Source organism: Euphorbia lathyris, chromosome 5, assembly GCF_963576675.1.
Source record: "Euphorbia lathyris chromosome 5, ddEupLath1.1, whole genome shotgun sequence".
NCBI classification, from domain to species: Eukaryota; Viridiplantae; Streptophyta; class Magnoliopsida; order Malpighiales; family Euphorbiaceae; genus Euphorbia; species Euphorbia lathyris.
The window spans coordinates 27,999,383-28,070,462 of record NC_088914.1 but is presented as its reverse complement, the minus strand read 5'-3'; the positions used below and the strand labels follow the sequence as shown (position 1 = coordinate 28,070,462).

Sequence of the window (71,080 nt, the reverse complement as noted above, 5' to 3'; positions counted from 1 at the left end):
TCAATATAATATACAATCGTGCGGCATATATAGATCGCATAACACAAATACGAATCGAAAACTCATTTTGACACCTAATAATGGAGGGAATTTAACAAAGCTGTAGAGCATAAATTCACAATCAAGCCACCATATAGTAAAACAAATAGAAGGAGATATCCTTAACCTTGTAACCAGATAATTGACGCCCTGGGACCTAAATGATACCTAGTTTTCAATCAATCGCCATCTAACAATAGCCCTTGTCCCCGCCCGAAACTTGCTATGATTCTTATGGCATGAATCGAGATCACTACAAAGTTTGTAGCAGCAGAACAATGAAGATTTATTAACAAACAATTTAGCTGCAGCTGAGCAAAAATACAAGGTTTCGATCTGACTGTTTAGAACGAATCTTTAGCTGCTGCTATTTCAAGCTACACGAAATAATGTAGCAAAATTGTAACTGAAACCAAAGAATGTACCCTAGAAATCTCACTTCCACCTTAGGGACTGCCTAATTCCAGTGTAGATAAGTCCCAATGACCTTCCAATCAAGGAAACGAGAAAGAATGAGATGGCATTGCTAACTTTCTCAATCAGAATTTTAATCAACGGAATGGTAATATCAGATAACTCTAGGTATAAACTGAAGTAGTATCTCCTGCAAAACAAATAAAGATAATTCAGAAAGGAAAACAGGCCGGAGTTTTTACGATTATAATCATTAGAAACAATACAGCTCTTTAACAATGTAGCAAATCAACAATAAGTCATCGTTGTTTCAAACTGGAAACCGCATTAATTCCACATACAACCCACATCATATTTATGTTGTTAACAAGGCAGAAAAGAAGGCTCAAAGAATAAATACCTACCATCCTGTCAAGGCCCTTAATTCCTTGGTTCGTTTTACAGGCATAGAAAACGGACTTATGACAGTGTAATGCATTGAACTTGTTATTGTTCCCGGTTTTCTCCAAGTAAGCTTCTTCCACCAACTAGAATTTTCCGCCTGAATCTGGCATGGTTCCTCTGCGACTTTTGATTGTAGCGTGCAAAGATCAAATCGATCTTCATACATTGATATAACGGCCTCCAAATTTTGGTAAATCCATTGATTTAAAGTAACCTATAGGCAACAACGTTGAACAAGACAAAAGAATCAATTGTCAACTTGAAAAGAATCCAAGAACAAAAGAATCCCAACACTTCTCTATTTATGCATCATCTAAAGGCAGAAGAATAAAATGAGGAATATATATATATAATATATATACTTTACAAGAAGTTCCTCATAGACATCCTTCTGTAAATCACCTGATATTCTACGGAAAACTAAGCCTTATTTAGAATAAAAGAAAGCATATGTCAAAATCTCATATTACTCTATCACGAACCCAGTTATCGAAGCAGACACATGTTGGTGGTGCATTTGCTTAGCAACAAAAATTCAACAGCATTTTGCATCAGTTTCAGATTATGAACCATGAAATTTATTATATAGCAGAATTAACATGAGTTGGAAAAAAATGCAGGTGTTTTCAGCTTACTTTAGTACTTAATCCTGCAAATTCCCATATGCTTAAACACAGAATAAGCTAATTGGAAAATATTAAAATTAAGACCAACTCAAGAGAAAAGGACCATATAGATGAAAGGTATATTCCTATAAGACATCTGTGTCATGAGTACCAAAGATCAAGAGCAACAACAAATGCAACATTACTTGTTGAAACGAGCAGCAAACACAAGGACCTGAACATAACATTGGGGGAATACAGAAAAGCTACTATACCTCATTGCGTAATCTTTGGAGTGCTCGGGTTGACAAGTTACACATATCCATGCCAAGGTCATTCAATTCATCTGACAGCTTACCATCAACAGAAATAAGCTCCAAATACACACTGGCAATACCATCTGCTAAAGTAATTACCAGATCTTCCAATATGGAATCTCCATGTAAAGTGAACAACCCCCGGTCATAACAGCAATTCTTCCTGCTTAAACAAAGAAGTACAGTGCAGTAAGTATCAGCGGCAACATCAAGGTTCAGTTGATTATAATATGTTGCATTAATGCGCTAGAAAAGCCCCTGATCACTGAGAGAGGCATTTTCAGTCCTATACTTTTATTTTGAAGTTTGAACCACTAAGACTATTTAGTGGCCAGCATATGCCAGTAAATATCCTCCACCAACCAAATTTTGACAGTTTAGATGGGTATACAGAAGTAACACGGCGGTATGCCAGAATATCACCTGAAATTGCATCCTACGAACCTTCTCTCTCCTTGATAAATCCCTGATCTTACTTTATCATAGAACATTTCATTTGTATTACTTTAGGAAGTATAAGCAGACACCTCCAAGCTAACATATATGGAATTTTGTAAGTAAGGATATATCATTCTTCAGATACAAATTGCTATCTAATCTCCAAAAGGCATTTTCTTCTACACTCCTTAATTTATCTTAGCAACCAACTAATACAAGTTATTCCGAATTATGAAATAATATACAAAATTATAAAGCAATAAAAAAAAGGAATGGGAACCACTTATCATATATTGATGTATGTATTATTCTGAATTTTCTTGCATTGCTGTTCAAATTCCTTTCCGCTTTCAAATCAAAATTTGAAATTCTAATGACGTTTACAAGAGAGATAATGGCAATATCCATGATTTGGCCATAGTTAGCCTTTGTACTTGTAAATCTCATATAATCTAACCCTGACTAACAAATACGTCATGTCACGCATATCTACCAATATCTGCTGGTGCATTATCATCAACATTAGATGTAATCTTCTTAGTTTCTGTCGAGCCAAGTAACAAAGTGAGAGATATGCCTAACAAATTTGTTAAATAGGAGCTAGATAATCCAAAAATTAAGCACATGTGTATTCAATAAAGTTGAGCACTCTTGATTCTAGTTCACTACGAATCCCTGCTTCACCATTGGATCCAGCCGACGAGTCAGACATTCAACCATCTAATATAGTCCCAAATATTCTGATCTCCCTGTTGCATTTCGTAAAGCTAAACAAATTTGTACTTATCCTATCTCTGCCTCTGTTTCTTATGACCATTTATCCTCTACTTCAAGTTTGTTTGTTGCATTCCTTGATTCTGTAGTTGTTCCTAAATATGCCTCGGAGGCCTTATCTGAACCTGGCTGGCGCAATGCAATGACACCTTTGGATGCTAGTGGAACTTGGGATCTGGTAAATTTGCCTTTTCGTAAATGCGTGTTTGTTGTTAAAGTCAACTCATGGTACAGTGGCTCACCTAAAGCCCATCTTGTACCAGAAGGTTACGCTCAAACCCTTGGTGTCTTCTATCGCTTTTTCTCAAATGGCAAAGATGACTTCTACTCAACTTTTTATTTCCATAGAAACATTTTCTAATTGGCCATTGCATCAACTAGACATTTTATATATATATATGAAGTCTTCTTACATCGGGATCTTCAGGAATAAATCTATATTCTATTCAACTCTTTATTTCCCTGGAAACATTTTCTAATTGGTCACTGCATCAACTAGACAAATAATAAAAATAATAATAATAATAAGCCTTCTTACATCAGGATCTTCAGGAATAAGTCTGTATGGAGCAACCACAAGGATTTGTTGATCAGGGAGGGAGCATGGGAAAGTCTGTAATCTCCGAAAATCTTTATATGGCATCCCTTGATTCTGTAGTTGTTCCTAAATATTACTCGGAGACCTTATCTCAACCTGGCTGGCGGAATACTACCATATGCTTTGGATGCTAACGGAACTAGGGATCTAGTAAATTTATCTTTTAGAAAGAAAGTTGATGACCGTAATAGACGTTTGTTGTTAAAGTCAACTCTGATGGTATGGTGGCTTGTCTAAAAGGCCATCTTGTAGCAGAAGGATATGCTCAAACCCTTGATGTCGGTTATTCTAACGATTTTTCTCAGATTGCCAATATGACTTCTATTCAACTCTTTATTTCCATGGAAACATTTTCTAATTGGTCATTAGATCAACTAGACAAAAAAAACAACAAATAAGCAAAAGCCTTCTTACGCCGGGATCTTCAGGAACAAGTCTATATGGAGCAACCACAAGGGTATGTCGCTCAGGGGGTATGGGATAGAAAGTCTGTAATCTCTGAAAATCTTTATATGGCATCAAACAGAGTCCTCAAGCATGGTTTGGAAAATTTAGTCAGGCAATTGGAAAGTTTGGGATAAAGTAGAAGTGTGATCATTTTGTTTTCAATTGAGGTTTCGCATCTAGCATTATTCTTCTTTTGGTTTGTGGACAATATTGTCATTACCGGGGGTGACATTCTAGGAATTTCATCTCTGAAAATCCTTTATCTATGCTGAGTTTCGCACTAAAGATTAGGAGCTCTAAAGTACTTGGGAGTTGAGGTAGCAAGAAGCGAGGAATTTTTCTGTCTCAGAAAATATGAGCTTGATTTTGTGTAAGTTGTGCAATGTGCGAATGACCCTGTATTGCATCTCACATAAGATGCAACCTTAAACACAATAACCAGTAGTAGAACTCCTGTATGAATCACGAAAAATATTCTTCTAAAAATACAATAAGACGAAAGACAACGGTAAATATTCTAAAAACAAGGGAAAACAACTTCCTCTTTTAAGAATATAAAGTTATTTTCCAATCCTTGAATCGAAGCAATGAATATTGAACCTTATATTATTTTTACTCAATTAAGATAAAGCTCATTCATACATGTTAAAGCAAGACAATATATTATTTTTTACCCAATTGAGATAAAGCTCATTCATACATGTTAAAGCAAGACAATGAAAAAATGTTTTAGATTCTTATAAATATTTTTCTTAGAAAATGTTTTCCTAAGGTAAATTAACTCCTGTGAAACAAATAGAACCCTAATTATACAAGACACATAATTACAAATAGATGTTGATAGGTTATTGGTTGTGTGATTTTCTAATTATAGTAATATCTAATTCTCCTATTTCAAGAGTTTAAGGAGAAAATTCTTGGAGACATGAAGCATCCGTCTTTCTATTCCCTATAATAAACACTCAATACACTGATTTTTATAGCTTTAGATAAACTGGAGAATAAATGGTAATGACATAAGATGCAAATATGTCTTCCAACACTATGTGGATCAGAATTCAATTGCGCAAATTTGACTGCACTATGGAAAATAAATTCCTGGAAGATCCTTGATAATGATTCAAAGATAACTAATATGAGAAATTATGCTGGTTTGGAAAATAAAAAATATATATTTACCTGGGAGAACCAAATCTAACAAAGTATAATAGTTCTGCATAAAGATCTTCCTTGCCCGCCTTTCTTATATTCCGTAAAACAGTTTCATCTCCCTTTAGCTTCTCTGTTATCAAGGACACAAATGCCTGAAAAAGTATGAAAAGAGACTTACACTATGCAGGCAATACAGAACATAACTTATACAGCAATTAGCAACACATTAAACTTTTCTCATCAATACCTTATCTTGTTTCTTGTTTTCAAGCCGAAGTTCTTCCAATAGCCAACCCTCGGATATGCAGTTATAGCATTTTTGAATAATTTCAGGAAAAATACTCAACCAATCATCCAAATTAGAAACCTCACAATCACCTAAAATATTATTCACCTGCGAAAAAAAAATGAAACCTTGTATCACCACAATGCTAATAAATTACAGTGAAATTCCACAAACAGTATAACTTCTTTTAAATGATGGACTGCATATCAATTCGCCTAGAAGATAGGAACACTGTCAGCTATTCCCAACTGAATTAATTAATAAATTAGATGGAATGGACAATAACATAAACAGATCAGTATAGCCCTGAAAATACAACAGATTTAGAGAATATCTCATTAATACAACAGCAGGGTGGTTACTAGACATCAGCATATAAGATTTTAACAAACACGGCTAGTCACTTCCCTACAAGTTACAACTAAGTGAAACTCTCAAAAACAATTTTAAAATTTGAACTTCCAGCAGAGTCTCTTTTTTTTCACTATTAACTTCCAGCAGAGTCATGTAAGTCCGTTGGGATCGCTTCACTAGGTGATTTAAAGCTATCAGATTTGAGAAAAGTGATTATTGTGTTCAACAGTGATTTATCCAAAAAATAAAAACAGAGAAAATATTGACAGTGCCTGCCTCATCCTCAAGTTGTTTAACAGAAGCCCAAAGCAGTCGCAACTTGGGACCCTCAGATACAGCATACAAACTTAAGGGTCGCTTTGGCAGCTGTTGATCAATTTCAAGGACTCCGTTTCCCAGATTGCTTTTCCGTTCTATTGCATCAAGAGAATCCGAAAGTTTTTCCTTTACTACATCCCAGGGACACCTTATGTTTATTTGCTCCTCTGTCTTCTTAGCACTGCAGATAGAGAAGCATGAGAACATCAAGTACAAGAAATAGAGCACAAACAAATAACACATTGCACTCTTATCTTCAAAAAAAAAAAAAAAACTGTCATCTGTACAAGGAGAATTAGAAATATCTTTTTGAAATCTTTGATATCCTTACCCTTACCTACCAGAGTCCACATCATTATCATCCAAAACATTTCTCAAAGAAGTGAAATTGGATCTCTTAAGTGGAACTACTCCAGCCATATATGTGAGAGCAATGCTGGTCATCAGAAGCAGTTGATTACTGATGGAAACTAAATCAGATGCTGTGGCACCATCAGGGTCTACCAAAGATCCTAGAGAACTACATCTCGAGGGAGTTTTCCTGGCAAAAGGACTTGCTTTAAAATTTGAGAATAGGAGACTACTTGGTTTAAGAGGAGGGAAGTGGAAAACTTCACAGCTTCTGTGCAAATAGTTTCTGCAGCCAAAAAATAAAAAAGACAAGTTAAAATTATCAACCTTAGAAAAAAAAAATCTGCACTTCTACACTAATCGCATTCTAGCCAGCAAAGCATGTAGTTTGTTGAATCTAAAGAAAGAATGCATATGCAATCCAAAACTTCATGTATGGTTATTGGGATTGAAAGAACATTAAATTTTATTATTAAACGAAAAAAAGGCTCAATAGGCTAAGAGGTAAATTGAATTCTCTAGTTTTCTTTTTCCTTAATTTTCCACCAACACAGTAAGGATAATTCATCATATCAATATCTTAAGTCACCATATTATTTTATTTTCGTAATAACAAAAATAAAAGCCACAATAAGCCATAAATAAAGGAAAGTGGAAGAAACCTCTGCGGCGTCCTAAATTGCGTATTTCCGATGAAATTAGCCTTCTCTTTGACAGAGCTAGACCATGAATGCAGCTTAACATATGAAGTGGAAGCTGCATATTCCGCCATTGACAAAACAAGTCTTCTAAATCAACACATTGCCATGTTACCAAACACTAACCAATTTCTGCACAAAAGTCGATACAGTGATCAAAATTGACAGATGAGAAAAGAACGTACACACCATTAAAGAATAGCAAGTAGTGTGGAGTGAAAGAAAAGAAGCACGGTAATGTGAGAAGTTAGGGTTAGGGTTTAGAAAGCCATTACCAATGATATTGATGAAAGGTTGTAAACGGAGGAGGTTGAGGATTTGGATTGGAAATGTGCGTACCTTTTTCGTTGGAGTCGATAAACGCTAAGATCGGTCTCTCGTCATTTTCTTTGAGTAGTACAGTGTACAAGCACAATGTAGGCCGACTTTCGAGCAACGAAACAAACAATATCCAAACAGATAGCAAGCACTCGCGAGGCTTGGCTCGCTACTAGTCGTATTAGCGCTAGATTTTTACTTATTTCCTCTCATTTATTTATTTAAATTTTATTTTCTCTCTTGGTGGTAATAAGGCTGTGTTCCCTCTGAAAATCGAACCGAACCGAAATAACGGAAAATCGAATAGCACTAATAAATATAAATTTATAAAAAAAATACACACTGATAAACTATATACATATTATATATCAACTCATGTTATTATATATTATAACATATTCTTTTGAATTTATAATCATAAACCTAATAACTGTAATTATAATTTTTAATCACAAAATACAACAGACAAGTATATAGTTACAACTAATTTTCCATATTTAACAGTAAAAACATGCAAATATATATTACAACATTAAAGTATAGCCTATAAACTATTATATAATCTATTATTTTAAGATTAAAATTAATTAATAATTACTTAAAGAAAAAAAAACAATAAAACTACTATTACAAGTAATTTACAAATAATAAATTTAATTAACTTCTCTTTCGATCGGTTCGGTTCAGTTGATTCGGTAATTTTGTCATAAAACCCGAACTAATCGATATTACCGGTATATTTTATAAACTAAGACCGAAACCAAATATAATAGACCGAAAAACCAAAATACATCGGTTCGGTCGGTTATTTTGGTTTGGGTCGGTTTTTAACATCCCTACTTGGGTCTATTTTAATGAAGTCCATTGAAGGCAATTGGTCTACTTGGAGTGATAAACTGAGTAAGTTTATGGTGGTCGAATGTTTCTTTCTTTATTGGTATCCGGTTGTTTTCTGTAAAATATAAGAGAAATGTGGGCGGTCGATCGAGTAATCTTTGATGCTTAAGTCAGAACCTTACGTTATGTAACGTGTTAGATTTTTACTAATTTAAATTAATTTAAGTTTACTTAGTAAAATATTGTTGTTAAAGTTTAGCCGAATAGCTGGTCAATTAAGCTGATTAGATACAAAGGAGTTGCACATAATTTAATTAGATACAGTTGTAATCAGAGAACAAACAATTCTTTCTCAAATTTTCTCATTTTTCAAGACCTCGTCAAACACAATACTCCTTCTAGAGGATGAATATCTTTGGTCGCTTTCCATTGCTCATAAACGTTCTACATATACAATATTTGTACAAGAGTTTAGCCTATAATGTAGGCTTTGAATGAAGGGGGAGTATTAATTGATTTGACTACAAATCAATACATGCCTAATTTACAAGATAAGGTAATTATTCTATTACTCCCCCGCGGTCGAAGTGAGAGGTGCCGGACGTTGAGATTGGAGCGAAAATCATCAAAAAGGATACGCGGAAGCCCTTTGGTGAAAATATTTTCGATTTGATGACAAGAAGGAATGTGAATAACTCGTACTTGACCATAGGCAACTTTCTCACGAACAAAATGAATATCCATTTCGATATGTTTGGTCCTTTGATGTTGAACTGGATTGTCTGATAAGTAAATGGCAATGATATTGTCACAATAAACAATAGTAGCTTTAACAAGTAGGAAATGAAGCTCCAACAAAAGATTGCGGAGCCAACAGGTTTCTGAAACAACATTGGCTATGCCTCGATATTCAGCTTCAACACTAGATCGAGATAGAGTAGGTTAATGTTTTGATGACCAGGAGATCAAGTTATCACCCAATAAGGCGCAATGCCTGGACGTAGAACATCGAGTATCAAGACAACCACCCCAATCAGCATCGGTATATGAGACAAGGTTGGAGAAGGAGGAATTGAAAAGATAAAGGCCATAGTGAAGAGTACCCTTAATATATCTCAAAATTCCTTTGAAGGCGTTCATGAGAGTATCTTTAGGATTGTGCATCTGCAAACATATTTTTTGAACCGCATAAGAGATATCTGGGCGAGTAAAAGTAAGATACTTTAGAGCCCCTGCCAATTTGCGATTCTATGTAGGATCGGAGAAAAAAGAACCAGCATTAGAATTGAGCTTGGATTTAGTGTCCACTGGGGTAGAAACAGAGCTACATCTGGTCATATCGGCACGATGAAGAATATCCTCATCATACTTGCGTTGACAGAGAAACATGCCACCGGTGTGTCTAGTGACTGTAATTTCCATAAAGGAACTGAGGGGCCCAAGTCTTTCATAGCAAATCCATTAGCAATGAGAGACATGATAGTGGTACGGAGATGATCTGAGGAAGTTGTAAGAATTATGTCATCCACATATAAAAGAATATAAGCAATGTTAGTTCCTTTGCTATTTATAAATGGATATTGGTCAACTTTGCTATGAATAAAACCAATATAGGCGAAAAAATCTGCAAAATATTAATACCAAGCTCGGGTGCCTACTTGAGCCCATATAGGGACTTTAATAAAAGACACACATAGTCTAGGTGTGTGGGATCATAAAAACCCATAAGTTGGTGCATGTGAATTGTTTCATTGAGATCACCACACAAGAAAGCATTATTGACACCGAGTTGATGAATAGGCCAAGCTTTAGAAAGAGCAAGACTGAGAATAGTATCGATTGTTGTTGGTTTGACCACTGGACTAAAAGTTTATGCACAGTCGATATCAACCTATTGAGTACTTTCATCACCTACAAGACGAGCTTTATGCCTCTCAAAATCACCATTTGAATTATATTTAAGCCGAAAAATCCACATGGACCGAATAATGTTAGCGTTAGATAGATGAGGCACTAATTCCCATGTCTTATTTTCAATAAGAGCATTATATTTATCCAACATGGCTAGTTTCCAATTTAGATCGGTTAAGGCCTGTTTGGGTTTTTGAGGGGTGAGGACGAAGTGGTGGAAATGGCTAAGTTGAATAATTGTTTAGGTTTGAAAAATACCATGACTGTCGCGGGTGGTCACTGTCCGAGGTGGTGGAGTGGGTTGTGGATGTGTTGGTGTTATGTTGGAAATGTTTGGAGGCGATGAATGAGAAGAGGAGGAATTAGAGGTGGGATGTTATAAGGGTGGGGATATGGGTCAAACGGGTGTTGTAGTGGGTGAGTTAATGTTTGGGTTGGAGGGATAGAGTGGACGTGGGCCCATTTGTGGGAGTGGATAGTGTAGGCATGTTTCTAGTGGGTGTAGTGGGTGTGGGTCCATGTGTGAGATTAGGTAAATAGAAAGCATGGTGTTGGGATATAAGATAATGGCTGAGTTCATCCAAAAAAAATTACGTGGGCTTGGGGACTTGGCTAGGTGGTTGGAGAATGGGAATATTGACTCATTAAAAACTACATATCGGGAAATTAGTATTTTACGTGACTGTAAATCGTAACACTTGTAACTGCGATGATTACATGGATATCCGAGAAAGACACATGGTGTGGAACGAGGATGAAGTTTATGGATGGTGGAGGACGGAAGAAGTGGATAACAAAGACAACCAAAGGTTTTTAAGTGAGAGTATGAAGGATTTTTAAGATAACGAATTTGGGTTGGTGATTTGTGTTTTAAATTTTTGTGAGGCCGAATATTTAAGAGGTATATGGCCATTTGGAGAGTGTGATGCTAAAAAGTTGGTGAGATGGAAGAATGGGAAAGAAGAGTCTGAATGACATTATTGATAGTGCGAATTTGACGTTCGAAATTTCCATTTTGTGGAGAAGTGTGAGGACAATAATATCTAAAAACAAGGCATGTATCATTGCAAAATTGTTGAAATTTTGCATTAATAAATTCAACACATTGAAAACATTTTATATTCTTCTCAAAGTGAGTTCTAACAAAACTGCTAAAGGAATTAAAAATATAAAAAACTTGTGATTTTTTGCTAATGGGAAAAGTCCATCGAAAATGAGAGAAATCATCTAAAAGTAACAAATAATAGTGATGCTCGTACTTAGAATATGTGAAGTCCATAAACCACTATGTACGGTGTCAAAAGGTGAAATAGTATTATTCAACGAAGCATGAAACGGAAGTTTAACATGTTTTCCAAGCACACAAAATTCACACACATGAGAACTAGATAAATGATTACAATCAATGAAATGATTAGTGCATAGAGAATTTAAAATAGAAATGTCGGGATGACCTAAATGGTTGTGCCATAACTATGGAGAAAGTGCAGTAAGGTTGTAAAAAGAAGTGGTAAGAGGATAAAGATCACCAGTGCTATTACATCTCATAATTTGCGTCCATGTCAAAAGATCCTTCATAGAGAATCCAAAAGGATCAAACTCTAGAGAAAGATTGTTATCAGTTGTTAAACGATGAATAAAGATAAGATTTTAACAATATCTAGAGCATGTAAAATATTTTGTAAGGGTGGGTGTAGTGGTAAAAGGGTTGATTGGCCATAGCCTTAAATTGGAATATGTTGCCCACTACCAACAATAAAAATCACGATTATAATTCCTCATATTAATGTAATATGAGAGAGTACTTAGGGATGAAGTCGTGTGTGAGGTTGTCCGAGTGTCTATAAACCAAAGATTATCTGGAACATTGAGAGATATGGTATGCATAGTGGCATCTATATCTGTTGGTGCATAATCAGGTTGAGAGAAGAAGGAAGTAGCACTATTTTGGACATTAGAGTTCTGTTGAGGGTGGGCTCCAAGAATGCCGTCATGTTTTGTTGTAGGAGGAGGAGCCTAAGTTGAAGTTGGATATAGGCATGGGGGAGTTGTCCAATTTTGTTGATCCAATTGGGCCCATAGAGGGAAAAATGCCCAAGGTGAGGCTCCTGTCAGTTATTTAAAGCATTATTGTTACTGTTTCTCCCCCAACAAATGCCATCAGAGAACTGTTGCCATGATTTCACGACCTCACCAACCATTCTGAACGTCGTTACAATTTCCATTCTGACCTCTGTTCCGACCGTTGCAACGATGATGGCCCCTTCTATTGGAGTTGGGTGAGTGATTCTAATTTGTTGGACATTTTTGAAATTCTCTAAAGGGAGAATCAATGTTGACGAGTGCAGTCTCAATAGGGGTAGAAGAAGCCCGTTTTTGCTTTCTGGTTTCTTCGAGAATTAATTTGGATTGTGCTCCATAAAAGAGAAGGAGTGGATCGGCTTGTTGAAGGATGGTAGCAACTCTATCATAATTCTCATTTAATCTGACGATGAATTATAGAACCATTCATTGATTCAAAATGGGAGAGCCGACATTCAAGAGTTGATTCAAAATCATCTTAACTTCTTTGCAATAAGCGGAGGCATTCAGAAAATCATCGATGTGAATTTCTTTGAATTGATTTTTAAGATACAGTGCTCGTTGGTTTTTGTTGTCATGAAAAATACTTTCAAGACGCTCTCAAGCTTTTTGAGCATTGGTATTAGATTCAATAATTGTGGTTAAGAGATCATGGGAGATTATTTTATAGATCCATTAGAGGGCAATGGAATCAAGATGGTTATAAAGTGTCGGGTCCAAATCTGAAGATTTTTCATTGGCTTTGCCGTCAGTTTTGGATGAAGAAGATATTGTTATTCCATTCTTTCTATGTTGTGCCACAACTCAATTTGTTTTGCCGCCTCAAGAGATATGAGATTCCATCCCTGAGGTTGGGTTGCCGAAAAGAAGACTAAAGTCCCTAATTGTCAATGGTCCTAACTAACGACCTAACTAAAGAAAAAGAGCCTTGAATGCTAGGCAGTTGCCAGTCATAACAAAAATCAAAATAGGATGTAAAAAAAAGGACAACATCGACGCGCGAATGGGTAAGACAAATGCAAGAATAGCATATCCGAACAGCTTCCCCAAGTCGTAGGAAGACTACGGAACTAAATAAAGAGCTAATTACGTAAGCAATCCCAATTCCTGTTTTCCCCAAAAAGGCTATAGTCGCAGACCCACAATCAGCCAAGTTCATTCAGTAGACATTAATACCTTATCTTATCGCACGGGGAAAGAGATTCCCAGCCCAGAGTGGAGAAACTCATCAAATCCATCTTGACTGTTGAATCTAGCTTACTCCTTTCCTCGAGTGAGGTTTTTTGTTAGTCGCTCCTTAGCTCCTTTCGTTGAGACCTCGTTGCGCTACATATTAAAAGAGTGGAAATTCCCTGACTGCAAAAGAGAAGATTAAAAATTATCAATACTTTATCCAATACCTTCCCCGAATCTAGTTACCGAGTGAGCAAGAAAACCCTGCTCTTGGCGTGAGAAAAGGTCCCCTATCTAACAGGTCTGCTAAGGCTAAGGGGAGCTCATTCCTCTTCGTTAAAGTAAAGGCTGGCTCCTCGACAACTGAGGCATAAAAGAAAGCTTTCGACCTAAAAGTTCACTCTTTAACCCTACTTAGAAATCAAGCAGCTTTTTGACCTCCCCTGTTTAAGAACCTGCTTTTTTACCTGTTGCAAGCGAATCAGCACTTCTTCTTTCTGGAATAAGCTAAAGAATCTAATTTTGAGATATGATTTAGCTCATTGATATGGTCAAGTACCTTATAAACAGGACAATGGATTTTGAAAAGTTTCAACCAAGAGGAATATTGGTTCTTTTCCATCTAAAAAATGATTGATATAAAGTTTTTGATATTGTTTACTGCAGGAGCGGGGTGAAATTTGGGCTTGTCGGATTCAGCCATTTAATGAGAGATAAAGAACAAAGAAGATGGAAAAGGAATGAAAAGAATGGGAAGAGATAAATCAGAGAATAAGCTTTGATACCATAAAGGATGAATATCTTTGGTCACTTTCCATTGCTAAAAAACGTTCTACATATACAAGATTTATACAAGAGTTTTGCATATAATATAGGCTTTGATTAAGGGATGAATATTAAGTGATTTGACTATAAATTAATAAAAATGTATATGTCTAATTTACAAAATAAGGTAATTGTTCTATTACCTTCAAATTAAATTGATTCTAACTTTTCATACATTCCTTTTGGCTACTGTTGTGTAAACGTATCTTAACCTTTTTTTAGCATAGTTTGATTAAACTATTTCTTTGACATAGTTTGGTTAAACTATTTCTTTGGTAAGGTTTCAAACCAGTGAATTTATCTAACCCTAATTCAATTTGGTGCCTTCAATTATAATAGTTATTTGAGCCTTGGGAATAATCGATTCAGAAAATTCTTAGTTGCACACTAGAATTTCAGCGGGTTGGAGTATCTTACGAGAGGGACGTGGTAGATTATTAATTGGTACAGACGGCAGTTTTCTCTTAATGGACAACGCAATCAGCGTGCTTCAATCTACAAATCCATAGGCTATTCTAAAATTTTCTATGGATTAATTGTTATTAGTTTTATTGTTGTAATTGTTATTGTGTACTTGAATTTATTGGTGGCTTAGTTTTTATTTCTGGTTTGTTATACAATACTTTTTTCTAACATTCTTTGAGAGAAAAACGGTATATCATATACATTATCAAGTCATTGTCTAGCAAGCTTGAAAAATGTACGGGTCAAAATTTTCTTTATTAGCAACAACATATGAAATTTTGGCTCACTAAACACGGGTTTTTTCGGTGATATTAAATAGTGCTAAAGAAAAATTCAACTTCTAGGAATATGATAGATATTGTTGAGTCTAGTAGTGCTTCAGGATCTAGGGACAAAGACGATTTTAATGATAAGGATATTCTTTGCCATGGTCGTATTTTAAGTGCTCTGTCTGATAATATTTATCGTATTTTTTTGTCATACCAAAACTGCCATTAAATTATGGAATTCTTTAGAAAATAAATACGACACTGAAGAAAAAGGTTTAAAAAGATATTCTAATGATTTTTTTTATTTTTAATATAGTTGATGGTAAGAGATATTTTATTACCTTTACTGATGATTTTCTAAGTTTTGTTATGTCTATCTGATTAATTGCAAAAGTAAATTTTTGATACATTCAAAGTTTATAGGGTTAAGGTGCAAAAATACCCCTAATGTTTAGGGTCAGGAGCAATTTTACCTCTAACGTTTAAAATGGTACAATTTTACTCTTAACGTTGGTAGCCAAGAGCAATTTTACCCCTAACGTTGATAATTTGGATCAATTGTACCCATATTATAAAACACATATATATTTTGTTCCTTATTCTGCACAAATTGCATATCAATTCGTTCTAAAAAAATGATTCCATGTTTTATAATTTAATAATAGAATTGGAGATCAATATTTATAAATAATTTTTTTGAATTTTTTTTGTCCAATTCGTACAAAAAACAATGTATTTTTTTATTTTTTTCACATCCCAACATATGTTTGTGATTTGTTACTGATAAAATGACGCACGTATGAAGTGTAGATGACAAGATTCATGACCGAGAAGACAGTTTGATGAATTATTTCTCAAATTGACCCAATTTATCAACATTAGGGGTAAAATTGCTCTTAGCTTCCAACAATAGGGGTAAAATTGCACCATTTTAGACGTTAGGGGTAAAATTGCTCCTGACCCAAAATGTTAGGGGTATTTTTTCACCTTAACCCAAGTTTATAAAGCTGAGGTTGAAAATCAACTTGATATTTTGTAAATTTCATGGTATTATTCACCAAGTTACACCTCTCTATTCACCTCAATCCAATGGAGTAGCAGAAAGAAAAAATAGTACTCTTAGGCTTTGCTTGGATGGGGGTTTTAGAAGGTTCATTAAAGTAAGGGGATGGGAGGTTAGATTATTAAGGAAACCTTGCTTGGATAGAGTGTACAAAATTATTGGGTAGGGATCCTCTAGAGTTGGTGGAGTTGTAATCTCAACCACTAATTGCAACATTAATGGATGAGATTTGATTGATAAATTTTAATATTTAATTAGTCATTTATTGACCAGTCAAATCTCATCCATTCATTTTGTAATTAATGGTTGAGCTGCATATAACTCCACCAACTCTAGAGGATCTTTGCCCAAATTATGAGGTTAAATAATTAACCTTGCTTGTTTTGAAGGTTTTATAAAGGAAGGTTAAATGAATATGTTACATTCAAAGTTTATAAGACTGAGATTGAAAATCAACTTGATATGAATGAATTTTGTAAATTTCATGGTATCATTCACCAAGTTACACCTCTCTATTCACCTCAATCCAATGGAGTAGCAGAAAGAAAAAATAGAACTCTTAGGCTTTGCTTGGATGAGGGTTTTAGAAGGTTCATTAAAGTAAGGGGAGGGGAGGTTAGGTTATTAAGGAAGCATTGCTTGGATAGAGGGTACAAAATTATGAGGTTAAATAATTAACCTTGCTTGCTTTGAAGGTTTTATAAAGGGAGGTTAAATGAATATGTTACTAAAATGCCCCTAATTTAAATATAATAGAAAAAGTATAATATTACCATTACACATTCATACATTTTCATCAATATGTAATTAACATTAATATAAAATTAACGTTAAAATAAAATCCCATAATAGAAATAGTATTATATAATAAAATAAAATCCCATAAATTCAACCAACACAGTTAATATTCTAAACACACCAAAATTGTTCTAAAAATTGATCATAAAACACATTAATATCCAAAATACGATCATTCTTAAAATTAATCCAATTCCAAAAAGATAAAAAAAAAAAGTTGCTTGAACTTTCTTGTTTACTTCCAAATAAGTCATGAAACCAATATAAGGAAACGTAAAAATAAATATATTAGAATATAGTAAAAAGATTAATATTAAAATTACGAAATCATTTACAATCAAACCTTATATTACGATTACATCATCTCCAACAAAACATATTTGCGTTGATGTATTGGATACTTAAGCAAAGTTTCCACCATGTTTGGATTTTTTTGCAAGAAAAGCATATGAACGTGCAATAAGATTTTATTCAACTCTCATTTCTTCAAGCAAAGCCAACACATTATAATTCAAAGTTACATTTTTCGCTAATATAACATTTGTCATCATTTTTTATGATTCCTTTATAGCATTAGCCATTTTATCCATTGAATTAGACAAGATTGTGAAACCGCCCTCACCATTATTGGACTTTTTAACTTTCTTTGACTTTTTAGAAACCAGAGGTTCGGAAGCACTTCAATGCTTTATTCCTCTAAGAGATCCAATTTCAATATCATCATTAATATTTTCATATTCTCTCACATTTTCCAACCTTATATCATTTTGAGAAATCCCAAAATCAATTTCATCAATTGTGTTATAAAAAAAATGGGATTAGCATCCGTGTTGTTTCTTCTCCTATTAGAAATCTCACTACAAGAAAACCGACTTTTTGTGTGGAAAATTATCCCTGCAAAAGATCGAAAAATCGCCACAAAAGGTCTTTTGTGGCGGAAAAAATCGCCACATGTTCACCACTGTTAGAGCGACGTTAAAGGTATGTGTGACGAAAAATCATTTCGTCACAATTGATATACATCTGTGGTGAAATATCATTTCCCCACATAATAGTGTATTTATTGTGACGAAATCTCATTTCGTCACAATTGGTTTTTGTGACAAAAATAGTCGCCATTGTATATACCAACTCACCATAAATAATAATACTAAATTGGCTCTATATACACTTTTTGTGGAGAAAATTTTCCTATTTTTTAAAAAAAATATATCGTCATAAATATAAATGCTTTTTGTGGGAAAACTTTCCCCACTAATCTTGCTAATATTTTATAGAACAATAATAGTAAACCACAAATAATACATATTTTTAAGCAGAAACTCAAATCCCCTCAAAACAAAATTGCTTTTTTATTTAAGGATATTCAATTCCAACTATTATATTTACTTTTAATTATTTGATTTATTTAAATATTCATTACTAAATATTATATTTAGATATACTTATGATTAAAACTAATAATAATCATTAATAATTCTTTATTTTATCAAAGAGCATTTAAAATTAAACCTTATAAATAGTTCATTGCATTGGTTGAACCGTGGAATTACATCATAAAATAAAATGAATTAACAGTTACTCGTGAGAATGAAGAGACCAACTTAGAAATAATATAATACTGCAATGTTAAAATATCACTAAAGATTTACAAATATCATCTTCTCTTGTGGTTGGGGACCCTTCAAAGAATTGTCAAGTGCAAGTTAAGGTACTCACCAACTGAAGCAAAAGTACAGCCAATGTTTTTTCAACCAAACTAAATAATAAGAAAATGTAAGCATTTAGTGTCAATAAGGAAAAAACTTCTTCATGCGAGAAATAAGTTTAAATCTTTTGCTCAGCCTCAACCTACTGTCGAATACTAGTTCTCAATGCTCGATCGGGATGAAATTTTAACACTGCTTGTTTTGTAAGCAACATTCACCTGTAAGTAGACCTCGCCATGGGCCGGTGAGCCCGCCCGCCTGGCCCGAGCCCAGACCCATCTAGCTAGGCCTGGACACATAAAATTAGTGTCAGACCCGGCCCGGCCCAAGCCCGATTAAGCCCACCTAGTAAATGGGCGGGCCTGGGCTATGTAAATACCCGGCGGGCCTGGCCCAGCCCGACCCGTTATATATATATATATGTATTTATAAATTTAATTATATAAATTAAATGAGTCCATAAAAACCCTACATATATAAATGTATAGATAATTAAATAAGTAATTAGTATTTACAATTAGTTTTCTAAGACTTATTAACTATTATATAAGTAATAGTATGAAAAAACTTAAAATATAAGTAACATGATTGACCATAGTTAATTAATTGCATGATTAATGGCTAAAATGAAACACAATTATACAAATCAAGTATCTAGTCAAATGCCATTTTTTCATAACTTTACATCATTGAGCTATTGAAGTTATTAAGAAACAAATACCATCATAATATAAAAGACATTTCCATAACTAATTTAGTCACTCGAAAAACTCAAATAAACTAAGGGTCTTTCCTCAATTATTAGATCTATTCCTTTTTGTAACAAATTAAAAATCAATCCCTCTAAAGATTCACTTCTAAATATGCAAACCAGAGTGGTTAAAACTTCGAAAGACAGCCTCAACAAAGATAGTAAGGAAATAATTCATTGCTCTCAACATATAACCAAATTTCACTTGTTTCAGTTCTACCCAGTTTATTCAACCTCACAAGAACTATATCAATCAAGCTTTAAAGAAAACTAACCTTTATACATCATTTACATACAACCTCCATTTCTATTCCTATTTAACTCGAAAAACATCTGAATATATATATTTACCATTTGTTCCCGATTTTTCCCTTGACTGACCCCGTTCACCGGATTCACTACCATCCACCCCTTCTTCTCCTTTTTCGAGTTGTTGCTATTCGAACACCCTCTTTTTCTTCTGCTGTTCGATCGCTTTTCCTTCTTCGGAATCAGATAAGAGTTTCTAATCTCAGGAAACTCGTGATCTAGGCACAGAAAGGAGAAGATGGCAGACCAAGGAAAAGACTAAGCATGCGTAGGAGGCCCTGGGCAACGTTCTCTCTAGTTTCCGATTTTGAAGAGAGAAAGGAGGAAGGAAATAAAGGAGAAGGAATAGAGAGAGAGTCGGCCGGAAACGGGACGGCCATGGAAGGCGGTTGAGCTTTGGCTTGGTGAGGAGGCAGGGAAGAAAAGAAAATGAGGAAGAAGCGAGAAGGTCAGCCGATACAAATGAGCAAAACCCCTAAAATCCAAAATTTATACCCCATATTTCCGAATTGACCCTTCTACTTTGTCCATTTTAATTAACCCACATTAGTTATAGTTTGTTTCAACCGAGTCCCTCCAAATTACATATTGCCTCTTCCGATTTGTTTAATTTCTTACTGTTATCCCCGTATGTTTTTATTTCTTTTAATTAACCCTTTTTCAAAATTTTAATCTAACTCCAAAGCATTTTAATTCGTTTTAATTAGATAATCCATTTTATAATTTAGTCCAATTATCATTTATTTCATCAATCTAATCCTTCTCACGAAATGCATATTTTATCAAGTTTAGTATTAATTTTATTTTGTAAATTCACGTATACATAATCCGTTTAATTCGTCAATCGGAAAAATATAAATTATTTAGTTAAAGTCTTAACGTATCGCTTTACATATTTTTATATGCGTATGAATTCTTTAATATGATAATATTTACTAATTTTTTATTTATTTATTAGATTGCTCGGTTCGAGGCTCGTTAGACACCTTTTAGATGAATAATTTCCTAGTTAAAGTTTTCTTCGTACACTAGGACTCGAACTCGAGATCTCTAGTTTAAGAGACTTGAGATCCCTAACCACTTAAGTCAAATTTAATTGATATTTACTCATTATTTTAAGTTTATAATAATAACAAAGTATAAAAAAATGAAGTAAACACTCGTACTTTAAAAAAATATTAATTAAAATAAGTATCTTCAATGAGGATTTTTAAACTCCCCACTAATATTTTATATTTTATGGAGAATTTTAATTATCCCCACTAATATATTATATTTTTAGTGTCAAATATCTAATTCCCCATAAACATTTAAAATTTTGTGGCGAAATTTTAAACTCCCCCACAAATATGTTAAAATTTGTGCGGAATTTTGAATTCCCCGAAAATGTCTTATTTTGTGGCGAACTAATGAATCTCCACAAATTTATTAATTTTAGTGGTGAAAAATATTTCCCCACAATTTTTTCCCCACAAATAGTCAAGTTTCTAGTAGTATTGGATCTTCAAAAAAATTAGCATGTTGTCCTATCTTGTCCATAAAGCTCAGCTAGCTTTTCATAATTTATAATACGCTTGTTCATCCATTCTCGAGCTTTAGAATTAGACTGAACATGAATAATATTTATATTACATACTTAATAAATAGAAAATCAAAGAAATATTTATACTAAATAAACACAATACTTACCTCAATTAGTTGTTTCCACACTTCAGGTTCAGCACTCCATATTTCAGTTGTTGGATTCTAAGCAAAACCACTCATCCTGTTCTTGAAAATATCGTAACAATGGGTGAATGTTCACTACAAGAAATTGAATTTTTTGTGGGGAAAATTAATCCCCCACTAATTGCAATAAATTTGTGGCGAAATTGTGGAGAGTCCGAAAATTCGCTACAAATAATATAATATACTGTGGGGAGTGATAAATTCGCCACAATATATAGTATTGGAGTCAGCCTTCCTAGACTGATCTCGGTGTAGGTTTTTTGTTGGTTTTGTTTTTTTCCTTTCCTTTCTTACCAAAAAAAAAAAAACTTTGCCATAATAAAAAATCACCTTTAAAATTTTTAAAGGTGCGGGCGCCTTTTCTTCCCCTCCTTCCTTCATGTCTTCTCTCCTTTTGGATGATGTGGTGGGGGTTAGCTTCCCTAGGCTAATCCCGGGTTAGGCTTCTTTTTGGTTTTTTGTTTGTTTTTTCTTTCCGTTTCCTACAAAAAAAAAGGTGCGGGCGTGTTTAGTAAAAGTCAATATTCCTATTACCAATGACTTGTTTGATAATCAACTTAATCACTTAAATTAAAAGGTTAAACACTTATTTAATTTAAGTGCGTTTGATGACGATTGTTTGTCCACCACTTAAATTAGTTAATTAAGTGAAAAATAACTTATTTTGATAAGTCAAAATATTTAACTTAACATTTTAAGTTAAACATTATCAAATAATATTTTTATAAAAGTTACATCATTCAATACTTTCAGCACTTATAATATTCAACACTTAAAATTCAGTACTTATTTTTTCAGCACTTAATTTTCAATTTTATCAAACAACACCTAAGAAAAGAAAAATAGGACCTAAAACTATTGACTGTGTTTTTATTGGTTATGTTGTGAACAATAATTGTTATCGATTTCTAGTTTTAAACTTTGATATTCCAGAAATTTCTAGTAACACTATTATAGAATCTAAAGATGCATGTTTCTTTGAAAATATTTTTCCTATAAAAAATAAGATTTCTAAACTTGTAGAAGTGCGTTCTTCTAGTTATGATAATGTGTTTAATGACTCTCAAAAACTTAGAATAAGCAAAAGGAAAAGAAAAAATAAAGATTTTGGTTCAGATTTTTACACATTTTTACTTAAAGATGACCTAAAATACACCATGAAGATATGGTATCATCTAATGCTTTTTTTTTTGGAAAGAAGCAATAAATGATGAAATGAATTCTATTATTTCTAATAAAACATGATTTTTATGTGATCTTCCACCTGACTGTAAAACCATTGGTTGTAGATAGATCTTTCGAAAAAAGTTAAGAACTGATGGATCTACAAAAAATTAAAAGCTAGATTAGTGGATAAAGGTTTTAAACTAGAAGAAGGTGTAGAATTTTTTTGATACATATGCACATATTTCCAAAATTATTACGATCAGAATTTTGTTTGTTTTAGCTTCTATCTATAAATTAGAAGTTCATCAAATGGATGTAAAAACCGCATTTTTTAATAATGACTTAGAAGAATAAATATATATGGACCAACCTGAAGATTTCATTATACATGGGAAATAAAATAAAGTTTGCAGGCTTGTGAAGTCTTTTTATGGTTTGAAACAAGCCCCTAAGCAATGGCATGAGAAATCTGATAATGTTATGTTGTCTCATGATTTTCAAATAAATAGTGTTGATAAATGTGTTTATTGCAAAAAAAATTGAAAATTCTTTTGTGATTCTATGTTTATAAGTAGATTTTTTTTTAAAATTTTTGGTTTTGATTGGAAAACTATTAATATTACTAAATCTTTTCTTTCAAATAAGTTTGATATGAAAGACTTAGACAAAGTTAATGTGATTTTAGGAATTAAAATAGTAAAGTTTGATGATGGTTTTGCTTTGTCTCAATTATATTATATAGAAAAACTATTGAAAAAGTTTGGCTATTTTGATATATCTCTTGTGTTTACTCCATATGATATGACGGTTAAATTAAAGAAAAATATGGGTGAAAATGTCTCTCAATACAAGTATTCTCAAATAATAGGATCCCTATTGCATCTAGCAAATCATATTAGACCTGGTATATCTTCTGTTGTTACTCAGTTAGGTAGATATACTCATAATCCTAACCTTACACATTGACCTGCCTTAGAAAGAGTTTTAAATATCTTAAGAGGACTATTAATTATGTTCTACATTATTGTGGTTTTCCTGCTATAATGGAAGGTTATAATGATGCTAACTGGATGAGAGGTTTACAAGAAATAAAGTCTACTAATGGGTTTGTTTTTACAATAAGTGGTGGAGAAATAACTTGGAAATGTACTGTGGAAGCATAGTGGCATTAAATGCTGCCGATAAGGAAGCAACATGGCTTAAAAGTTTCTTAGATGACATACCTTTTTTTAGATAAACATATCCCTTCAATTTCCATGCATCATGATAATCAGACTACAATTGCGAAGGTTCAAAGTAAAAACTATAATGAAAAAAGAAGGCACGTGGCTATTAGACATAAATCTACACGTTATTTATTATCTCATGATGTAATTTCTTTAGATTTTGCCAGGTCTAAAAATAACATAGCGGAGCCGCTCACCAAAGGTTTGGCACGCCAGCAAATACTTCTTACGTCAAGAGAAATGGGACCGGGACCCACTAATTAGTTACCACAATTGATACCTAACTTTATATACGTGGCGATTCCATATGAATAAAGTTTAACAAGTAATAACGAAACGATTTGGTAACTTGGGAGAGCAAATTTAATACTAATATGTGGGAGAATTCCGAGCTCCATTCCTATGATATGGTGCTCTCTAATGTGATGCTTAGGAAGAATTTAATTCTGAATGAATCCAAAGGCATATATTTCATGGTGTGATTTTTCACATATGACTCTTGGAGGATTCACCTAGCGAGTGTGGTGGTGGGGTTGCCACTATGAAAATTGAGTCATTTTCTAAAAGCACTCATGAAATAGATATAAGTCAATGACCGAAAAGCGCAAAAATGATAGTTACTTGATGATTTCTCATATTGTGTGTGTAATGAATATTATTCTGGTCAAAATAGCTTAGTTCAAGACATTTATGTTATTGTGGTATCTTCAGGATAAATTCATTGACACTAAGTGTAGGGTCAAACCCGGAAGATACCTAACACCTATTGCATAGTAAAATATGCTCAAATAATAATTAAAATTTTAACTATATGGGAGAATGTTAGATTTTTGTTAATTAAAATTAATTTAAGTTTACTTGGTAAAATATTATTGCTAAAGTTTAGCCAAATACCTGATCAATTAATCTAATTTTTCTCATTTTACTCTCATAATTTCACTACACCACTTTAGCCCCTAACTATAAGCATTAATGTTAACATTTCTCTGCCTATAAAAAGGAGATGTACATGATTTAATTAGATATAGTTGTAATAAGTGAACAAACAATTCTTTCACAAATTTTCTCATTCCTTTTTCAATACCTCGTCAAACACAATACTCCTTCAAATTAGACTGATTCTAATTTTTCATACGTTCCTTTTGGCTACTGTGTAAATGTAGCTTAACCTTTTCTTTAGCATAGTTTGATTAAACAATTTTTTTGGCAAAGTTTCAAACCATTGAATATATCTCATCCTAATTAAATTTGGTGCCTTCAATTACAATAGTTATTTGAGTGTTGGGAATAATCGGTTTGGGAAATTCTTAGTTGCACATTAGAATTTCAGCGGGTTGGAGTATCTTACAAGAGGGACATGGTTGATTATTACTCGGTGCAGACAGATCGTTTCTTCTTAAAGGACAACACAATCAGCGTGATCTAGTCCACAAATTCACAGACTATTCTAAACTTTTCTCCGGTTTAATTGTTATTAGTTTTATTGTTCCAATTGTTATTGTGTACTTGAATTTATTTGTGTGCTTAGTTTTTACTTCTGGTCTGTTAGACAATAATATCACATCTCTCTCTCTCTCTCTATATATATATATATTTCAAATTCCTTATTTAATTAAGATCCAAATTCCAAATTAATGGTCACTAAATATAACATCTCATATTTTATTTAACTACGAGTTAATCATATTTGGATTCCTAACTCCAATAATATTCATCATATCTGGTTACCATCTAAACATAATAAATATGAATATTTTCAGTCAATCTTAATTCGTTATTTGCGTGTGACCCATAAGTTCATATAAAGTTAGTAATAGAAAAAACATCATTTTGACATATAAGTCACACACGGTCTTTAGCAAGACATATGACTCCCCAATTTATACAAAGGATATGATCCAACATAACCCATTTAATAGTATATGTGACAACTCGTTTGTCTCATGATATATAGATTGAACATAAGGAATGATCCTTGTCATTTTTATCGTATTCAATCATATAGTTTCGCAATCTCCAAGTAGACTCAAACAAATTAGTTGATACATTTATCAATATTTCAGCATGACCATGCTTTTATCAGTCTCAATTATCGAGAGGTCTAGTGACATCGCTCTCATATTAAGAAGGATAAATATCATATCTGTCACTCACCTTCCTCTACATGAATCATATTATGTCCAATCACAACATTTATAGTTGTCCGATTAAAGACAATGTTTGATTGTGTCAAAACATATTGCTCTTCATATAGGAACCTATGGTGACTTCAGGTTTACAGATTCAATGATACTACTACAACTAAGATCACTTATGATACTTGATAACAACCCAAATTATTCTAGAATGAAGAATAAGAGAAAATTAATAGAAATAATGACAAACCATTATTCCTTTTAAAAGTGGGACTTATGCATGATTAATATGAAATTAATGATAATTAATGCAAGATTAATCCAGGGGTCTCTAAACCGTTATCAATGAGAAACCTCCGACATTGATGATACTAACAACTCCATTAATACTGAAACCATCGAGTATAACTAAAGTAACATCGAAACCCACATTCAAGGACAATAAAGGGGATTAATGTGATTGTTACAGAATTCCATATAAATACCTCAGCTTCCTGAGATCAAAGGTACATAATATTCTAACCCTACTTTGTGATTACAGATTATTCTCTCAAGAATATTACTGACTTAGGCATCAGAGTGTCCCCGGCCGATCCCAACGGCGCCTTACAGGGAAGGGCTCCGATCAAGGATTTTTTCACAAGTTATCAATACTAACCCAATTAGTGCTCTTATAGTCGGCCAGTTCAGTACTATGTTCTCCAACATAAACACGTGAGTTTGATTTGTATCTCCATACAATATGTTGATCTCATGAACATCAATCGAACCTCGCACTGGTCTTAATTTATTATCATCCCCACACTAATAAGTGGCTATGGACATTTAGAACAACTAACTCTCCTTCATGGATATAATTATAAAGCTAACATGCAAACATCCATAATAAACTATAATCTTTATTATATGAAAACAACCCATATAACAAAATCCATTATTGGCCCGTGTCACAATTTTTAATAGTGCTAAGACATTTGATAACTTCATGATGTTTTGAAAGTCAAAATGTTATGGACAAGCCATAATCAAATTTATAAACGTTCAAAAAATTTAGAGCTATAACTATCGTCGATTTGTCTTGCATGACATTAAAAATGAAATCAAACCGATGCTTGCTTTGATTTTATTTTCAACACATGTAATTGTTTTAATATATATTGTGTATACAATGAATTAAATTACCATTAAAAGTTGCATTGGTCTCGTATATGAAAAGATAAGAAAGTTATGAACAAACTTTGAAAATACGAGAAAGTTATCAGTAAATTTTTAAAAAACGAAAAAATTATGTAGCAATTTATATCAACCATATACGTCGTATTACAAATGAAAATGAGAATATTATTTAATTTGAACACATTTAGCAATTTTTTTTAAAGATGCTTCTTATAAGGTTGTGAGATGGCTGCAATTTTTTACATATTCGACATTGTTGACTTCAATTACAAGGATACTATTAAAAATGATAGAGAACCTATTGCAAAATAAGAAATTGTCAACCTTTCAACTGTTTCACCATTTTGAAGAAAAATTATAACGATTTAAGCAAATGTTATCATATTTGAAAAAAAAAACAGACGATAAATATTAGAAATACTATTTCGATAATATTATCATCATAAAGTTTACCAATTAGTTTTTTGGGTAATTAATTTATTAGTCCCTATATTTTGATAAAACACACTGTTTAGTCCCTGTATTTTTAAAAACACACGATAAAGTCCCTAACGTTTTTCTCGGTGAACTGTTTAGTCCCTAACGTTTTTCTCAGTGAACTATTTAGTCCCTGCTGTTATACTCTCATGAAGATTCTGTTAGTCAATTTGGATTTGCATTCTTCTTTTCCTTTATTTTCCTTTCCTTTAAACTCTAATGCATCTAAAATCAACTTTGAGTGTTCTTCTTCTTGATTTTCTTCTTAATTGTTTAAATTCGTAAACATTGGGCCTGTTCTTTTTCTTTTTCTCCATAGAAATAGCTTCTTCTTCTAAATTGGATTTCCTCTTTTGAAGTTTGAAGGTAAATAGTAAAGGGTAATTTAGTCATTTCCGAAGTCATAAATGGTAAAAAATCTAACAAACAGACGGAAGGACTAAACAGTTCACTGAGAAAAAGGTTAGGGACCTTACCATGTGTTTTTTAAAATACAGGGACTAAACAATGTGTTTTGTCGAAATATAGGGACTAATAAATTAATTACCTTAGTTTTTTCAATGTGTGTAAGCTATTTTTATGAAAGCGTAATTACTTTGAATTTAAACAATATGTATAATTGAACCATATAATTGCAAATTATTTTATGATTTTAGTGTTCATTACTTCCTATTTCTATACCAAAATCTGGGTTAATTACTGAATTAAATTCAAACGTACAATGGAGAAATAATGTATTTAAAAAATTTGTTACGACATTACCCTTTCTTCCTATCTTATAAATAAATTCAGACTTTTTAACCATCGGGGTGGTGGCGCAGTTGGCTAGCGCGTAGGTCTCATAGCTCTGAGTAATCCTGAGGTCGAGAGTTCGAGCCTCTCTCACCCCAAATATTTTTTATTTTTTATTTTCTTATCTTTATGAGCCGCCGCCAAGGGCAACCAAGCCTTTTCATTTGGGCCGATATTCAAGACATATATATCACTGGCCCAGCTCTAAAACCCTAGTTCTTCTGATCAATCGCATTTCTCCTCCCATTTTCAGCTTTTAAAAAAAACCCTACCTCCATCCAACGTGCCCTTCTCTTCCATTCGCTCGTTCCTAATTCCAGATTCTGCTTTAATTATTCGGAACAAGCAAGTATGGTGAAGAGGAGCAAAAGTAAGAACAGTTTCTTTAATTTCAGTTTTGTTTGTTGATTGTTGCCGATTTTTTTTTTTTACCTTGTTTTTGGGTTATTGGCGTTCAGAGAGTAAGAGCAAGAGAATAACATTGAAACAGAAGCATAAGGTTATAAAGAAGGTTAAGGAGCATCACAAAAAGAAGGCCAAGGAAGCTAAGAAATTGGGATTGAATAAAAAACCTAAGGTTGAGAAGGATCCTGGTATTCCTAATGACTGGCCCTTTAAGGAACAAGAGCTCAAGGCTTTGGAAGCTCGCCGGGCTCGCGCTATCGAGGAATTAGAGCAAAAGAAAGCTGCCCGCAAGGAGAGGGTATTGATTCTCTTTGCTACATTATGTTGTTATTTTCTTCCGAAACTGTTTTCTGAATGATAGAGAGACTTGTGATGTGCTTGGAATTTTTATTTTTAGTAAAAAATAAAGGTCTTTGCCGAATGCAATCGCTGATGTCTGAACTGAATTTTTGGTGGTTTTAGTTTGGAAGCAGGCATTAAACACTTACACGTTCATCTCTCATAATAAACGTATTGATCTTTTTATATCTGTCTACTGCATATTTTCCAACATTTTTTTATTCTATAGAGGCATTCTGTGTTGGGGGGTGATACTATACTTAGTTTCTTTTTGGTAATCGAACCCTGGATGTCTTTTCAGGCTCAAAAGAGGAAGTTGGGGTTACCTGTGGACGAGAAACCTTCAGCAAAAAAACAAAATCTTGAAGAACAAAATAATGGTGGAATTGCCAGAAATCGGGGTATGGTGATACTTTACTGGAACATGTCCCAATGTGGAAAGTTGAATATTTACATTGCATTTTAATACTTGCATATTTTAATTCTTAAAACAGATAATTCAGATAGGGGATTCTATAAGGAGTTGGTTAAAGTAATAGAAGAATCTGATGTCATTTTGGAAGTCCTTGATGCCAGAGATCCTCTTGGTACCCGTTGTGTTGATATGGAAAAGATAGTGATGAAATCTGGTCATCACAAACATCTAGTGTTACTTCTGAATAAAATTGGTAATCTCTCTTCTTTGTTTCTATAGATGTTCAAATGCATTTCCTGGTTGAGTTGCTATAATAAATGTATTGAATATTGATTGTAACATGCTGGATATATTGAGATGCTCCTTCAATTATTCTGACCTGCTGACCGCTTTAGTGTCTTGTTTTCTGATTGAATCTTGTTTATAGATCTTGTCCCTCGAGAAGCTGTTGAAAAATGGCTGAAGTACCTTAGAGAGGAACTACCGTCTGTTGCCTTTAAGTGTAGTACTCAAGAGCAGAGGTCAAACCTAGGGTGGAAGTCTTCCTCAAAAACTGCAAAGACCAACAATCCTCTGCAAACAAGTGATTGTCTTGGAGCTGATACTCTTATCAAACTGTTAAAAAATTACTCAAGAAGTCATGATGTATGTTATTCTATTCTATTTCTTTCTCTTTATTGAAAGGACTGCCAAGGATCTAATTTATGCACTTGTTGTCTCTTAATTACAAAATTTTCCTCTGTTTTCTGAATGTTATATGAAAAAGTGTGCTACTATGAATTTGGGCTTCCTATCTTTTTCTTTTCTAATTTAATCATATCCCTTATATAGTAGCATATCATGGTTTTTGCAGATTAAGAAGTCAATTACAGTAGGTGTTATTGGCCTGCCTAATGTTGGCAAGAGTAGTCTAATTAACAGCTTGAAGAGAAGCCATGTTGCTAATGTGGGTGCGACTCCTGGTCTTACAAGATCAATGCAAGAGGTTCAGTTGGATAAAAACATTAAATTGTTGGATTGTCCTGGTGTTGTAATGCTGAAGTCTGTGGAGAATGATGCCTCTATTGCTCTTCGTAACTGTAAAAGGATTGAGAAGTTGGATGATCCTGTTAGTCCAGGTAATTTAATCATTTTTGTATTTCTTTCGGGCATTTACTTCTTCAGCATTGTAAATAATCCTTATTAGGCCATAGCACCTTGAATCCCTGAAAAATGCACTTTCAATTTATCCCAAGTCCTCATTTTTCTCAACTGAGTACAAATTTTAATTTTGTGTTTCCACATCATTCCTCTTGAACATGTTATGTTGTATTTCATCATTTGGATGAAACATGAACTTGTTCCTTGAACACTGGAATAGAACATAATGCAGTGAACAGTACAGGCTAGACAGTCTTTTACTAAAATAATAGAAAAAAAAGGAAGTTCTGAGCTGTATGTTAATCTTTATAGGACCAAGGTGCAGGTGAAGCTGAAGAAAGAATTTATATTTTGCCTCTACATGCTTTCTAGGTTTATTTTATTACCTATAGATTTCTTGTTAGTTTTTACCTATGTTGATGGAAACCAACACAGAAAAAGTTGTTTCTAAAAAAATATAGCTAGGAAACGGTTATGGAAATGGAAAAGAAACGGACACGAAGCGTGGAAACGCCAGTGACGGAGAGTTTCTGTGCAACATAGGCTTTTTACAATGTAAATTAAATTCAGCTGCTCTTTTGGCTAGGAAACCTCTGAAGTAGGATTTATAGGGGTTAGCTTTCCTGCTTTTACATTTATGTTAGTGTATTGATGTTTGTTGTGTTTCTCGGTAATGCAGTGAAAGAAATTCTGAAGATGTGTCCAGATAGACTGTTGGTAACCCTATACAAGATACCAGCCTTTGAAACTGTTGACGACTTCCTGCAAAAGGTTGCTTTGGTCCGGGGTAGGCTCAAAAAGGGTGGAATCGTGGATGTTGATGCTGCTGCTAGGATTGTTCTGCATGACTGGAATGAGGGTATGCCTTCTAGGAATCTACGTTTATCTTTACTATTAATGCATGGATGGAGATAAACGCAAAATATGACCATTTGTAATAGAACGAGAGGATTAAATTTTTGTGTAACATATTTCAGGTAAAATTCCATATTACACTATGCCGCCAACTAGAGTTCAAGAAGAACCTTCAGAAGCTAGAATTGTTACCGAGCTTGGAAAGGAATTTAACATAGATGAAGTTTATGGTGCTGAGTCCTCGTTCATTGGAAGCCTCAAATCTGTTGATGACTTTAATCCCGTTGAAGTACCACCTAATTGCCCCATCAAATTCAACGAAAGCATGATAGAGGTTAGTGATTTCTTGCACGTTTTAGTATTGCAATTGCTGTTGTTGCAAGAAGTTCTTTTTATATACAGAGTAATTTTAGGGCCTTAAAGTTCTGTGCTTTGTTTGTAATCCCTTAACAAGTGCTTTATTTCTATGAACAGATTAATCCTTCTCTTGTTCTTGCTTCTTAGTAGTTTAGAAATGATCTAATCCATTAATTCTAACTTAATTATCATTTCATAACCATTATTCTTATTAGGGAGATACGGAGACCCAGCCGTCGACTCAAGGTAATGAAGACGCTGAACACATGAGTGATGACGGTGAAGACGAGGACGTGCCTATGTCTATAGGTTCTAAAGAAGATGATGCAAACAAGAGCAAGGGAAAATCCATATCCAGCAAGCAAAACGAAAAGCTATATGCAGCAGAAGGTATACTGAATCCGAAAATGAAAAGAGCAGAGAAGAAGAGGAGGAAAAAAACAGCTAAAGTGGATTCAATGGATGATGACTATGACTTTAAAGTGGATTACAGAAAAAAGAAAGACTCTGCCATGGATGTTGAAGATGATGCCAAGGATGATGATGAAATTATTGGTGAGGTGCCAATGTCTGGTGTTGAATTGGATCATGCATGATATGATGATGCGAAGCCATTGATGGAAAAAGGGAGACTGCATGTTAACTGACTGAGTCAGTGAGTTTTTATTTTTTCTGATGAGTTAGGGTAAGATCTGGAAAGACTACATTTGTAATTGTGAACTCAACAATGCAGGAAATTTTGTCACAAATGAAGTTTTTATATGTTTAAAAAGTTTTGTTCTGTCTTATTTCCATCAACATATTCAGAGAACTTGGACTGGATTGGTGATCTTAAATTGATCTAGATATTCAACATTGGGGGCTAGAGGATGGTAATGGGTAGGGTATCCGTCGGTATTGTAAATTCTAAATTCTTATCCTTTTATTTTTTATCCGTATACATCCCATTACGCTAACCGGTATACTTTTTACATTCTATATCCGTCCTATTTAATTCGCAGGTGTCTCTATCCGTAAAGAATAAATATATAAAACAAAAAAATATTATAAATTTAATAAATTATCCACTTAAAAATTTAACAGATCGAACCTTAACCAATAAGAAAAAGTAGTTTAGTGGTATCGGTCATCGGGTACTGGGTATTCTCATACCCGTCATGGGCAATGGTGTTGATCTTATATTCGTCTCACACCCTTTTATACCGGATCAGATAGTCCCATTAAAATCGGGTCGGATAGTGTTGGATACATCCTGTGAATGGGATGGGCCTCGATCTGAAAACAAAGAGAAAGGATCAAACAACAAACGAAATAACAAAAACTATATATTATTTTATTGTAGATGGCATGTAGATAATTTACTTGTATTGAGAAAATATAATGTAGAAATTCTTCTTGTATCGGAAATGTTGTGGTGTAGAGAAGAGCAAGTGAGGTATGAGGGCCCTGTTCGATTAAGGTTTCACAATTTGCAACTAAATTCAAGCTCGTATTATGCTTGGGGCATGTAGCTAATATAAGCTCAAGTAAAACTAATATGTTAAGAATAATATGAATTGTTCTAGCATAATCTAACGGAATTTTCTTGAGAAAAAAAACATTATTAAGTGTCTTTAACTTTACATGTTTTAAGGATCAAACCTCTTATCAATTATTTTACATATTGAATTTTTGATCATTGATTCTATTATGGATTCGGTCCTTATTTAAGTTTTCCGTTGAGTTTGGGCGGCACATATTGTTAGGGCAATTCGGTCAATAGACGTGGACAAATAAAAATAAGAGTTTATTAGCTAGGATAGATAGAGAGTAAAAAGTATAAAGAAATTACAAACTTCAATTTCAAGTAGGTTCTTCCAAGCTCGATCTTCTCTCTAATTTTGCAATTTTCAGCATTAGAATTGCTAAATTGATCTTCTCCTTTTCCAAACTCGACGGAAAAGTTAAATAAAAGCCAGATTCATAACAAAATCAATAATTAAAAGTTTAATGTGGAAAAATAATTGATCACGAGTTTGATTCTTAAAACAGGTTAATTATGCTTTTTGCCAATTTTCTCTCCTGCATACTTCTTAAATTACTTATGAAACAACCTATTTTTGGATGTAATTTGTCCTGGTTTTTCCCATTTATTAGGTATTAAGTTTTGGAAAACCAAATACTTACAATACAAAGTTTTGTAATGCTTCCAAAAACATAAAGTTTTCTAATGCTTCCAAAAACATATAAGAAAAAGGTAACTTGTACGAGTAAGACAATCTGATGAATCTGCTGTGATAATTTCATAATTCCAGTGCTCCGGATTCTGGTTTAGGGACCACGTTACAACAACTTGTAAAGTCTGAGGGGAAATCCTGCACTTAAGCCCAATACCTTTTTTTAACATAATGTCATTAATATAATATGTGATTTATATATTTCAAATGACATGATTATATATAACATAGATGCAATAAAAATGATAATCATGATTATATATAACATAGATGCAATAAAAATGATAATCGTATCATATAGATATTGTTAAACGGATTACTCTGTCAATAGTGTAACAGCCTTATATGAGCATATATGAGTGAAGTTATACATTTAAGATTGAGAGATACAGCTCCTCTCTCCTCTCTCTATAATGTGAACACTCACACTGGACCTTGGGTTTGGTAATTACACCATAAACTACTTACGTGTGAGCCATGTCGTTAAGTAAACTTTTTATCTTATAGAAACTTCAAGATATGAAAGAAAAATAACACATCCCTACAGCCACTGGAATTTGGATACTGGACATCTTTCAAGTGTAAGACCCCCCAACATTTAGCAGTGTAAGAACGTGCTACTTAAACGAACTTTAGCCTACTCATAATCTGAGACGCCAAAAGTAGGGCCTTCCCCTGCAGGATCAGGACCTTTCTGAGCAATAGGTACTGCAGATGAATTTGGAGTTGATGATGAAGTGGTAGTAGGAGTCACAGCAACAATGGTTGGTGATGAAGTAGCAGACTTAGCATTGTAAGTAACTGATGCTGCATCCGTTGAGGTAGGCTTTGGAACGATTCCTTGTGCCTCCATGGCTTCTCTTGCTGCAGTTTCCTTAGCTTTTTTTGCCCTTACCAACACATCTTCCTGCACATAGTCAAATTAAAACTTAAGTTAAGATGTGTCTATTGCTAAGAGTTTCCAAGATTTTGGTTTCAGAAACAGTTATAGAAACAAACGCTTTAAAATCAAACTTTCCGTGCAACATACATTAAAGGGCGGCCCGGTGCACTACGCGTCCCCGCTAAGCAAGGGTCTAGGGAAGGGTCCCACCACAAGGGTGTATTGGGGGCAAGCCTTCCCCTGCCAATTTTTTGGCAAGAGGCCGCTCCTAAGACTCGAACACGTGACCTCTCGGTCACACGACAACAACGTTTACCAAAAAAAAAAAAAAAAAGAGAACAATACAGTTACTTTACTTTCAAGATGACAGATAAGCTACTATGTTGAAACGGGAATCAAAAGTTTCAAAGAGCTTTAGCTCAATCCTTCTGAAACTTTATCCTCCATAGGAACACTATCACAAACCTTGAGTTGTGAAATAGAACTAGAAAAATTTTCTTGAGAGAAAGAAAGGAGAATTATTCAGTGCAGCAAGATGTAAAAGAATGAACTTTGAATACATAAAATCTATAACTAATAGTTCACTACCTGAAAGTCCTGTATTTGCCTCTGTTGCTCAGCTTGCAGTCTGCCAATTGTACTCAGAAATTCCCCAACTGCAGATTCAATACGCTCATTAACTGCTTCTGCTACCGCCTTTCCCAAGAAAAATGCATCCAGAACAGCCTTGCTCTCGTTATCACCTGCAGCATTTAGTGTCTTATTTTACAAATAAAATGAAATTGATCATGAGGAATTTCTTCTAGGTTGACTCTCACAATTTCATATTCTCAATAATTCAATATCAATTCGTAATCTATCATAGTTCTTAAGGAAGCTTACATTTCATATGCTGTTCTATTTGCTAATTCATGAAAAAATACTGTAATGCTTCTCTTTTCTTGTTCTTTATCAAAAGAAATTTACCTGTAATGCTCAATGCAATTTATGGTACCATACAAGAATAATTACTTGCACTTGCACAACATAACAAAAAGATCCCACAGAAAAGCTAGAACTAATAATCCAGCATAATAGTCCATTTGGATCCTTAGTTCTTCTTCCATTGCATACACAGTCGCTTAGACATATACTATTCAACTGCAGAATCAGCATTTTATTTATTAATTCAGACTGAAGATACACAATAATCATATCCAAATCCTTTTCTGTCTGATGCAATTCAGACTAAAATTCTTACAGCCAGGACCACTATGGAAGCTTGTTATCAACTCTACTGTTCTTTGCAAATGAACTCGATTAGGTAGCCTGTACACTAGAAAATTTTCCTCATAAAACACTTAAAGGTGAAGAAAGCTCTTTAGAAACCCGAGGTTGTACATTCCTTTGAAAAGGGGGGAAATGCTCATAACGATTCATCAGTTTTCTACCTTATTGATTAACGATTTTCAGCACATCCATTATCCATACCTTAAAACACCATTCATTCTTCTGAATCCAATTTTCAACTCAATCAAAAAGCATACCCGAAAACCTAATATCTTCACTAATCGCTATATGAAATAAATTCCACCAAACTTTCAATTAGTAGCTTAGAGACCGTAATCAGAATAAAATTGGAAATCTATCTCAGACCTCAATCTTAGAGAGCGAACTTCAAGCAAAACACGAAATAAATACTTCCATTTTATCCTCCCAAATTTAGGACTTCTCCCAACAACATAATCTTGACGACAAAATTAACAACTTATTCTATTCGAGTTAAGAATTTCCATGAACTTTAATCGGTTAATAGTCCTAAAGTTCAGAAAGAAAAAAGAATTCAAGTATATTACAAGAAAGGTCACCATTTTCTCTCCTAAAATACATACATAGGTATGTATACAGGAATAGTAAAATAAGATGGACGGAATAGTACCAGAACCAGGGCCGCCAGGTCCGGTGGTGCTGTTGCATTTGAAGGTAATTGAATTGGAGTCTTTGGTTGGCGTTCCAAATCTTAGACCCAATTGTTTTTTGAGCTTTATATCTGATAAAGACGAGATAGAAGGATTAACTGAGCAAATACCATAGCTACAACTTGAAGTTTGTTTGTTAAGTTGAAGAGAAGAGAAGCAGAAAGATTGGGAAGTCGGGATGCCACTCATGCTGAAACTGAAATTTTCCCTCACTTTCTGTTTGTTTCTCGGAATTTATTTTTCTCAATTATACAATATTCCGTATTCTTTGGACGCGGGTAGGTAGGTTAGGGTCGCCTCTGGTTAAGTCATATTCTACAGAACCGTAAGCATGTTCTACTTGTCCAAACTTTTCACTTCGTTTTTTAACAAACCAAATGTTATTAAATTAATTTTAATATTTGGTACATTTTAATTGATTGTTTGTAAGTAACATTATAGATGAAATCTTAATCAATAATATTATGTTCCACTAAATTATCCAACTTGTCATGATTTTGACACATTAAATAGTACTACCTCCGTTTCATATTACATGTCTTTTTAGAGATTCTTTTTTGTTTCATATTACATGTCATTTTATATGATTACTACACGTTAAGTCATCATTTTTTCTGCTATAAAACGCGGATTTACGAAAATTAATTAGCATAATGAACTTATTATAGAATAAATAAATATTGAAATTAATAAATAAGGGACAACAATATCTTTTTTCTAATATCCTTAATTTTTGTACAACTCTCTAAAAAGTCATGTAATATGAAACGAAAGGAGTACATACGATTAACATATAGATAAAATATGTAGAATAAATTAAATCACTGAAAAAATAAATTAAAACTTTAATTTAATTTAATAGAAATTCAATCCATAAAACTTCAACGGACTTGTTTATTCATCGTCCACATTAATTGAGATTTCATCAATTTTAAGAGGTCATTAGTTAAATATTACCAAATAATAAACAAGGAGCAAAGTTCTATAGGGATTATATTCTCCATCCTCGCTCCCGACTTATCGAGGATTCCTCGTCCCCGTCCCAAAACCTAAACGCAGACAGTTTTGTCCATGTGGGATCCTCATTTCTCATTCCTTTATGTTTTTCAATATATACAAAAACTTTTATTCTATTTTTTTCTCAATTTTATTGGCATTTCACATAGTATAATGATAAATAATAAGATTAATTTGAGTTGAATGACAGAAAGAAAGAGTAAAATTGACCTAACATAATAATTCTAAAAGAATCACAATATATATATATATATAAAATAAATGTTGAACGAGGAATTAATTAGGGAATTTGAGGGATCCCCATGGGAACATATCGAGGAAAGGTACGAGAATCTCCATGGGGCGAGAATACCCATTCTCGTCCTCATAAGTAAGGGACAAAACAATCCACATCCCCGTCGGGGCAGATCTCTGATAGGGATGGAGAATCCATACCCCGTTTACACCCCTACAAAGAACAACATTGTAAATAGTTCATGACAGATATTACCAAATAATAGATCACGAAGAAAATACCAACCTTTTGGATAAACGTGGGAATAGTGCTTTAAGCCTTTTTTGTGACTAGCTTATATGTATCAGACTTAGTTATTCATATTTTGACAGATTATTAGTGATATCATGCGAATATAAACTCGCCAAGTGGCGTTTATGAAAACCGAACAAGCATTTATAAAAAGAGAACATGTGGCACCACTATAACAAAAATCTTCAATATGACTCCGTATTGAAGATATTGGCTTGGGAAGTATCCAAAATCCTAGTTTAGGATCCACCTATTACAGCAATCACGTCTGATCCCGTGACTTACAAGCTTAATGGGCTTAAGGGATATTAGGCTCTGATATCCGGACACACGTTCACTTATCAATAGGTGACACGTAACTCATCTCGCTCCTAAACTTATAATCATCTTCTAAAACTCGATCACATTATAAATAGAGTAAACACAACTCGAAGTACATTACTTCATTCATCCATCCATCCATTCGTTCATTAAGCTTACATCTTAGCTTTGATTTACTATTATGTTAATCCTCAAGTCTTAAGTCAAACTGACTTATGTATCGTTAGCCGAACGACCCCCTTTTGACATTGTTTCTGCCCAATTACAGGTTACCAAGTGGACTTATAAGATTCAATCATATCAAATTGGTGTGATGAACATGGAACAAACACACCAATGACTCGCTTAATTAGTTCAACTTCCATCATCTAATGCACTCCGTGCATCTAGAGTTCAGATTGCGACAAAAGAAGAAGCATAATGACAATTCCAGGCTGATCATGACGTGACTCTAAAAATGGAGGAGGATATTGAGGCCCTATATGCCCAACAAAAAAATCTCTTAGACACAATCTCCAAACGACTGGAAGAAAACCTGGGATCTATCCACGACATCGTCAGTGTGATACGATAAGGACATGCCATCCAAATGGTTGAAGTTAATGAAAAGCCAGAGATAGAAGAAGAGACTATTAGGTACATGAATAAACTTGAGAATATCAACTGCTCAACCAGACACCATATTTTCTAGAGCTTCCATCGTCAGACGGATCACGAAGCGATCAGCTAAGGGATTCTGGCGCATAGTTAAAGGAAAAAGAAGACCCCCCCCCAATAAGGCACCGCAGATCCAAAACTCCCATTGTATGAAGGGAAAAAATTTCCAATGAGCAATCCCCTAAAAGATTGACCTTGGTGATATAAGAAAAATGACCCTCCCCGAACAGTAGGACCCCAAACTCAAACCATAAAGGAACCCGACATAGATCTACTGAGTCCTGATCTATCAGCCAGGAAAAAATAGTCGAGCCCAAAACTAAGGATCAATGGGCGCCTAAGGAAAAGAACCTCTTAGTAAAATGTGAGGATTTCAAGGCCAAGTTTGATGCAATCCAAAAAGAATTAGACAAGCTTTAGAGCATAATCGTTGAAGCAGGGATCAACTCGAAGCATCGTGGCATAATATAAGTAGCAATACAGCTATGCAAGAGGATCATGATCGATCCCATGCCAAGAACGTTCAAATATCCACTGCTAAAAGAGTACGACAAGATATGGGACCCCACTACTCACATTAAAAATTTCAAATGAGCTATGGATACTACCACGACAATTGGCATTGTGATATGCCACATGTTCCCCACCATATTGAAAGGTATCGCCTCCTAGTAGACCCGACAAAGCGACACACGACTCGATGACACGACACGAACACGAACACGATATGCTTTTTTAGTGTTAGTGTTTAGGGTTTTATGACACGACACGAAAGTTGACACGACACGAAATGACACGTTAATTTTCGTGTCATTTTCGTGTCAACCCGAAAAACACGAAACTGACCCGAAATTTAATTAAAGAAATTAAAAAAATTAAAAAGTATGATAAACTAGGTTAAAAATAGACATGACTTTTCTTATTTATTAAAGTATAAATATAAAGAGTATAAAAAAAATCCTATCTTATCTTATTATCTTAACTTATTAGGTTTTAATTTTTCAAATTATGAATTTGAAGTAAAGTTCAAAATATTTGGAATAACAGATCGGGTCGTGTTGAGCAGGCCAGGTCATGTTAGTGTTGAGCTTAATAGGTAATGGGTCATTTTTGGATTGACACCAAACTGACACGCTAATTTTTTAGTTGAGTTAGTGTTGATATGTGAACCTAAAAACGACACGAAATGACATGGATATTGAAAATTATTGTTATATTCTCTTGTGGTTTTTTTTATGACACTTTATTAATAAAGATAATAAAATTATAATTATTAATTGCAAATATTGATTTGAATTTCCTAAATTGTTATAAACACATTACATGACCCTCTAACATGATATTATCGAACTTTTCGATAATTATTGTTAACATACTAATCTAAAAATGATATAAAATGTTTAAAAACAGTACCATATCTTCTTATATTTTTAAGAGTTATTATTAATATATATGCATAACAAAATTACATGTAACCCGAAAACACGACACGAAATCGACACTAACTCGAACAGGTTAACACGACTTTGACACGAAAGTTTTTGGATTGGGTTTGGGTTTACTCATTTTTGACACGAACCCGAAATGACACGACACGAACACGACTCGAACACGATAATTGCCAGGTCTACCTCCTAGTGGTACGAGTAGCTTGACACAGAAATGATCACTAGCTTCAAACAGATGGTAAAGATCTTTATTGACCACTTTATAACGTCCATTCCCGAGAGCAAAACCATGTAGGATCTCAACTGGATGATCCAACATGAAAATGAAACCCTCATAGACTACGTGAAAAGATTCCAATAGGAAGCCATTCAGGTCAAGCTATTGAATATGGAAGGAACGATTGACATCATGGTTGCCAACTTCCTCAATAAAGAGCTAACCACCAAATGCCCCAAATCTTCGCGGATCTGGTGACTCGAGAAAAGGGATTCTTTATGAATAGGAGGCCCACATGGACCGAGACCAAAAAAATCCATGAGAGAACTCAGAGAGATCAACAATCTCCCTAAACGCTCCTAAAAGAGAAGTCCTATATTGGATATAGAAGGACATGGTACACATCACCTGCTCTTCAAAAATGAAAAACTCACTCTCAGGCAGCACTAGATTATACTATAACTTCCACAAAAGTGAATGGCACAACGTGGAAGACTATATACAACTTATTGCTGGACCACTTCCTGAAAAAAGTTAGAAGAGGCCTGACATCTGAAGAGAAGGAAAGGCAAGGCAATGATAAAACCCCACGAGGCGTTATCTATGTCATCTCTAGAGGACATGGTCTAGGACAAGTGCCCAAAAGAAGATTCTCCAAGAATGGGAGACTTGATACACCGAGGTCAGATTTCTCATTCGGTAGAACAAGGAATACCCCTAGGATTTTGCATGAAGACTTTAAGGTCCATACGATATTAGTGGATAACAGGAGCTCAGCCAACATCATCACGAAGAAAGACTATGAGGCACTTCATCTTATGCCAAGTAGGTTGAGTCCCACAGAGGCCCCCTTAATAGGAATTAGCGAATACTCAGTCCCCCTATTAGGCAGTATGGTGATGAAAATTAAGACCGGGGACAATCACCCCACCTAGTAGTTGGAAGTGGAGTTCCTGGTGATAGATGTCTATCTACCATACAACGTGGTAGTAGGCCGAAATCTACTATCCAATTCGAGAAGTGCGTTATCCATTCGACACTTGGCATGCCAGATCCCCACATTTGAAGGAATGACCATCGCCCAATGCAATCAATTGGTGGCCCAACAATTGTACATGGCATCACTCGAAATAAAGTCGCCAGAAGCCGAACCCACCGAAGAAGAAAGAGAGAGGGTAGAACCAATCGGGGACCTGGAATCAGTCTGTCAAGCAAAAAGCAAGTCAATGCATATCTTAACAACTGTCTTTTCTCCTGTAAAGGAATAGATTGTCCAAACATTATCGATGCATTCACGTGGTGTCTAGCAGACGTGGTCGAGATATCCCCCAAAGTAATGACTCATTCTATGAACATTGACCCAAAAGCCAAGATGGTCAAGCAGAATAAGCGGAAGCACGATCCTGAAAGGCAAAAGATCATCCAAGCCAAGGTGAATAAGTTGCTGGATTGCGGGCATATCAAGGAAGTCTCCTTGGTCCATATGGCTCAGTTGTTTATTTATTTAGTATCACTTATGTATAATTTATTTTGAAAAGAGAAATTCATTAAATCAAGAAGGAATTATATCAATAGCCAACAAACAACAAACAAAAGAGGACTTTGAGGCCAATAAGAAGGCCTAACATTCAACTGAGCCGTTTGAGCTATGGTATGAGCAACATGGTTTGCTTGTCTAGGAACACAGATAAACCTACAACTTTCAATGCGGTTAGAGATGGCCAAACAAGTTAACTATAGACAATGCAACCAAAACTAGTAAACAACCAGGGGGTATTGAGTGCATCCACAACAAGCTTGGAGTCAGACTCCACAATGATATTAGAGCATCGATTAAGGATCAACTAAGAGAGGACCTCTTTAGTATGAAAGACTTCTACATTTTTGAAGCCAATGATCCCATGGATGAGCTTGGGGCCACTTCTAACAACTTGATAAGAAGAGCCTCAAACCACAAAATCGCACCCAATCGAACACAAAGACTACAAAAAGAGCCACATCAGTATTAGCTTTAAGGGACCTAACATGAGGTTGGACCAACAGTTGACAAATGAATATGGAGAGCAAGCTGACAAGAAATGAAACAACTTTACTTCAACCTCGCGTTACTCAATGAGAAAGGCAATTAATGCATAGACTAATTAAAACATTTGCTAGTATCAATAGATTTTTCCAAATAACATCGTTCCGATGGTGCCGAATACCCCGAAACATTACACTTTGTAACCATGTGACTATCATCGTTTTGGTTTAAAAAACAAACTTGTGAAAAAAATAGTGATGCGAACATAGTAGTTACTTTGCCACTCATTCCACAAGCATTTACAAAATTATATGGAATGTAATTTCCACATTTTATGACTATTTTCTTTGGTGTAATATACTTAGTTTTTTTATATAATAATATACTTAGTTTTAAATAATTTGATTGTTACTGACGGTTGTCGAATCCACCAAAAATAAAATATAACTTCACAGCTCTTAGGCTTGCACAAGGGTAAGCAAAGGTCGTACCCAAAGGACTAATACTGATCTAATTTGTAAATATAACCAAGCAAATAAATAAAAAGTAAAAAGGGGGAATTGGAATAGTTGATTGCTAAATTAACGAAAGTAATAGAGTTGAGTTGAAATTGAATAAAATGATTAATTAGAATTTCAGCTAAGGGATTCTCAGGCAAGGAATTCAGTTAGTCTTGATCATTGACAGAAATGATGTTTCTTCTAAATTGCATATCAGACTAGTTTGATATATTCTTCCTAAATAATGAATTAACCAAGTAAGACTGTAGTTAACTCCTAATTAACGAATAACCTTACCTCAGCGGCTAAGATTCAACCCGTTAACAGCGTTAGGAATTAGAAGAACCTAATCTAAGCCAATCGATTCTCAGCGATATCGATTCAGAAACTTAATTACTCATTCACTTGATGTGATAAAGTCGAAAATAGATGTATTAATGTCACATGGAGAGTTCTCAGTTGTCAATCTGACTATCCCCAAATACAATCTAGATTTCAACTTTATAGCATCAATTGCTACTTATTCAGATTCAACTAAATAATTACTCGTTGATTATTTAGTTTAATCAGATAGCTGTATACCAGTTTAATCAAATGAACAATCGACCGTATCATTCAAAAGCAAACTAATAATTGAGATAAAATTCCTAAACACAGTGAATAAACAAATGATATGAATAAAGAGAAAATACTAGAAGAGAAACAATCTCACAATACTTGAAGATTCATGCCTTTGAATTATTCCTTAACCGAAATAAAGAAGTTTAGCTACGAATAGCCATGGAAGAACACATGTTTCTATTTCAAAAAGAGAACAAAATGATACCGAAAAAAATAAAACCTAAAAAGAACCTATTTTAAGAACGTCAATCAGGCCTTTTGTAGAGAAAAGCCTCTCCTAAAAATTAGCTAACAAAAATAATCTTTTCTAATCTGTCATATCTCCTAATTTCGTGCATGCTTAGTCATTCCCAACTGTCCAGGTTCATTCTTGATAGAATAAGGAAGAGTCCTGATCAATTCTGGAGTCTGTGATTTCCGAAATCCTTAGTCTTGGGCAAGACTAACTCCATTTTCGTTTCAGCTCCTCTGAATCAGCTCCAAATTCCCTTTTAGTCCAAATTTGTTTCAAGTTAAGTCCAATTCCGCTCATTTTAATCATTTGAGTCCTGTGGAGGCAAATCATACCAAAACAAACAATAATATCCGAAATAACACTAAATTAATTAAATAACCTAGCACTAAAGTGGATATTTGAACGTTGAATTGGACACTTATCAGTTACCTTGAATTTTGAAAATAATTTATTAATTTATTGAAATTGTTCTAATATATTGAAATTATTTAAATCAAAACTATTAACTTCTAAGTTCTAAGTCACATGATAAAGTGAAAATTTAAATAAATCGAAATGCAAATCACATTTAAACAATTTTAGGAGGTTAATGACACATTTAGAAAGTTTATAAAATCAACCAAATTATGCGCCCGTTTGTTTTATCTACGGTTTGATGTTGCTAGTTGCTATTACGGTTTGCTGTTGTGAAAAGCTACTTTTCCAAAAAGCAGGGATTCCCTGCTTTTGTAAAATGATGCTTTTTAGGTGTAAAAGGTAAACAAGAGGTGACTAACCAAACACTTAAAACTCTCATTTTCGAAGTGAAAATGCAAATAGAAGTATGAAAAGTAGCTGCCAAACACCCCATGTTTCACAAGTACAAATAAATTGCTCAATATTAAGATTCTTTTTACTGTTGAAAAGTAGCAAAATTGGCCGTCAAAAAGAGAAATTCATTAAATCAAGTCGAAGGAATTATATTTAACCGAACCGCCTAAGCTATGGTATGAGCAACATGGTTTGCTTGTCTAGAAATAAAGATAAGTCCGTAATCTTTAATATAGTTAGAAATGACCAAACAAGTTAACTCTGAACATAATAAACAAGTTAAAGGATTTGGAGTCAGATTTCACAATGAAATTAAAACATCACCCAAGTGAGTGTTGGAAATTTATAATTAAAGTTTTGTTTATTTTATTTAATTTTGAATTGGTAAAATCCTTCCCAAAAATTAGGTAAGTAACCAACTTACCTTATATTTATGCCTAGATGATCTCCTACTTTATAACGCATAAGATCCATATTAAAATCTCTATAAATAGACTGCCTAAGAAACGTGTAAAGGGGAGGGGGTAAAAAAAAAAAGGAGAAAAAATAGTATAAAAGGTCCAGACAGAGATACATCCATCTTTGGTTGGTTTTATTTGCTTCCAAACCTACAAAACTCCTCCAATCTTATTTACACAAACATTCTCTTACACTTATTATTATTATTATTATTATTATTATTATTATTATTATTATTATTCGAGCATATTGAGAATAATCAGTTCGGAAAATTGCGCATAAGAATTTCAACGAATTGAAGTGTATCTTGTGGGAGAGGCGTGATTGATTAATATACAATACAAATCATCCGTTTTTTCTCAAAGGACATCACAAATCAACGTACTTCAATCTATAAATTCACAGGATATTCAACTTATTCTTAATTTAGTTGTTGTTTGTTTGTGATTATTGTTATTATTAATGTGTTTAAATATAATAAAAGTTTAATCATCATTATATTTATTTGAGTGAATATAATTTATATTTCTAGTTTAATTGACCATAAATTATTTCTAACAGAGAATATTTTTAATGTAAAGGTTTTTTGCAGTTTTAACGTTAGAGATCCCATGAATGAGTTTGGAGCTATTTCCAAACAATTTGACTAGAAGAGTCTCCAATCACAGAATCACACTCAATCACATAAGTCTACAAAAAGAACCATATCAACATTAGCTTTAAAGAACCCAACAAGAGATTTGGACCAACAGTTGACATATGGATCTAAAAGGCGAGCTGGCGAGGAGTGAAACAACTTCACATGAATCTTATAGTACTAAGTGAGAAAGCCAATAGAGAGACTAACTAAAATATTTACTGAATGAAAATTTTCAAACAAAATCGTTATGTGATACCAAACACCTCAAAATATTACACAAGAATTCACATAGCTATCAAATCAAGTTGTGAAAAAATAGAGATGTGATCGTAATAGTTACTTCGCCACTCATTTTACAAGCATTTACAAATTTAAAAGGAATGTAATTTCCACATTTTATAACTATTTTATTTGGTTTAATATACATGATTTCTATACTTAGTTAAATAATTTGATTCTTACCTTGAAATTTGAAAATAGTTTTTATAATTTTTTTTTAAAAGTTGTGCACAATAACAAAGAAAAATTATATGAAAAACAAAGAAAAACCTCTAACTCACCCCACTCCGATGTGAATCGAACCTATAACCTCAACGGTCATAGATAAGCTCTCAACCAACAGGTTAAGAGTTTCAACACAATTTTATGAAGTTGACGAGGACATCCCGAAAGTTTATAAATCAATCAAAATTATTTGACAAGTAGAAATAAATTGCTCAATATTAAGATTTTAAAGGAGTAAAAGTGGCATTCCGTACAAAATTATGGCTTCGTTGCTTAGTTGTATAAAAAAGGCGTTACATTGAAAAGAAAAGAATAGAAAGTAGATGGAATATCATATTATTTTATTGTCTTATAAAACAAGGAATCGAATGGGGGGCTTTGATTTGATTTTTCATTTATCAATAACAACGTACATCTCAAATCTAGAAAATATACAAATTTCAAAAATATTCAAATGAAGACAGCGTGGCATTTCCGTTATTACTTATGAAATTGGAGGGTAGCTAACCCACTCTTAGTCATACCCATCGCTACTCCACGCTACCTTGCCTTCAATCTAAGCGAAAAGGAAAAGGAAACTCTCTCTCTCTCCCAACAATAAAATCTCTCCCTTCGAATTCATTTCCGCTCTGCAACAACAACAAATTCCTCCTAACTTCCTTCCTTCTCTCTCTCACTTCTCCCTCTAGGGTTAGGGTTTTTCTTTTGTTGTTGTTGTGGTAGCAGAGACTAGATGGGCCAGCAATCGTTGATCTACAGCTTCATCGCCAGAGGCACGGTGATTTTGGCTGATTACACGGAGTTCACCGGTAACTTCACCAGCATAGCTGCTCAGTGCCTTCAGAAACTTCCGGCCACCAACAATAAGTTCACTTATAACTGCGATGGTCACACTTTCAACTACCTCGTTGACAACGGCTTCAGTAATCTTCTTATCTCCTTTTCTTCTGTTTCTATCTGATTCGCCAGTTTTAGTATCTGATCTGATATTTCTGATTTTTTTTATCATTCATCATATATGCTTCGATCTGTGCCTTTGTGTTGATATTTTTGGATGATGATACTTGAGCTACAACTGTCTTGCGGTTCTGATTATGTTGTTGCACGTAGTTAGTTGTTTTTGCGATTTAGTTCTATTTTATTTAATCCATCTTAGGTTTGGCTTAGTGTTTTCAATTGTCAAGCTGATATGAGTTTGCAGTGATCTTACTGTAATCACTTTGGGTTACTGAAAGAGCAAATAATTCACGAGCATATGGTTAATGCTACAGTTGCTGGATCAGATCACATGATTTGAGGATCATGCTGATGCGGTAACTTGTGATACTTTTCATCTGTTTGTGCTAAGATCATGTAGTTCAAGCGCTAGTTACTGATTTACTGTTTGTCTTTGAAGAAGCGCAATGGAAGGGGGAATTAAATTTCAACTGTTCACATTGATGATATATCTTGCGAACCACATTGTGTACTTCTTCTCTGCTTTCTTTAGTTGAGCCTCACTATTGGCCTGAGTTATTTTATTGGGTCCTTTGGTAACTTGAAAGATAAAATGAAATATTCAAGATCGTGAAAAGGAAACTGAATTGCTTTCTTAATTAGCAAGGAGCATTGTAGCATTTGAAAGGCTGCAAAACTAAGTAGAAACTCCTTGATTTCTTCTAAAGTCTGCCTTGTGCACTAATGATACTTAAATTGTAGATCATGGAACTCCATTTTTATGGTATGAGCTTTAACGGTTATTATTAGTATAAATGATTAGATTCAATTGATTGGTTTCTTAATGATATGCAAGTCACCATATTAAATGATGACTATAATGCATTTTTCCTAAAAAATAATAATTCAGGTTCAAAGGTTTTTCGATTTCATTTTTACTATTATTATTTTTATAAATGTCTTGAAAGAGGAAAATTGCTTTATATCTGCATCAGGTAGCCAAAAGCAACCGGCTAAAACTAAGAAACAAGGGCATTCTAATTTTCAACCTTTGTAATCTATTCTTGATTTATTTGGAAGCCAAGTGCTCATATGTATAAATGATTATTGTAATTATTAAAAGTTTAACATCAGTGGTATGTTCTAGTAAAACTTGTGTGCTTGATTGTTTATTGGTGCACTGCCTAATCATACAATTAGTTTATAATGCAATACTTTCATTGGAGGTGGGGCTGGCTGGTTCTTATGAGAACCCTAAACTTTTCTCACGTAATATATTCTGATCTAAATGGGGCTATGAATGAGGTGCAAGATGCACAAAGTTAACCTTATTTTATATATTATGAGTATGATTAGAAGCCTGCATAAAAAGTTAACCTTATTTTATATATTATGAGTATAATAGTATCAGTTTATTTTATTTGTTCAGTTGCTTCAGTTCTTAATTTTTTCAAAAAACTTAGAATACCACAAGAATAAATATTACCTATTTATTTTATCTGTTTGCTTCCATTCCTTAATTTTATCAAAATTTGGTAGCACATTTGGCTTTTTTGTTACTTATTAATGCGTGTTTGTGTGCATGAGAGAAACAAGGGGTGCAAAAGAGTTTCAATAAATCAGTGCATGAAAATAAAGAAATAACTTGATTTGGAGAATAGTCATTTCCAAATTGGAATCCCTAAATGTAATATTTGTTAGAGTAAACACCACTAAACGATGATTGGAAAAAAATACATCATGTAATGTAATAGTGAATGCAACAATTAATTTTGACTGTATTTAAATTTCTTTTAATAAGGTTCGACATGCTCAAAATAATCTTGTGCGCTCAGCTAGTCTCTTTCTATGACATGCCCAAAATAGTCTTGTGCGCTCAACTAGTCTCTTTCTAAGTTAAACTAAATGGATCTTGTAAATTGTTGCAGCTTATTGCGTAGTTGCAGTTGAGTCTGTTGGTCGACAAGTTCCAATTGCCTACCTTGAGAGAATCAAGGAGGATTTCACCAAGAAATATGGTGGAGGGAAAGCTGCGACAGCTGTTGCTAATAGCCTGAACAAAGAATTCGGGTAATTCCTTCCATTCATGAACATATATGCATGCCATTTATGCTGAATGTAAAATGTCATATGCGTATCATGAGCATGTTCAATTATACAGCCCAAAGTTGAAGGAGCAGATGCAATACTGTGTTGATCACCCTGAGGAGGTTAGCAAGCTTGCCAAAGTTAAAGCTCAAGTTTCAGAAGTCAAAGGAGTGATGATGGAAAACATAGAGAAGGTAAGGCTTTTCTGCTATGAAACAAAGTTATCATCTTGGAGTATCTCAGTAATAGAGTTTGAAAGCTTGTACATGGAAAGCTTTATATATTTTAACTTCATTTTGCAGGTTCTTGACCGTGGAGAGAAAATTGAGCTTCTAGTTGACAAAACGGAAAATCTCCGCTCTCAGGCAAGTGGATGGATCGTTTAACTTTTGCATCCAATATTATGCTGCTTTCATTAGCCAAGCTCAAAATGGACCATATATGCAGCTGGTGCATGGTTGGCCAAGGGTTGGCTGCACCAGGCACCAGGCTCTTTCATTGTTTTGTGGTAATGAAAGAGCACATTAAATCAACTTGCATAACTCAAATGATAATTTATCTACTAATAAAGATAAAATTTGAACTGGTTCAGCTATGAATTATTAGTTCTTTGGCAATCTGGAATGAACTCGTCTTGGGATGGAAACTTCTATATAATTAACTCTAAAGATCCCATGTGGGATGCTCATTGGACTCAATCCTCTTGTCACTGTTTTTGAACAAAAAAGACATCTAATTTAGCTAGTAATTGTTTTTTGGCTTTAGTTTTATTAAATTTTCTTCTAGGTGTCTTCGTATTGATATAAGTTATTTTGATATACTGATATGATGTATTTGCAATGTTTGGATGCAGGCACAAGATTTCAGACAACAAGGAACCAAGATGAGGAGGAAGATGTGGCTGGCGAACATGAAAATCAAGCTGATAGTGCTGGGTATTTTGATTGCTTTGATTCTGATCATAGTATTGTCTGTTTGTCATGGCTTCAAATGTAACAAGTAGTTACACGGATGATGATTTTTCATGTACTTTTTTGAGGTTATTATATTCTGCTATAGTCTAAATCATGAGACAGACAGTGCTTGTATAGTTTTAGGTTCTGAATTCTTTGTACTAGTAAGTTTCTTCATGTGTGGAAGTTGTCATTTCTTATTATGATTTATTACTTGATGATGAATTAGTTGAATACCATAGTGCCACTTCAGTGCTGTGTCAGACTTTTTTTTCTTCTTCTAGTTAGCTTTGGGCATCCTGAGATGTGAATGGAGGGATGCAAATGTGTACAGGTTCAACGGATAGTGCCTTTTCTATAACCTTAAGGAATATGCAATATCTGTGGAACCTGGACCGTGAAACAGAAAGAACAAAAAAAAAAAAAAAAAAAAAATCTGACTAGGGGAAATCAAATTCTAAAAGTAAAAGGACTAAGCAAAATTGATCATGTTGTATTAAGGAGACATTCACTTGCAAGAAAGCCTTGTGCAAAAGCATTATTTTATTAATTACATTCTTTCCTTTCTGATAATTCCCTTGATACCACTGAATATCCTCAAATTCTCTCCCTCAATAATCGTTATTGAAAGAGTCTGAAATTAAGCACAATAAATTGGGACTTGGGATAATAAAGAATCATTCAAGTGCTGATTTCAACATTATCGATGAGCCTGACCTTGCCAAACCAGGCAGCAACACAGAATACGACAGGACTCTTTAACTCGTCCACCGGCTCCAAACTTTCTTGGTCTACAATCTAGTAGCAACAACCAATACAATCAGCTGGAAATGACTCGAAAATTTATAATTTCATGCTATACAAATGCCTACTATGCATTACAACAGTAAGATGTTTGCGTCCATTATGCTAAACATGTTGAAGAAGCTCCAATTCTCCCACCATATTGTTTCATTAAATTAAGAGCAATTTCCTTTGTCTTGCTTGTATATTTTGTTTTATACATAAGAATTAAAATTAAAATACTCAAAACTATTCCAACATTGAATAGTACAAAACTTAGCATCACAGTTAAACGCATAGTACAAAACTAAGTTTCTTCAATCGTTATCCTTGTTTTGCTAAAGTGAAATTAGCTAAAATATCCAGCCTATAATGCCATCCCATTATCTCGCAATTCCCAATGGTATTGTTGTCATCTTCACTTTCATTTCATCTTTACATTTGTTAGTTTGTCAAACTTCTTATGCACAACAAGGAATATTCAAATAGTTCATGAGACTATCAAGCCCATACCCATATACTTGAATATCTATCTCGTATGCTTTGCATCTCTTCCCTTTCCAATATACCAATAAAAAATGTTTACAATCATATTTGATGCATTTCATGAAAAAAAAAGGGAAAAGCATATTGATCACCTATAATAAGTTGTAGAGAAAAACTGAAGTCTTACCACATGATATAGTATCAAATCGTATGATAAAGGTGATATAGACCGGTCAATAGATAAAAAAAATTGTCGTGATGGTGACCAAATTGGACAATCATATTAGCTTGAGTTAGAGAAAGGTACTACTTTCTCAAGGACATGAACACAGATTTTAAACACATAAACAGAAGAAGATTTTACTCACCTCAGCATAATCAATCTTCCCTCCAGCTTCAGTTATTGCTTGGATTACCACATCTCTCAACACACTACAATTTACTTGGCCATCCTCTGCACATGATTTGGCTTTGAACAAGGACTTGTTTATAGACAAAGCCTGCATGAAGCATATACAAGAATGAGCAAACTACTTCAGATAAGATGCATACGGCAATTTTTGAGCTTCTGAACCGCATAGTAAGAGAGGTGCATCTTATGATTTCAGCATATTTTTATGGATATTATGTCCTGTAAAAGGTGAACTACAGTAAGGATTGGTCACAAAGGAATCAGTAGCCGTCATTTTTTATATAAAAACCTAAGAAACAACAGAAGTACTTAATATGTGCATCAGATGTTCAAAGTTATGGAGATAGATTGGAACCTTTTCCCTTTCTTCAGCAGAAAGGTGGACATTGCGCGAACTCATTGCAAGACCATCACTATCACGCATTATTTCAGAGGCTATTATTTTTATGGAAAAATCAAGATCCCGAACCTGTAGAGAATAATCCAATTAAAAATAAGTCCATAAATGTAATGGGAAAGCCTAAATGTGAACTCAAATTAACAAGCCAAAGTGAAGGCTTCCAAACCATTTTTAGCTCAAATCAATAACACCTCAATAAGCTGAAAATTGTAGCATCACCAAACTCAGAAGCATAACACAAAAATTGCACAATTGGTTTTAAAAGGGCTAGCTTTTAAAAGATAAAACTCAGTTCTATATTGATAGGAAAACTAAATCGGAAAACACTGAACCATAGAATGATGTAACCTCCCCATACATCTGAAAACAAGCAAATAGTAACTGAAAAATCATCCACATAACACAAGCATTTCCATGTTTCCATTCTAACCAACACAAAATCAATAGGCCAAAGAAGGAAAAGCAGTTTGAATTCTCACCATTCGCTGAATGATTCTCCATTGCTGGTAATCCTTCTTTCCGAAGAGAGCAAAATCAGGCTCCACTATATTAAACAACTTGGTAACAATAGTGGCAACACCTCTAAAGAAGACAGGTCTACTTTTCCCACACATTCCATTTTCCAATCTCTCTACTCTCACCCAAGTTTCATGCCCCATCCCCTTTTCCTCTACACAAGACACCACCTTTTTCCCCTCTAAATTCTTCAAATTTTCCCTACTAACACCACTATCTTCATTCTCATAGTCATAAAGATTGTGGGGATTGAAAACAGCGTCAACACCACCAGGAACAGACATGAGCTTGCATAAATCGCCATTGAAATCAGATGGGTATGTGGAAAGATCCTCCGAAGGAGAGAACTGACCTGGATTGACATAGATTGAGACAACTACTAAATTGCCATGGTTTTGAGCTTGTTTGACAAGTGATAAGTGACCTTCATGAAGGTAACCCATGGTGGGTACAAGGGCTATGGTTTGGCCTTGGGATCTCATGGCTCTTGACCAATTCCTCATCTGACCTTTGTCTGTTATTATTTCTGGCCGCTTTCTTGCCTCCATTTTTCCTGCATAATTCACAGGTTAAGGAAGTTTATGCTGGTTTTTATAGTGGCTGTGGGTTTAATGGGTAAGAGGAATTGGGATTTGGTAATGAGAATGTATGGGATGTAAAGAATTGAATGGGATTCATCATAACAATAATTAATTCCTAGAAAATTGTGATTCCGATTGGCTTTGGAATATGGAACTGGAAACAGGGATAAGTTATGCGGCAGTTTGGTTGTAAACTCGTCCTTCTGATTGGGTTGGGTCATCATTGTCGGACTACCTACCTACCCTAATATTCATGGCAAAATGCTTCATCTGCATTTTTTTCCTAAAAGGCTAAAACTTGATGCTTTTCTGTGTTGTTCATTTTCAATTAAAATTTTAATTTTATTACAAATATAAAATAATACTACCTCCGTTTCATATTACATGTCTTTTTAGAGATTCTTTTTTGTTTCATATTACATGTCATTTTATATGATCAGTACACGTTAAGTCATCATTTTTTCTGCTATAAAACGCGGGTTTACGAAAATTAATTAGCATAATGGACTTATTATAGAATAAATAAATATTGAAATCAATAAATAAGGGGCAACAATGTCTTTTTTCTAATATCCTTAATTTCTGTATAACTCTCTAAAAAGTCACGTAATATGAAACGGAGTAATATTTTATTATAGGTATAAATACAAAAAATATACCTTGTTGTTTCTTGCATTTGCAAAGACGTTTCCGTGGTTTAAAACTTTCTAAACGCGGGTCTAAGATTTCCTACAATTGTAAAACAAGACTTTTTATCACCAAATCGTTAGTAAACAAGAGGAATTTGAGTTAAAAAAAAATAATTTCTGCTTTAAAATGTCCTTTATATGTTAGGAGGTAGTCACGGATCCAAGATTTGCTAGTGAATTTTGTTGAGAAATTCAAATATAAATTCATTGAAAAACTACAAGGTTAACATAAAATTCAACAAGAGAAATATAACAAGTTTTTTTTTTTTTTTTTTTCTAGCTACTATCACCTCCTAATTTGGGAACATTGGATGATTCTGTTATTTATCAACACAATATATTCCCAAGGAAGAAGCAACTATTCGAAATCTATAGTCTGAGTCCAACTCAGTTTCTAAATTGAGCTGCCAGTACTGAAATTAAATTCCTTAAATTCTTAATCCCCAAATCAACTCAAAGCAATGCAAACAGCTAGTAAACACATTTCATCAAACATTTGGTGTTCAAAAAAACTTTTGTGCTTAATTATTATATGCGGAATTTCTGTTGATGATGATAATGGTTCTAATTATCTATCTTATCCATTTGTGCTTAATTATTATATGCGGAATTTCTGTTGATCAATCTTAGCAATTACCAACCTTAAATTCATAAATATGAGTACCTTATGTTAGGCAATTCGTAGGAGGCGAGAACGCAGAAGCAGGGGTGAGGCCCAGACGAGGGATAAGATGACTGGAATTATAGGGAGGAGGTTGGAGCTTAGATGGGTGGTTCGGTGGAGGTTATTGTGACGGCGATCGGAGTATTTGTTGAAGAGGACTGCTGTGGGCGCGAAGTAGCGATGCCGGCGAGCGAATTTGGGACTGGATAAAGCATCTCTTTACAATTTGGATCTGAAATAAAGTTTTCTTGGTATGCAATAAAGCCCATATCCAATGATGGATTTTTTTTAAAGAGAAATTTACATCCAAGTCATAATTTTATGAATTATTATTTTTAATTTATTTTAAGAATTAAAATTTATGAATTAGAAATCTAGAATATATGATTCAAGGATTTAGAATTTATGAATTTGAGTTTAAATTTTTTAAATTAAAGATGAAAAACATATATTTTATTTATTATATATGATATATTCTTTTTTTTTTTGGTAGAAAAGGAAAAGAAAAACGAATAACAACAAACTACCCAGGAATTAGCCTAGGGAAGCTAACCCCAATCCTATCTTTTAAGAGAAGATGAGAGATGAAACTAGGGGAAACAGGAAGGGTAGTAACGCCTAACGTCCCTTCATGGCCCGCCGCCGCCAAGCGATCAGCAACACGATTCTGCTCTCTAAAAATGTGTCTGAACTCTACGAACTCAAAGGAGGAGCAAAGCCTTATAATAGCTTTGATGAGGTTGCGATTGTTAAGACCCATAGAATGATTCTCAGAAATCATTTTGATTGCTTCCAAATTATCAGACTCCACAGAGAGCCTCTTAACACCCAGCCTTTTAGCAAGATTGATTCCAGTAAGAATAGCCCAGAGCTCCGCAGAAAAGGAAGAACCCAACCCTAAATTCTGGGAGAACCCAGAAAGCCAGACACCCCCTACATCTCTAAGCACACCTCCAGCCGCAATCTTACCGTTACTGAGGCAGGAACCATCAGTATTCAGCTTCACAACCCCCTCTCTTGACCTGCTCCATCCCACGAGATGGACATCACAACACTGAGAGGCTCTGGCAAGGGACTCTCCTTTGAAACTATCGATAATAGAGAAAAGTTTTTTCGAGAAGAAATCAGCTAAGTTTGTCATAAAAACAGTTTTATCTCCAAAAATCTCCTCGTTTCTCCATTTCCAAACTTGGTGACAGATAATAGCAAAGAAAATGTCACCATGCTCCATGTATGGAAGCAACTTTCCTCTAACACCATCAGAGAACCATTCGACCTCAGAATGTGCCATGAAGGAAGAGAAAATATGGTGTGGGAGAATTTTCCTCCAAAACTCTTTACTATTAGAGCAATCTCTAAGAGCATGGCACAAAGTCTCAATATGGCCTCTGCATCTACTGCAAGCTCCAGAATCAGCCAAGTGCCTTCTGTGCCTATCCGAATTAGTAAGAAGCCTGTCCTTAACGCCCAGCCACAGGAAACTCCTAATACGGAAAGGAACTTTAAGGGTCCAAATCGACTTCCACACATCCGAGGGAGGATCAGATCTAAAGAGAGAGAAAGCTTCAAAGGCCGATTTGCAAGAATAAACTCCATTGTTAGTCAGCGCCCAACAGTGCCTATCCAAGTCTTCCTCTTGATTACTCACCTTCACTCCCCGCATTCTAAGGAGAGTCTCAAGGCTAAAGAAAGTATCAAACTTTGACCAGATCCAGTCCCCTTCCGAGTCAACCACATCGACAATCCTCCAGTTGCGTATATCACTAGGCGGGGGGGAAGAACACACCTCAATTAACGGTTTATCCCCAATCCAGTTATCAAACCAGAAACTAATGGACTTACCATTCCCCACCTCCAGGCCAACTCCCAAGCAGAACTCATCAAACACAGCACTAAGTCCTTTCCAGAGGAAGGAACAATTAGCAACTCTCTCTTTCGGGCCCCCAAAGATTTTGTCTTTCCGATACTTACCACAAAGGAGACGAACCCAAAGAGAGGAGGGGTTTTGCCACATACGCCAAAGGAGTTTCATTAATAAAACTTTATTATTGTCCTTTGCTTTCCTAATACCCAGACCCCCAGAATCTTTAGGCTGGCAAACCTCACTCCAAAGCACAAGATGGATCTTCCTGCCCTCCGCAGCTTCCCCCCACAGGAACCTACGGTTAATCTTGTCAAGATCATTAAGCACAGGATCCGGAAGCTTACAAGCCTGCATGATGTGATTGGGAGCAGCACAATTAACAGATTGAATTAACGTGAGGCGGCCAGCGAGAGATAGAGTCTTGGCTTTCCAAGTGGCACTTCGAATTAGCTTTATCCAAAGTCTCTTTGAAGGAGCCTTTAGACACACGCTCACTATGGAGGGGAACGCCCAGATACTTCCCAAGAGAATCAGTAAGAGGAATACCTGAGAGATCACTTAATCTCTTACAGACTCTCTGATTCATATTCTTAGAGCACATCATCCTAGATTTCTGGATATTAAGCTTCTGCCCAAAGGCCGAACAAAAACAATCCAGAATATCCATAATGACTCTCAACTGCTCCTCATTACCCTCAAGAAAGATAAGGACATCATCTGCAAAGAATAAGTGAGTCACCTGGGGACAGAAGCTGTTGATCGCCACAGGGTGGAAACTCCCATTATCAATCGCATCCTGAATCAGGTGAGAGAGCCTCTCCATAGCAATAACAAAAAGGAAAGGGCTCATAGGATCCCCCTGACGGATTCCTCTGCCTGGGGAAAATTCCTCCGACATATCCCCATTGACCATAACTTGAAACACAGGAGAAGAAATACATACCTTAATTAAACTTCTCCAGCTGTCCGGGATTCTAGCTCTCTCAAGGCTCTCCATCAAGAAATCCCAATTAATTCGATCATAGGCCTTCTCTAAATCCAGCTTCAGAGCCACAATGCCTTTCCTCCCCTTCCTAATCTTCATCGTGTGGACCATCTCTTGGGCGATCACCACATTATCCATCATTTGTCTACCAGGCACAAAGCTACCCTGATTCTGACAAATGATCGCAGGAAGAATGCCACAGATTCTATTAGCCACAATCTTTGTAACAGTTTTGTAAAGAACATTACAAAGACTGATAGGTCTCATATGCAAAAAGGAAGAAGGCTTATCAATCTTAGGAATCAGAACCAGGAGGGTTCTATTAACCAGCTCAATATCCTTCGAACCACTGAACACCCCCAAGACAAAATTATAGATGCCTTCCTTCACTACATCCCAATGCTTATGGTAAAAGCCCGCCGGAAGACCATCAATCCCAGGAGCTTTAGAAGCCCCAATGCTGAAGATAGCTTGGTCAATCTCTTTTCGGGAAATAGGTTGAAAGGCCTCCTGACTACAATCCTCACTGATTAAAGGAAATGTAGCAATAGAGTGAGCCCTCTCCAAAAGAACAGGTTCCTCTTTGAACAGCTCTCTGTAGAAATCCAGGGCTAAGTTCCGAATAACCTCATCTTCATAAACCCAGTCACCATTAGAATCCTTAATGGCCTCAATTCTATTTCTCTGCCTTCTGATCAGGGTAGAGAGATGGAAGTATTTGGTATTACGATCCCCATCTCTAATCCAGGACTTCCGAGACTTCTGGAACCAAAGGAACTCCTCCTGCCTAAGCACAGCCTCCAGCTCCTTCTGAAGGGTTCTGAGGAGGCCCTCAAGGCTATGATCAAACCTCCCCTCCAACCTGCGTTGAATGCCCTCCATCCTCTTTAATAACTTGTTCTTCCTTCTGATAATATGCCCAAACACATTCCTATTCCACCCCTGCACCTTATTCCTGAACCCTTCAGCAGCTTGCAGTACATACGAATGAGGTCTCCAACTCTCATGAACGAACTCTTTAAACTTAGGATGGGACTCCCAAGCCAACTGATACCGGAACGGTCTCTTACCCCTAGGATGCTTACCTCTCAAAAGTCTAAACAAAATAGGACAATGATCCGAATGACGGAACGGGAGGTTCAACACAGAGCACTCGGGGAAGGAAGTTAGAGCTAAAACATTAGCGTAGACTTTGTCCAATCGAACAAAAGTATTATTACACTTCCAAGTGAATTTATGACCAGAAGCCCCCAGATCGGAAAGCCCACATAAATCCATACTATTCTTGTGATGCAGACAGCGATTAACATAATGATTGGATCCCCCTCTCTGATCACTCATAAAGGCGATATCATTGAAGTCACCCGCCACAAACCAGGGCTCCGAAATGCTGACACTCATAGAATAGAGAACCTCCCAGAGCCGTTTTCGATTAGACAAGATAGGGTCATTATACACAAGGGTAATAAAAAAGGGAGTATTGCCGGAAATACTCACTTTACAATGAATGAACTGCTTATCCATGCTAAGAATATCAAAATGAATCCGATCTGGCCTCCAAAAAAGCCAAATCCCCCCAGCCCGGCCAGTTGCCTCCGATCTAACACAGTGCCAGTTCTTAAACTTCTTAACCACCTCATCTGCTTTCTCACCACTAATCTTAGTTTCCAAAAGAGCAAAACAAGATGGATTAAACTGCTTAATAAGATCATTAATATGGATACGGGTAGCCTTGCTAGCCGCACCCCTAACATTCCAAAATAACAAATCCATAGAAAGGAGGACAACTGACCACACCCCTACCCTAAGCTAGGTATTTACTAGGGGCTCCTGAGAGCCTTACCGAGGTACCCCCGGGCCCCCTCTTATCTGGAAACGCCAAAGTGTTAAGGCCACTTTTTTGTTTTCGTTTAAGCTTTTTCATATTAGTTTTGTTAACTCCCATAGATTTCCCAATCCCAGGATCAATACCAGGAACAGGAATACTAACCTCATTTGAATTCTTCATCCTTCTAGCTGCAAGGGTCAGGGTCCCCCCCTGAGCTTCATCCTTAGAGACAAAAAGTGGGTTCACAGATTCAACCACCTTCTCGACTGGATCTACAGACTCTAATCCTGGAATACTCTCATCCATATGATTCTCATCTTGGTCTGACTCTTGAACTTCCTCAATCATCAGGGCCCCAAATCTGGACCCAGGCAAGGCTACTGAAGAAACCCCAGCCTCCTTTCTAGCTTTGAGGAAAGGCTTCTCCTTGACATTTGGAATAACAGTAGCTTTAGGAGAAAGGGACTTAGAATTTGTGTTGATATCAGGAGGACGATTGTGAACCACTGCAGGTTGATTCCTACGTCTAGCGGGCCTCTTTGCCACCATCCAGGGACCAAAGTTCCCTTCATACCCCTGGTTCCCTCCAGTAATCCGCACACTACTCTCAACCCTCTCTATAACAACCCTCTCCCTTTTAGGGCAACCCTCCTGAGAATGACCATACATGCCACAATCATAACAGATGTTATGTAAACCTTCATACTCAATAAAGAACACTTTATCCTGAACACAGAACTTAGAAAGTAAAGGTTTAGCCAGATCAACATCTATACATACCCTAGCAAACTTACCCCTAATGGCCCCAATTGTAGTCTTGTCCATATGGTGGACCTTACCAACCAAACCTCCTATTTTACTCAGAAAGTTTTCACTGTAGTACTCAATGGGAAGGCCCGGGAATCTTACCCAAGTCAAGATCCTGTTAACCGAACAGTCGTGAGGATTAAAATTAGGAACCCAAGGCCTTAAGGCCAAAACATGATTGGAAATGATATATGGGCCTCCCTTGATAACCGAATTATAATCCTCAACCCTAGTAAATTTAATGACATAATAGTCATTTTCCAGGTCAGTAATACTGACTTTACCTTTCCTTGCCCACTGCGCTTGTATTCTTTGGGCAAAATAGTTAAAACTAATTCGCTTACCCAGGACAGTAACAATCAAAGACACCTTCCACTTCTCTCTAAGCTCACGCTTCTCTGCAGCGGAAAGTCTAATGACCGGACAGAGAGGATCCTCCTGGCCATTATATTCCTCATCAGAATCCGAGAACATATCATCAGAATCTCCCACCATTAAAACTTCCTCTAAAACCGGCTCTTCCTCAGCCACCCCCATGACCGTGTCCTTCCAAGAGTTTTTACCAATCTCGCTCATCTGAACCCTAGGTCTGGGGGAGACCGTCTTCCCATGAGCTACTCCTACAACACCCACCCTTCCCGAATTATTAGAAACATCCAGACCCGAGGCAGCCTGCCTCCCCGTCGTAGCCCCTGCCTGCCCCTCACAGCCCGGAGGAGAGGATCCCGCGCAAGGCACTGCGCCGACAGCCCCAGCCCACTGCCCGACCGAGGAGCCGGCAGCGCCTGGGCAGTGCCCGGCACTATCGGCGCATAGCCCTGCGCCAGGCACCCCCGGCCCCACTTCTCCCCTCGAGATTGGGGGAGCCTTACCCCCGGCATCAGAAAACCCAGCCGCCCGTATCTCCCATTGATCCGCACCCAGCCGCGACAACCTTGTCGAATCTGCCGCCTGTGGATCGCAAAGATCCGTCCCCAGCCGCACGGGCGGCGCCCGCGAGAACCCTGCCGACGCACCATCCATGCCCACGAGATCCCTACCGACGCCCCTGGATTCCCCTGCCTCCACCCCGCCAAGCGCCCCGCCCCGATCTACACCAGGTGCACGCTCGCCGCCAACAAAACTTGCCTCACCCTTCTCGCCCCAAACCACCAGGCCACCGCCCCCTTCCTTGCCGCAAATCCCCTCCAGATCCGACCCCCCCTCGCCGGCCACAGCCCCCCTCTCCCTAGATCTATCCCTAACACGCTTTACCATGAACCCTAGCCGAGAGAGAGAGAGAGAGAGAGGAGATAGATCTAAAAGAGAGAAAAAGATCTAAAAGAGAGAAAAAGATATAAAAGAGAGAAATAGATCTGAAAGAGAGAGGATAGATCTAAAAGAGAGAAAAAAGATCTAAAAGAGAAAAATAGATCTGAGAGAGAGAAGATAGATCTCAAAATTCTCCATCTTCATAAAAATTCTTCACCATGACAACAGATCTGAGAGAGAGAAGCCAGATCTGAAAAAGAGAAGATATATGATATATTCAAAATTAAATTTAATAATCTAATTTAGATAATTTTAAATTTAATTATGATATTTATATAGAAAGCTTTTTTAACGGATTGGAGTATATCTATAGAGCATAGCTTTTGTTGGATTACCGAATTTAACGATTTCCACTTAAAAAAGTAGATTTTTAATTGACTTATTTCTTGTACAAATTAAAACTTGAAATTGGAAAGACAGTCAGGAAAATGAGAAAGAAGAGATCAAAATAAAAAGAAAATGACGAGAGTGACAAGTCTGAAAAAATAAGGGACTCATATTAATATCTAAAAATATATATAATAATTTCTTCAAATATATATATATATATATATATATATTTATTTGGTAAAAACATGAAGGAAAACAAACAAACAAACTTCAAATATATATATGATAATAGAAAAAATAGAATATAAAAAAATTATATATAATTTTAATATATTTTTTCAATAAAAAAATTCAAATAATGAAAAATATAAATATGAATTAATATATAATAATCTATTTAATAATAGTATTAAAAAATTAATGAATTCAATCGGTTTATAAACGAGCCAAGATTGATTTTGAGTCCGTTCGAGTCAAGATTGACTATGAGTCCGTTTATTTCAGTTGTTCTGTTCGCTGTTGGTGATATGTAATAGATATTAGTTGTTTTTTCTACAAAAAGCAGCTATTTCGGAATTTTACCAAACACTTTCTATCTTCTGTTTAGTACTGAAAGGCAACAAGCAATTTCAGAAAATGGAAACAAACGGGCACTATGTCAAAACTCGGTTGGAAAGCTCGTGAGCAGACTTTGTTATAGATTCATGAATAAGCTCAATTATGATGTTCATGAACACGTTCATTAACAACCTTGACTCGATTTTTTTAATAATAGCATTTCTATAAAAGGATAAATATAAAACTCCATAGTTTGTGTGAAATTTTAATTTATAAGTTTCAAAACTATGTGTTAATTTTTTTTTTTAAATAAACATAATAAATGAGATGTTCATGAACAAATAAATGAGCACTTCGTACACAACTCACGAGCAGCTCATGAGCTGGATTTTGAATTTGAGCTAGAACTCGTTAATTTTCTAATGAATCAAGCCTGAATAGACCAAAGCTCGGCTGGTCTCAACTTAATTATAACCTTAAAGTTATTAATCTCAAAAATTAATACTTTCATCATAAGGAGATCAACAATCACCAAATTAAAATTTTCATCATCTTAAAATCATGAAGCTCTTATTTCTCTAAAAATCTAATGTTATTCTTAGATTACAACAATATCACATATAACACTCGTCCTTTGACAACCCTATTTACAAGGCTAAACACCAAATTAAAAGAAGAATTAACAAGCTAATTGATCTCTAAAAGAAGAAATTTGTTCAAAAATGGGAAGTCTTTTAGATCTAGAAGGAGCCCAATCATCCATCATTTTCTCAAGCCCTTTCACAAATTCTTCATCATCAAGATTAAACTCAAATATTTCTTCATTTATATTCTCTGTTTCCATTTCCATTAAGAGTTGTTGGGCTCTTTTTATGGACTTTGAATCGCCTGAACCGGGGAGTCTACCTTCCAACACTTCTCGGAGAACATATTGGGCCTCGTCGTATCGGCCCTGTTTTATAAGACAAAAGCCCAAGTTGCAAGCCTTGTTGGCGTCTGGATCCACCATTTGGGCTTTCTTGTATACCACCTCTGCTGCCACGTAATTCGGTTTCTGCATGTAGGCCCAACCCAAGTTTCCCTGTTTTCGATTTATAGCAATTATTCACAAACTATTATTATTCAAATAAATATGTATTATTATTAAGTTTTTTTTTCTCTCCCAAGATGAATAGTTGAAAGAGGAGAAATTATACTATACTCTTGATAATTTAATGATAGGTCTTATAGTTTAGGATTTAAATTTAGAGTGTAACCTTTATTTTTTAAGATCTAAGATTTAAATTTTATAAGAAAGAGTAAAAATAAATAAATCATGTAGTCTCATCATTGAAAATAGAGAAATGTGGTTAGCAAAAAGAAAAATTTAATTAACATCATGACAAATGTCATAAAATCAACATTCTACATTATCACATTCTAATATGTTATATTAACAAAAGTGAACGTTTCACATGTGATATATTAGTAAAGTCAACAAATCAATGTAATACATTATTGAAATTTTCATTAAAATGACGTATCATTGGTTAATTTTTTTTTACTAACATGTATAGTTTTACAAATAAAAGTAAAATAGCGTTCAACTAGACTTTGAGTGACCATAGGAATTTGGTCATTCACCGTTAGATCTACACTTATTAAAATCTTACGGTGGAAATTGATTTAATGAGCCTAGATTTAATGGTGAATGACCAAATTCATTTGGTCACTAAGGGTCCAGGTGAACGCTACTCAATAATAAAAGTATCATTATTCTTTTATTTGCTATTTGCATGAAACTACGTGTCCATTTGTTTCCATTTTTTGAAAATGCATTTTTCTTGGAGATTAAAAAAAAGGGTTTGGTAAAATTTCGAAACAGCTACTTTTTACAAAGAAAAAAAAGAAAAACACTAATATCTAGTTCTATCAGCAACAACAAACGGCAAACAGCAAACAACAACATCAAATAACAAACACGAACACCCGAAACAAATCAGACTCTACATGAATTATTTTTTGTACTTGTATATTTGATGAGACAGTTACTAACCAGTAATCTGGAAATTTCTTGCTTGACAGAAACTTGAAACTTCTTGCCATGAGAGCGTGCTGTTTTAGTAAGTTTTCCATTGAAAGCCTCTCCTTGGTATATTAATCTCAGTTTTCTCTTCAGCATATTTATCTGCTCCTCAACCTTCCCACATTTCTGCAACATAAATTATTTACTTAATTAATATTTATAAATAAAATAAAATAAAATAATAAAAAGTAAATAATAATAATAATATGAACCTTGTACAAGTCAATAAGGACATTATCAAGAGAATCTTGAGCCTGTTTAGAGCAACGTCCACGAAATGATTTAATAGCCTCAATAGCCTCTTCAGCTCTACCAATTTGTTTCATAACAACAGCCATATCTTTAAGGGCACTGTCTACTCTATCTCCTGCATTTATTGCCTTCCAAAACCATATTATTGCTGCCTCTGGCTCCTTCTTCACCAGCTGCATCCATCCATCATTTCTTTAATTATTTCAATTATCATTATTAATAATAAAGGAAATATTATCCATATAATAAACATTTCTTTTCTTGGGATGATCATGAATCAAATTAAGGTGTACTGTATGAATTTGGACAATAAATAAGGGATTATTCATTCCACTATAAATGGCAAAGATAAGTGAATTATTTATAAACTACTTTTCATAAATAGCAAGTCACCACGTGGACCACTAATATTTCATTAATTATGAATCAATTTTTTTTATATACATACAGATTAATAGAAGTCCTATAATTCATGTTTAGATCTGAAATAGATAAGCTTAAAAGCTTGAATTGAATTGAATTAGGGTTTGGATCTGCGTCCGAGAAAACAGATTAAACACTAAAAAAAATATGTAAAAACATATTTAATTCTAACCTGAGCATGCTTAGCTTGAACATAAGGACCATCTCCAGAAGGAACTTTATGAATAACATGAAATGGATATTCTGTGCTCTTTTCTGAATTTGGTGCTTCCATTTCTATGTTTAGAATAATCAGAATATACGAAGAAATGAAAGAGATTCGGAGAAAAGAAATAGATATAGATAGACAGGGGGTGGGGTGGGGTCATGCATTTAACCAAATGGATGTATCCGGTCATTCTTTATGTCTATGTTCTTTCATGTTTATTTTTCTTTCTTATCAATTACATTTTTGGATAAATTAAAAAAAAAACACCATTCTCAAATGCATGTCTATTGCTTTTTCTTGGACAAAAAAAAAATTGAGATTTTTTTAGTTTAACACTCTAGAATAAAAAAAAAATTCAAAAATTAGAATTATTGTATAAATTTTTATTTTTTTTGAAACAAAAATAAAACATTTTTATGGAGATATAAATTTTTATTTTAAGGTAATTTAAATAATTTTTTTAGTGAAAAGAGATAAAATAAATGATTAGAACGAAAAAACAAGACATGCATTTAATAACTCTGCTAGGGTTTTATGGTGAAAAGACTTAGGGGTAGATCTAGGGAAAGGGGGGCGGCGGCTGACGGTGAGGGGGTGGTGTCGACGGCGGTGTCGGCATCGGCAGGGGCGGATCGGGTTGGGAGTGTCGGCAGGGCTGGGGCGGGCGGCCTGGAGGAGTGGGGCGTTAGGGGAGAAAGGGGGCGGGAGGATGTGGGGCGCGAGGGGGAGATGGGTGCTCGGGAGGTGCAGGGCAGCGCGACAATGAGGCTGGGGGTTGAGGGGCGTGAGGGCGTGATGGAGGATAGGGGTGCGCCGGGTGTCCAGGCCGTGCGGCTTGGGATTGACGCTCGGGCGGCTGGGGCGGGCATGGTGGCCGATGCTGGGGGCAAGGCGCCACCGCTGGTGGGAGGTGCCGCTGGGCACTGCGAGCCGAGGGGAGGCGCTGATGAGCACTGCATGATGAGCGCCGGCGGCGCTGCTGGGCACTGCGAACTGAGCGCCGGCGGCGCTGCGATCTGAGCGCCGACGGCGCTGCTGGGCACTACAAGTTGAACGCCGACGCTGGTGCTGGTGCGGGCAGGGTTGTTTCTGTGCAGGATGGGGATGCGGTGGTGGAGCAGGTTGTCTCGGGACAGATCCAGGATAGTAAAGGGGTCTCGGGTAGGTTTGGTGATGTTTGTGGGAATCAGTTTCAGGGGAGTGCAGTTTCCCCTAAGTCGAGGGTTGGTATGAATAGTTATCTTAAACCTGTTGGAGAGTCGGTAAATAAATTCAGTGTTAGTCCTGGATTAGGGAAAAATTCATGGAAAGATACGGTTATGGGGGTGGTCGAGGAGGAGCCTTGTATGGAGGAAATGTTGATGGAAGGGGAGTCGGATGAAGTTTATTCTGAGTCTGATGAAGAGGATGGTGAACAAGATGATCCTCTTTGTCCTGTGATTCGTCTCTCCTCAGCGGAGATGCGAGAGCTCAGGGATAAGTGGAAGATTTCTCTAATAGTTACGGTGCTTGGGAAGAGAATTAGCTTTAACTATTTCGCTCAGAGGATCCAAGCTCAGTGGGCTAAGAAAGGAAAAGTCAGTATTACTAACTTAGAAAATGACTACTATGTCATTAAATTTACTCGAGTTGAGGATTATAATGTTGTGATCAATGGGGGTTCGTATATTATTTCGAATCATATCCTGGCCTTACGGCCTTGGGTTCCCAATTTTAAGCCTCATGATTGCTCGGTTAACAGGATCTTGACATGGGTTAGGTTCCCGGGCCTACCTATCGAATATTATAGTGAAGGTTTTCTTAATAAAATAGGAGGTCTGGTTGGGAAGGTTCACCATGTGGACAAAACTACAATTGGGGCTATTAGAGGCAAGTTTGCAAGGGTTTGTATTGATATTGATCTTGGTAAACCTCTGTTGTCAAAATTCTGTGTTCATAACAAGGTGTACTTTGTTGAATATGAAGGGTTACATAATATTTGTTTTGATTGTGGAATGTATGGTCATACTCGGGAGGGTTGCCCCAAAAGGGAGAAGGTGTTAGAGGAGGTAGGTGAGGGTGTTATCGGAGGAGCTGAAGGGATCCAAGGTGATGGGGGGAATTTTGGCCCCTGGATGGTGGCTAAAAGGTCTGCTAGACGAAGGACACGTCCTCCGATGGTTCAAAATCGTCCCCCTGATATTAACATTAATATGAAGTCTACCCTGCCAAATCCTATTGCTAATCCTATCTTCAAGGAGAAGCCTATCCCTAAAATTAGGGGGATTCTGGGGCTACTCCAGGCATCACTTCAGGTTCCAGATTTGGGGCTTTGACTATTGAGGAAGTCCATGAGTCTGACCAGGATGACGAGCATATTGAGCAAAGCATGCCAGGCTTAGAATCTATTGAACCATCAAATAAACTGGTTGAGAATGTTAACTCCCTTTTCGTCTCCAAAGGTGAAGCACAGGTGGGGTCCCAGGCTTTGGCTTCTCAAGGGAAGAAGAAGATAAATGCGGTTAGTATTCCTAATCATTGGGGTGATCCTGGTGTTGGGAAGCCTATGGGTGTTAACAAAACTAGTATGAAAAAGCTCAAGGGGAAGCAAAAAAGTGTCCATAATACTATGATTTTGTCTGAGAAGAGAGGGCCTACGGGTACCTCGGCAAGGCTCTCAGGAGCCCCTAAAAAATACCTGGTTTAGGGTTGTGGGTGCGGTCAGTTGTCCTCCTGTCTATAGATTTGTTGTTTTGGAATGTTAGAGGTGCGGCTAGCAAGGCTACCCATATCCATGTTAATGATTTAATTAAACAGTTTAATCCTTCTTGCTTTGTTTTAATGGAAACTAAAATTAGTGGAGTTAAGGCAGATGAGGTGGTTAAAAAGTTTAGGAACTGGAACTGTGTTAGATCGGAGGCTACTGGCCGGGCTGGTGGGATTTGGCTTTTCTGGAAGCTAGATCGTGTTCATTTTGATATAATTACTATGGATAAACAGTTTATTCATAGTAAAGTTAGTGTTTCTGGTAATAAACCCTTTTTTTATTACCCTGGTGTATGCTGATCCTGTCCTGGCTAATCGGAAACGGCTTTGGGAGGTTCTTTACTCTATGAGTGTTAACATATCCGAGTCTTGGTTTGTAGCTGGTGACTTTAATGATATTGCACTTATGAGTGATCAGAGAGGGGGTTCTCATCACTATGTTAACCGTTGCCTTAATCATAAGAATAGTATGGATTTATGTGGGCTTTTTGATATGGGTGCCTCTGGTCATAAGTTCACTTGGAAGCACAACAGTACCTTCGTTCATTTGGACAAAGTTTATGCTAATGTTTCAGCTCAATCTAGATTTCCCGAAGGGTCTGTGTTAAATCTCCCATTCCGTCATTCGGATCACTGTCCTATCTTATTCAGGATGATGAGAGGCAATCAGCCTAGGGGGGAGAGACCGTTCCGGTATCAAGTGGCTTGGGAATCTCACTCTAAGTTTAAGGATTTCGTCCAAGATAATTGGAAACCTCACTCAAATGTCCTTCAAGCTGCTGAGGGTTTCAGAAAGAATCTGATAGGGTGGAATAAAAACGTCTTTGGGCATATTCTTAGGAGGAAGAACAAGTTATTGAATAGAATTGAGGGTATTCATCGTAGGTTGGAGGAGAGGTTCGATCACAGTTTGGATGGTTTTCTCAGAACCCTTCAGAAGGAGTTGGAAGCTGTGCTTCGGCAGGAAGAGCTTCTTTGGTTTCAAAAGTCTAGGAAAGCCTGGATCAAAGATGGGGATCGGAATACCAGGTATTTTCATCTCTCTACCGTCATTAGAAGACAGAAAAATAGGATTGATGCTATTAAAAACTCTAATGGTGATTGGATTTATGAGGACGAAGACATTCGACAATTGGCACTGGACTTCTATAAGGACCTTTTTAAAGAGGAACCTGTTGATCTGGATAAGGCGCATTCTGTTGCTACCTTTCCCATGGTGGGACAGGATAGAATTCTATAAGCCTTCCACCCTATCTCCCTGAAAGAAATTGATCAAGCCATTTTTAGTATTGGGGCTACGAAAGCTCCTAGGGTTGATGGTCTGCCTGCTGGTTTTTACCATAAACATTGGGAGGTTGTGAAGGAAGGCATTTACAACTTCATTAAAGGTGTGTTTAATGGTTCTCAGGATATCGGGCAAGTTAACAGAACCCTTCTTGTTCTGATTCCTAAAGTTGAGAAGCCTTCTTCTTTCTTACATATGAGGCCTATCAGTCTTTGTAATGTTCTCTATAAAACTATTACAAAGATTGTGGCTAATAGAATTCGTTGCATTCTTCCTAAGATCATTTGTCAGAATCAGGGGAGCTTTGTGTCTGGTAGACAAATGATGGATAATGTGATGATTGCCCAAGAGATGGTCCACTCTATGAAGATTAAAAAGGGGAAAAGAGGTATTGTGGCTCTTAAGTTAGATCTGGAGAAAGCCTACGATCGCATTAACTGGAGTTTCCTGATGGAGAGTCTGGATAGAGCAAGAATCCCGGATAATTGGAGAAGTTTAATAAAGGTTTGTATCTCTTCTCCGGTTTTTCAAGTTTTGATTAATGGGGATATGTCGGAGGATTTCTCTCCTGGCCGGGGTATCCGTCAAGGGGATCCTATGAGCCCTTTCCTTTTTGTTATTGTAATAGAAAGGTTGTCTCACCTGATCCAAGATGCTGTTGATAATGGGAAATTCCACCCGGTGGCCATCAATAAGTTCTGTCCCCAGGTTACTCACTTGTTCTTTGCAGATGATGTGCTAATCTTTTTGGAAGGTAATGAGGAGTAGTTAAGTATCATTATGGATATTCTTGAGTGTTTCTGCTCGGCCTCTGGTCAAAAGCTCAATGTCCAGAAGTCCAGGATGATGTGCTCTAAGAATATGAATCAGAGAGCCTGCAAAAGGTTGAGTGATCTGTCCGGAATTCCTCTTACTTGGT

The 71,080-nt window shown here is 35.5% G+C and overlaps 6 protein-coding genes and 1 non-coding gene across 9 annotated transcripts; 3 read left to right on the top strand and 4 right to left on the bottom strand.

The window, feature by feature from the left end:
- Nucleotides 1-236: 236 nt before the first annotated feature.
- On the bottom strand, nucleotides 237-7,733 carry LOC136230319 (uncharacterized). Its single transcript, XM_066019362.1, has 9 exons — nucleotides 7,575-7,733; nucleotides 7,200-7,367; nucleotides 6,524-6,823; nucleotides 6,145-6,367; nucleotides 5,476-5,622; nucleotides 5,256-5,380; nucleotides 1,778-1,982; nucleotides 858-1,111; nucleotides 237-643 (listed from the first exon to the last, which is right to left on the bottom strand). The coding sequence occupies exons 2-9, from the start codon at nucleotides 7,307-7,309 to the stop codon at nucleotides 475-477; spliced, it is 1,533 nt and encodes a 510-aa protein (XP_065875434.1). The 5' UTR covers nucleotides 7,310-7,367; nucleotides 7,575-7,733; the 3' UTR covers nucleotides 237-474.
- A 20,727-nt stretch (nucleotides 7,734-28,460) lies between these two features.
- Nucleotides 28,461-28,544, top strand: TRNAM-CAU (transfer RNA methionine (anticodon CAU)). Its single transcript is given in 2 exon segments — nucleotides 28,461-28,498; nucleotides 28,509-28,544. It is a non-coding gene; the product is annotated as a tRNA-Met (tRNA).
- A 113-nt stretch (nucleotides 28,545-28,657) lies between these two features.
- Nucleotides 28,658-32,745, top strand: LOC136230301 (guanine nucleotide-binding protein-like NSN1). Its single transcript, XM_066019335.1, has 9 exons — nucleotides 28,658-28,816; nucleotides 28,905-29,149; nucleotides 29,492-29,591; nucleotides 29,685-29,858; nucleotides 30,033-30,250; nucleotides 30,459-30,723; nucleotides 31,425-31,604; nucleotides 31,723-31,934; nucleotides 32,173-32,745. The coding sequence occupies exons 1-9, from the start codon at nucleotides 28,798-28,800 to the stop codon at nucleotides 32,551-32,553; spliced, it is 1,794 nt and encodes a 597-aa protein (XP_065875407.1). The 5' UTR covers nucleotides 28,658-28,797; the 3' UTR covers nucleotides 32,554-32,745.
- Nucleotides 32,746-34,444: 1,699 nt separating this feature from the next.
- LOC136231125 (uncharacterized protein At4g13200, chloroplastic) lies at nucleotides 34,445-37,300 on the bottom strand. The gene is made up of 3 exons (XM_066020410.1): nucleotides 36,975-37,300; nucleotides 35,645-35,799; nucleotides 34,445-35,080 (listed from the first exon to the last, which is right to left on the bottom strand). Exons 1-3 carry the CDS (start codon nucleotides 37,201-37,203, stop codon nucleotides 34,811-34,813), a joined length of 654 nt encoding a protein of 217 aa, XP_065876482.1. The 5' UTR covers nucleotides 37,204-37,300; the 3' UTR covers nucleotides 34,445-34,810.
- Nucleotides 37,301-47,517: 10,217 nt separating this feature from the next.
- LOC136228874 (putative vesicle-associated membrane protein 726) lies at nucleotides 47,518-51,203 on the top strand. Its single transcript, XM_066017364.1, has 5 exons — nucleotides 47,518-47,915; nucleotides 49,857-49,998; nucleotides 50,090-50,210; nucleotides 50,319-50,381; nucleotides 50,870-51,203. Exons 1-5 carry the CDS (start codon nucleotides 47,726-47,728, stop codon nucleotides 51,017-51,019), a joined length of 666 nt encoding a protein of 221 aa, XP_065873436.1. The 5' UTR covers nucleotides 47,518-47,725; the 3' UTR covers nucleotides 51,020-51,203.
- A 291-nt stretch (nucleotides 51,204-51,494) lies between these two features.
- LOC136228873 (pantoate--beta-alanine ligase) lies at nucleotides 51,495-55,730 on the bottom strand. Of its 3 annotated transcripts, XM_066017362.1 has the most exons (6): nucleotides 55,501-55,730; nucleotides 54,807-54,876; nucleotides 53,530-54,119; nucleotides 53,006-53,119; nucleotides 52,607-52,738; nucleotides 51,495-51,767 (listed from the first exon to the last, which is right to left on the bottom strand). In XM_066017362.1, the coding sequence occupies exons 3-6, from the start codon at nucleotides 54,112-54,114 to the stop codon at nucleotides 51,651-51,653; spliced, it is 948 nt and encodes a 315-aa protein (XP_065873434.1). In that variant the 5' UTR covers nucleotides 54,115-54,119; nucleotides 54,807-54,876; nucleotides 55,501-55,730; the 3' UTR covers nucleotides 51,495-51,650. The 3 variants fall into 3 exon arrangements, with proteins under 3 accessions (XP_065873434.1, XP_065873433.1, XP_065873435.1); XM_066017361.1 differs by lacking the exon at nucleotides 54,807-54,876; XM_066017363.1 differs by lacking the exons at nucleotides 51,495-51,767; nucleotides 54,807-54,876 and adding an exon at nucleotides 51,808-52,308.
- An 8,004-nt stretch (nucleotides 55,731-63,734) lies between these two features.
- On the bottom strand, nucleotides 63,735-66,254 carry LOC136228799 (protein SULFUR DEFICIENCY-INDUCED 1). Its single transcript, XM_066017277.1, has 4 exons — nucleotides 66,096-66,254; nucleotides 65,461-65,673; nucleotides 65,219-65,374; nucleotides 63,735-64,264 (listed from the first exon to the last, which is right to left on the bottom strand). Exons 1-4 carry the CDS (start codon nucleotides 66,195-66,197, stop codon nucleotides 63,863-63,865), a joined length of 873 nt encoding a protein of 290 aa, XP_065873349.1. The 5' UTR covers nucleotides 66,198-66,254; the 3' UTR covers nucleotides 63,735-63,862.
- Between the last annotated feature and the right edge of the window lie 4,826 nt (nucleotides 66,255-71,080).

Bases quoted from the DNA above. Each gene is read 5' to 3' on its own strand.
- LOC136230319 (XM_066019362.1), bottom strand. From the start codon at position 7,309: ATGGCGGAATATGCAGCTTCCACTTCATATGTTAAGCTGCATTCATGG. The intron at 5,623-6,144 runs GCAGGCACTGTC...TTTTTTTCGCAG, and splicing joins TTAAACAACTTGAGGATGAG to GTGAATAATATTTTAGGTGA. The intron at 1,112-1,777 runs GTATAGTAGCTT...TGTTGCCTATAG, and splicing joins TCCAAAGATTACGCAATGAG to GTTACTTTAAATCAATGGAT.
- LOC136230301 (XM_066019335.1), top strand. The intron at 29,150-29,491 runs GTATTGATTCTC...ATGTCTTTTCAG, and splicing joins AAGCTGCCCGCAAGGAGAGG to GCTCAAAAGAGGAAGTTGGG. The intron at 31,935-32,172 runs GTTAGTGATTTC...TATTCTTATTAG, and splicing joins TCAACGAAAGCATGATAGAG to GGAGATACGGAGACCCAGCC.
- LOC136231125 (XM_066020410.1), bottom strand. From the start codon at position 37,203: ATGAGTGGCATCCCGACTTCCCAATCTTTCTGCTTCTCTTCTCTTCAA. The intron at 35,800-36,974 runs GTACTATTCCGT...TAAATGCTGCAG, and splicing joins ACCTGGCGGCCCTGGTTCTG to GTGATAACGAGAGCAAGGCT. The intron at 35,081-35,644 runs GTAGTGAACTAT...GACTATGTGCAG, and splicing joins GGCAAATACAGGACTTTCAG to GAAGATGTGTTGGTAAGGGC.
- LOC136228874 (XM_066017364.1), top strand. From the start codon at position 47,726: ATGGGCCAGCAATCGTTGATCTACAGCTTCATCGCCAGAGGCACGGTG. The intron at 47,916-49,856 runs GTAATCTTCTTA...AAATTGTTGCAG, and splicing joins CCTCGTTGACAACGGCTTCA to CTTATTGCGTAGTTGCAGTT. The intron at 50,211-50,318 runs GTAAGGCTTTTC...TTCATTTTGCAG, and splicing joins TGATGGAAAACATAGAGAAG to GTTCTTGACCGTGGAGAGAA.
- LOC136228873 (XM_066017362.1), bottom strand. From the start codon at position 54,114: ATGGAGGCAAGAAAGCGGCCAGAAATAATAACAGACAAAGGTCAGATG. The intron at 53,120-53,529 runs GTGAGAATTCAA...TATTCTCTACAG, and splicing joins GGAGAATCATTCAGCGAATG to GTTCGGGATCTTGATTTTTC. The intron at 51,768-52,606 runs GTGAGTAAAATC...TGTTGCTACTAG, and splicing joins GGAAGATTGATTATGCTGAG to ATTGTAGACCAAGAAAGTTT.
- LOC136228799 (XM_066017277.1), bottom strand. From the start codon at position 66,197: ATGGAAGCACCAAATTCAGAAAAGAGCACAGAATATCCATTTCATGTT. The intron at 65,674-66,095 runs GTTAGAATTAAA...GGATGGATGCAG, and splicing joins TTCAAGCTAAGCATGCTCAG to CTGGTGAAGAAGGAGCCAGA. The intron at 64,265-65,218 runs GTTAGTAACTGT...AATCGAAAACAG, and splicing joins AAGAAATTTCCAGATTACTG to GGAAACTTGGGTTGGGCCTA.